Source organism: Podarcis muralis, chromosome 2 (assembly GCF_964188315.1).
Source record: "Podarcis muralis chromosome 2, rPodMur119.hap1.1, whole genome shotgun sequence".
NCBI classification, from domain to species: Eukaryota; Metazoa; Chordata; class Lepidosauria; order Squamata; family Lacertidae; genus Podarcis; species Podarcis muralis.
Genome location: NC_135656.1, coordinates 125642853 through 125714334, shown reverse-complemented (window position 1 = coordinate 125714334; position 71482 = coordinate 125642853). Strand labels below are relative to the sequence as shown.

The following is a 71482-nucleotide window of genomic DNA, read 5'->3' as shown; positions in this document are numbered from 1 at the left end:
TGTTGTTTTTAAGGGATGGCACCCAATTTCGTTGCACTTGTGCAATGTTGCACTTGTGTAATGACAATAAAGAATCTATTCTATTCTATTCTATTCTATTTTATAAATCCGATTTCCGTATTACTCACGGGTTGTTACTTTTAGTCCAAATGTTCAAAGGAAGAAGTCAGCGCTCTCCGACCATGGCATGCGGCTTCACTCCGTAGGAGAAGCAGTCGACTCTCAGCACCACGCCGCTCCCCGTCCCCCGTTCCGAAGCCTTTAAAAAGGCTCCTTCTCGGGTCGGGGGGGGGCGCAAATGGTGCCCGCCGAGTCACCAGGTCCACAGGCTTCAGCGCCTGTGATTTCTGAGGGTCCCCGCGTCGCCGCAGCGGCAGGACCAGTCTCCTACTGAGCCGATTCCCTCCGGAGCTCGGAGGGAATCCGCCATTAGATGATGGCGCTAACCCAGAAGCTCCCAGTCGTGACCGACTCTGGGGTTGCGGCGCTCATCTCGCTTTATTGGCTGAGGGAGCCGGCGTACAGCTTCCAGGTCATGTGGCCAGCATGACTAAGCCGCTTCTGGTGAACCAGAGCAGCGCACGGAAACGCTGTTTACCTTCCCGCCAGAGTGGTACCTCTTTATCTACTTGCACTTTGACGGGCTTTCAAACTGCTAGGTTGGCAGGAGCAGGAACCGAGGAACAGGAGCTCACCCCGTCATATGGATTCGAACCGCCGACCTTCCCATCGGCAAGTCCTAGGCTGTGTGGTTTAACCCACAGCGCCACCCGCGTCTCTTATTTACATCATATTCATCTCTTTTTTTGTTTTTTATAGGATATTTATTAAGCTTTTTTCAAAGAAAAACATAAATTTGCAAAATAGAAAAATTAAGAACAAAGAATTACAATATTAAAGAAAAAACATAGAAAATGTAGAAAAGCTAAGAAAAAATACAAATAGAAAATACATACAAAAAACAAAAAAGACAAAATAGCTAAAAAGAAAAAAGTTTAAAAACAAATCCAGTTTTCAATATTTATACTCATTTGCTTATTTTATTGACTTCCTCACACCTCCCCTTTTTGTATTCCCATTTATATAATCGATTCAGCAAATCCTTGCCTTCTTTCATTTATCTTAACTTTTGATCTTAACCTATTATAACAATATATTTTCATCCATTATCAGTCCATATTTACATATTCTTATTACTCTTGTTGCCAATACCAATTATTTTCAACAAAAATATTCATCTTTTGAAGCGAAGACAACAAAGGATCTGGTGGGCCTTTAAAGGCCAATAAATGTATTAGTGCCTAAGGTTTTGTGGGTTGCAGGCTGAGGGTATGGACTCTGGACGAGGAAAGCTCACACCACCATTATCCTGCGAGTCTCCTTGTAGATTTTGTGTAGTTCTTCTGGAATTTATATCGCAATATCAGCTCATGAGAAGTTGTCCACATGAGCCGGAAAGCTGCCTTGCTCCATCCGTCTGAAGGCGGATATAAGCACCACACGCCATAGTCGAATTCAGCTGGACTTAACTGCCCAGGGGTCCTGTACCTTTTACCTGTATATAAACCCTGAATGCATTTCTATAGCATCCTTCACCCCTATTTCTGGCTTGCTGTACATCATCGTCAGCTTCGATCAGCCACGCAGCGGAAATAAGAGCTAAAACCGGAAGCCTGAGAGAGGGAACCTCTCCTCTCCCAGGTGGACCAATGGTTTCATTTGGTATAATGCAGCGTCCTGCGACTCTGAGGCAACAGCTGACCTGAACCATGGAGGGGGTGGGGGAAGTGGACCCCCCTTTCCAGGGACCCCTCTGTCGAAGAACTTGGAGGAGTAGCAGATTCCTTGCCAGGAGGGAGAAGCCAAGTGCAATAAACTAAAATCTGCCCTTATTCCCTTATGCCCTTCTAGAGTCCTTTGTAGGTTCTCCATCGGTCAGAGAGAATAACAGAGGGAAACCAGGATGGAGACGACTCTCCAAAAGGCCACGTCTCTCTCTCTCTGTCTCCCCACTGCCAATGTCCCACTGGGGGAAATGGGGGGACGTGTCGCAGGGGAGCCAGACCTGCCGGTCTTTCCCTGGGAAGCAGAACTGGCACCGCTGCCTGACCTGCATTGCGAGTCAGGAGGCGGTCTCGCCTCATAGCGGGGAGCTGAATGGGGGGGACAACTGCTCTGCCAATGAGTTGCTCCCCCCGTTAGCAAAACTCAAGTTCAAACACCAGCCCCTATTTTAAAAAGGCCCCCATAATGACGACACTGGACTACCCTTTAGGGTTCTTGCATGTCAAAGTGCAAGTAGATAAATAGGTACCGCTCCAGCGGGAAGGTAGACGGTATTTCCGTGCGCTGCTCTGGTTTCGCCAGAAGTGGCTTAGTCATGCTGGCCACATGACCCGAAAGCTGTATGCCGGCTCCCTCGGCCTTTAAAACGAGATGAGCGCCGCAACCCCAGAGTCGGCCACGACTGGACCTAATGGTCAGGGGTCCCTTGACCTTCACTTTAAGTTACTGTTCCAGGCCCCAAACCCGTGTCAGGATGCCTGAGATTATCACTCAGGCAGAGGGGCTGCTGAATACCTGGCCTCCCGCTTTAGGCATCATGGCCGCCCCCCCTCATGGCCCAAGCTCCCCCCTTGGTTGCCATTTCCTTCCCCAACAGAACAACGGTGGACAGTTTGTGGTGTCGGGGCGTCATGTGGGGCTTTGAGGAGACACTGTGTGTGTGAATGAAGGGGGGGGGACACTGCCTGCTGGAGGGGCAACCCCCCCCAATCATTCTAAAAAATTATGTAACATCGGCAAGGGATTAAAAGAGATGAAGGGGGGACTTTTTCCCAGTTGGGGGGGGGGGGTCTCCTTCCCTGCCGCCTCCGGGGATCGAATCCGGGACTTTCTCAGGAGAGAAACAGGAAAACGGAGCTGGTTTGGGAGGAGGAGAATTGGTGTCTTCGGGGAGGGAGGGGCCACTCATTCCTCCCCCCCCCCGGGTCAGTGAGCTCCGCTTTCTAGAGAGGCAGGGAGGGGGGCAAGGAGGAGGGGAGGGGCCTGATCCACCTTCCCGGAAGAGGAGCAGCTCTGCGGAGGAGGGGAAAGAGGTGCGAAATATATCTATATATTGGGGGGGGGGAGAAGGAGGCGCTTTTCCTCCCCCTGAATCTGCAAACAGGGCAGCTGGGAAGGGGGGGCAGGATTTGGGGCGGGGGGTGAAAGGAAGGTGGGGGATTCCTCCCCCTCCCTTCTGGGGATCCGGCGAGCGGGGGAGGGGCTGGTTTAGGAGCCCCTCCCCCCGAGGGGGCGCCTCCTTGGAGACCCCCAGCCCTTTGTCTTGCGGGGAAGGAAATGGGAATAGCGGAGCGAGCGAGGGAAGCGGAGGGACAGAGAGGACAAAGAGCTGCGGGGGGGGGGGGAGAGGGGGCAGAGAACCGAGGCCCAGTGGCGTAGCGTGGGGGGTGCAGGGGGGGCCCGGCCGCACCGGGCGCAACATCTGGGGGGGGCGCTGTCACTGGCAGCTCTCTGCCCCTACCTGGCTCCCTCTCTCTCTCTCTCTCAGAGCCCAGCCCCCTCAAGCTCCGCCCACCCGGAGCAGAAGCAGTTGCCCTGGGATGAAGAGCATTCCAAAGCGGAAACCTCATTCCTATTGGGTAAGTCGCGGCACGTGACGGGGAGAGCTCGGGGAGCTTCCAGCGACTTTTGGGACCATCCCTTTGCTTGCAAGGTTGGGGGGGAGTTTCTGAGCAGGGCAGGAATGCAACCGCTGGAAGTGTTTCGCACCCTATTCCGGCCCCTCCCACCCACCTGCCCCAGGTGAAATTTGTACCTGTTGATTTTCTGGTGTGTTTAAGGACGCAGGAATCTCAACCCCCCCGCCCCCCCCCGCCCCGAATGACGACAATCTCATCTTGTTGCTTGGGTATATCTTTTTTTTTTTTTTGCACTCAAATCTTGCCGAGCACCTTCCCACGAACATACTTTCCTTTGCCCTGGCTGGGGAAACCTAGCCAGATGGGCGGGGTATAAAGAATGATAATGATAAACATAGTAGTAATTCTGTATTTGGGTTGTACTTCCTCTTTAGCTGCAGTCATGATAACTGTAAAAAGATTTCCTTTTCTGAATTATAGGTCCTATTCTAAACAGCTGTAGGTTTCTCTCCATCCCCCCCCACCTTTAAAAAAATATATTTTTTAAAAGGGGGTTATTTTCTCTTTAGTAAATCGTATTTATACAGCAATCTCTTTCTTCTGTGTATTATATTTCATAACACACGAAGCAACGGTTTCAAAGGAAGTAGATGTAGAATGAATTTTGTCACTGCGCCACTGGTAAAATGTTCTTTCTCTTTCTCTCTCTCTCTCTCTCTCTCTCTCTCTCTCTTTCTTTCTTTCTTTCTTTCTTTCCCCTCCAACTTTTTCCTCCCAAGGAACTCAAAGGTGGTGTACAGGGTTCTCCATTCCCCATTTTATCCGCAAAACAACTTTCTGAGGCACATTAGGTTGAAAGACAGTGACTTGGAGAATTTCAGTAGAAATTAAGGAGGTAAGAAGAAACCTGTTGGATCAGACGAAAGACCTATCTAGGCCAGCTTTCCTGCAGACAGGTGCATCTAATAGGCCTACAGGCAGGTCTATGAAGGTGATCACTCTCCCTGGCTGTTGCCAGCCTCCCCTCATAACTATTTAGTGGCATGAAATCTTGAGGATCCCATTTAGCCCTAATCGGCTTTTAAAGAAATCTTAGCCTGTGGTCATCATAACCACATATGTATTTTTTATTCTACAGTCATACCTCTTGTTATGATCGGTTCAGGTTACATCTTTTCAGGTTGCATCCCGCGGAAACCCGGAAGTACTGGAAAGGGTTACTTTTGGGTTTTGCCGCTCACGCATGCGCAGACACTCAAAATGACGTCATGCGCAGAAGCAGCAAATCGCGGCACACACAGACATGCAGATGTGGTATGCGTTCTGCTCATGTTGCGAACGGGGCTCCAGAATGGATCCCGTTCGCAACCAGAGGTACCACTGTATTAAGCACCTTTCTTCCATAATGGAACACAGGGTGGTGTAGATGTGGTTCCTTGATTACACCGTATGTGAAGAAACATTTTCTTAGGTCTGTCCCAAATGTATTACCAATCAAAGTTTTGCCACAGGTGGCCTCCCTGTGACTTGAAATTTCAATGCATAATAATAACACAGTGGTACCTCTGGTTACGTACTTAATTCTTTCTGGAGGTCCGTTCTTAACCTGAAGCACCACTTTAGCTAATGGGGCATCCCGCTGCTGCTGCGCCGCTGCTGCACGATTTCTGTTCTCATCCTGAAGCAAAGTTCTCAACCCGAGGTACTATTTCTGGGTTAGCGGAATCTGTAACCTGAAGTGTATGTAACCTGAAGCGTCTGTAACCCGAGGTACCACTGTACTGAACTTTGTATAGTGCTTTCCTGCATTCATTCACATTGTTTAGTTGTTATCTTTAAGCAACCTTGGAAGACTAATTAGCGCATTGTTCTGCAGCCCAAGACCTCGTTCATTTTGGCAACGAGGGCAACAAATAAAAATGATAAAAAATAAAGCAGACATGTGCTGAGGTGCCTAGATCGGGATACAAATAGCTTTCTTTCCTTCATCTGATTCCTCTTTTGGTGTGTGCAGTGGGGCTAATAAGCAGATTACAGCTGGTCTGCCTGGATCAGTTGAGGAGGGATATTTGCCAGTGTGTGTGCATGCAAGGTTGTGGGGTTGGTCGCGCGCAATTTCGGCCCCAACCACTAATCTCATGCCAATCCTGAAGGGATAGTAAAAGCACCTGACTTCCTTAAAGTATCCTGGTAATTCATAGCATCCTTAAAAAACTGCAGCTCTGAGGATACTTTGGGTGAAGTCATGCCCTTTTAATGTGTGGCTTGCACACAGCCCAGCAAAGGTAAGTGAAGCTGGAGGTTAGTGGCGGGGAGAGAGTTCACCTAGTGAGATTTGAACAGATTCATAATCTAGTCTCCTAGCTGCTATGCTACAACAGCTTAGAACAGCTTAGTTTATGAGCAACTTGGATTAAGAACACTGCAAACCCAGGTGTTTTGGTTTGTGAACTTTGCCTTGGAAGCAGAACACGTTTCGCTTCCTGTTGAGCCAGTGTGGTGAAGTGGTTAAGAGCGGTAGATTCGTAATCTGGGGAACCGGGTTCGCTTCCCCGCTCCTCCACATGCAGCTGCTGGGTGACCTTGGGCCAGTCACACTTCTCTGAAGTCTCTCAGCCCCACTCACCTCACAGAGTGTTTGTTGTGGGGGAGGAAGGGAAAGGAGAATGGTAGCCGCTTTGGGACTCCTTCGGGTAGTGATAAAGCGGGATATTAAATCCAAACTCCTCCTCTTCTTCTTGAGTGTGTTCCATTTGTAAATTGAGTCCCCTGCTGCTATGGGAAAGCGCGCCTTGGTTTAAGAATGCTTTGGTTTAACAATGGACTTCCGGAACGGATTAAGTTCGTACAGTCGTACCTCGGGATAAATACGCTTCAGGATAAGTATTTTCGGGTTGCGCTCTGCGGTGACCTGGAAGTAATGGAGCGTGTTACTTCCGGGTTTTGCCACTTACGCATGCGCAGACGATCAAAATGACATCATGTGCATGCATGGAAGCGGCGAAACGCGACACGCACAGATGCACTGTCGCATCTTACGTTCTGTTCAGGGTGCGAACGGGGCTCCAGAATGGATCCCGTTTGCATCCCGAAGTACCACTGTACTGTACTACCACTCCTGTCTTAAGACACAAAGTATCTGTGAAGAAGACTATGTTACTGTTTTACTATAGCATACACTATGTCATGAAATTCTTGCTGTGTTACTATGAAATTGTTCTGAAGTGTTTGTCTCAATTTTAAAATTTATTTAATTTTTATGCTGCCCTTCCTCTGAGGATCACAGGGGCAGCTTACAATATAAGAACACAAAAATACATAACATAGTATCAGACAAAAACAGTAACCCTCCCACTTAACCAGAGGCCTGGGAGAAATCTAGTGGAAGAGACTCGAGTGCTAAAATCCACGGGTTAGGGGGCGCAAATTACTTGCCTTGCCCCGGGTGCTGACAACCCACGCTACGCCACTGCCGAGGCCCCAGTTCCGCGCCCCTCTGCGAGTTCTGGGTTCCCCCTGGCAGAAATCCCTGGGGCGCATTTGACTCCGCGCGGGTGCCGAGACACAGCTTGGTGGGTCCCTTTTGTCTAGAGATGGGGAGTCCATGGAAGGGTTAATGGGGGCGAGAGAGGCCTGGATGGAGGACCCCCCCCCCGTCTCCCTCCTGGGATGGGGAGAGATTTGGCAGGAAGGCTGAGCCGGCCAGGGGGGCCTCTGGGGAAAGGGGACCCTCAGAGGTGGAGGAAGGAAGGGAAGCATCCCTGGGGGAGGGATCAAAGCCATCTTGGAGAAAGAGAGAGGGGCTGGGGGGCTGCCTGCCTTGACCTCTCCCTCCTGCCCAGGAATCTGCCATGACTCTGCGTAGACCAGGGAGAGATCCCTGAGCAGGAGCCCCGATCCAGCCACCCTCTCCTCCCCTGAAGCTCAGTCCTTGCCCTGCCTTAGGTCCCAGATCAGGAGCTGCAGGGGGCGCTGGGGGCTGTTAGAGCGAGTCCAACCATGGGGGGAAAGAGGAAAGGGAGGAAGCCCCCTTTATTATTACCCCCCTTTGAGGCTTCGCTCTTGGCAACTCCAGTCTCTCCCACATGCCTGGGTTTCTGTGCAGAAGCATCTAAAGGGCTCCCCCCCCCCCCAGAGACACCTGGGCCCAACTCCTCCTCTCCATCCACCAGGTGTCCATTATTCCCACTATATCAGATCTCTTAAATCTGTGGGATATAAGGGATGGGGAAGATTGCTATGGAAATGGGTGGGTTCCCGTGCCCCCCCTCAAGAGCCTGCCTTATTATTATTATTACAGTGGTACCTCAGGTTACATACGCTTCAGGTTACAGAATCCGCTAACCCAGGATGAGAACAGAAATTGTGGTCCAGCAGCGCAGCAGCAGCAGGAGGCCCCATTATGTTAAGAACACTTTCTTAACCACCGGAACGAATTGAGTTCTTAACCCGAGGTACCACTGTACTGCAGTTTCAGTTATTGTTATTTATTTATTTAATCTATTAGTTGCTTTCTCTTGCCCAGGGCAGCCCAAAGTGACTTACAACCAGTTGTTGTTCCTGTTGTTGTTATGTTCCACGGTGACACTCCAACGCCTTCTTTGTCGTGTTTCCTGTATTTTGAGGGAAGAGAGAAGGTTGTTCTTGTGGCCTGCTCCCCCACTAGGGAAACTGAGGCAGCCCCCTTAGGCAGGAGATGCAGGGAGGGGCAAGGAGGGGAGGGAGCGGAGTCCCATTTGGCCAGCCCTGATTTAACCCTCTATCCTCTCATCCAGGGGAAGGTGCTGTCCCATTGCCAGTGTCCAAGACACAATGCAGCCACCGCAGGAAGTCAGTGGTGCAAGATGATTTGGGAATGTGTGCAGTTGGTTGGACTGTATCAGGAAGATGTTGGAGATCACGGAGGAAGGAGGAAACGAAATACAGATATTCAGCGTTTTCAGGGGAGGGGGAAGAAGGGGAAAGTTTGTCCCACCAGATAAGACTCCCATCCTCCCTGGCCATGGGCCATCCTTGCTTGGGCAGGTGGTACTTTTGAGTCCAACCACATCTGGAGGGCCAGAGATGCCTCAACTCAGCACAGAAGGTTCCTCTAGGGCTCAGTGTTACGTGGGAGTTGGTGAAATTGGATCTTAAGGGTTCTTGAGACATTTCTAAGGGATTGTGATTGGTATCCAGACCCTAACACTATAAATCCAAGGTGTCCCCACTGAGCAGTATATCAAGCCTGCTGCCCCCCGGGGAAGACCTTCTGAAGGAAATGGTTTGCCCCCAAAGTTGCTTCCTTCCTTCCTCCGCTGCTGCTGCTGCCCACACTAAAGGAATGTCTGGATGAAATCCCAGGGATGTCTGGCTCCTATTACAAAGAGATCCAGTTGATATTCTAGAATAAAGTGTGGCTAAGATTCTGAGGCACAATCATGGCAGAGAAATACAGCCAGGGAATATGAAACTGATTTGAAGATTGGTTTCTTCTTTACATTTCATTATTCTTATTCTTATTCTTATTATATTACATTCAGGTGGACACACCACTGGTTTCATCATCTTTCTATTCTTTTCCACACTCAGTGTTATTCACCTTTAATACTCACCTTTTTCAGTGTAACACATATTTTTATCTTGTGATCTTCAAATGAAAAGAGATATACAGATTTAATAAATAATTCCCAGTTGGAGCAGAGCTAGAATATTCAGAAGCCCTTGGCCACCCAGGGCAAAGGAGGAAGAACAGTGAGAGAGGCCTGGACAGGGAATCTCCACTAAGATAAGCCAGTGTCAGGAGGCAGGTGCCAGACCCGGCGGCATATAATTATTATAAATCATAATTGGGGTGGGTGTCTCAATCTGGCCTTCCCAGCAGTCAGGCTCCAGCTGCTTTCCTTCTGCATCTCCAGCTCTCTCCATTCAAGAATGCAAGGCTGAGAGATGGAGGTCCAACCCCAAGAACATTCTCCAACTGAGCACTCCTTCAACCGACCACAAGCACCAAGCCTTGTCACTAGACTTATATATGGGTCTCCCAAAATGATCAGTATGGACCTCCTGAGGCCAAAGGGAGTGTGCAGCTGATGAATAACGATCTAGAAGTCGAAGGGGACAAAATGTGGCCCAAGGGGTGGAGGATTATAGTGCAGCAGATGAAGAACTTCATGATGAATTTAGGATCCTGATTAATATTGGCCAGGTTCATGGAACATAGAGCAGCTCCCTTTCTTGTGATAAACCACTTTTTATAAAACATAAACCCCACAGTTCAACCGTATTATAAGATAATGCTGCTTCATTAATGCTTAATTAAAGGTTAGGAAAGGCTGATGATGCATTACCATTATTTAACATTATTTCATCTGTCTTTCCGAAAAATTTGGAACATATGGAGGACAGGAAAGAATGTACGAGACGTTAAAATAAGAGCAGATGCTAATTGATGTGTGTAATATTCCTTTGTTCTCTTCCTAGGTTTCCTTTCCCCCCGCTCCTCCCTGTTGAAAGAAGACAATGGAGAAGGCAGTCAAAATTCTGGAGGGCCATGTCCAATGGGAATAACAAAGAAACCATATAAATTCATGGAATGTGAAAAGAGAGAGGAGAAACAATTTGAAAGTATGGAGTGTGGGAAGAGTTTCACTGACAGTGGAACACTTGGAAAACATCAATGGACTCACACAGGAGAGAAACCATTTAAATGCATGGAGTGTGGAAAAAGCTTTGGTTGGAGTTCAAACCTTCGTATACATAAACACACGCACACAGGGGAGAAACCATATAAATGTAAGGAGTGTGGAAAGAGCTTCAGTCAGATTGGACACCTTAGAAACCATCAACGAACCCACACAGGAGAAAAACCATATAAATGTATGGAGTGTGGAAAGAGCTTCACCGATAGTGGAACATTTAGAAAACATCAACAGACACACACAGGGGAGAAACCATTTGAATGCATGGAATGTGTAAAGAGCTTCAGTCAAAGTAGACACCTTAGAATCCATCAACGGATTCACACAGGGGAGAAACCATTTGAATGTTTGGAGTGTGGAAAGAGTTTCAGTACAAAGAGAGGACTGAATATTCATCATAAAACTCACACTGGGGAAAAACCATTTAAATGTATGCTGTGTGAGAAGAGCTTCACTGTTAGTAGAACACTTAGAAACCATCATCGAACTCACACAGGGGAAAAACCATATAAATGTATGGATTGTGGAAAGAGATTCAGTCACAGTGAAACACTGAGAAAACATAAACGGACTCACACAGGGGAGAAACCATTTAAATGCATGGAATGTGGAAAGAGCTTTATTGATGGTACAGCACTTAGTATCCATCATCAAACTCACACAGGGGAGAAACCATTTGAATGTATGGATTGTGGAAAAAGCTTCACTACTAGCCATAGCCTTAGAATCCATCAACGGACTCACACAGGGGAGAAACCATTTAATTGCATGGATTGCGGTAAGAACTTCCCTGATCGTGGAACACTTAGAATCCATCAACGGACTCACACAGGGGGAAAACCATTTGAATGTAAGGAGTGTGGAAAGAGCTTCACTTCTAATAGAGCAGTAAGAAGACATCAATGGACTCACTCAGGGGAAAAACCATTAAAATGCATGGAATGTGGAAAGAGTTTTATTGAGAGAAGAGACCTGAGAACCCATCATCGAACTCACACTGGGGAGAAACCATTTAAATGCACCGAGTGCGGAAAGAGCTTCAATCGCAGTGGAACACTTAGAAAACATCAACGGACTCACACAGGGGAGAAACCATTTAAATGCATGGAATGTGGAAAGAGCTTTATTGATGGTACAGCACTTAGTATCCATCATCAAACTCACACAGGGGAGAAACCATTTAAATGTAAGGAGTGTGGAAAGGGCTTCACCAATGTTGGAAATGTTAGAAGACATCAACGGACTCACACGGGAGAAACCATTTAAATGTATGGAGAGTTGAAAGAGTTTCAGAGTGGAACCCTAATTTCACACACAGGAAACTTAGACGACATCAACAGACTCACTCGGGGACAAGCAAATAAATGTATGGAGTGTGGAAGGAGCGTCAATAGAAGTGGAAACCTTAGCAAACATCAGCGAACTCAAAAAGGGAAAACCACTTACGTATATGGAGCGTACATAGAGCTTCAGTCCTGATGTTCTTAGAAACCATCAATGGAATCGCAAGGAGGAAAAGCTTTAAGAGTTGAAACCCTACAATCCACAAACTGAAAAATCTAAAATGGTTTGAATGGAAGGAGTGTGGTGCTGGGATGGATTTTGGGATGTTTTTGCCTCTACGCATGGGTCTGGGAATGTTCTGATCAGTTCACATTGAGTTCAGTACCCTGACCTGTTCTTAACGCATTGTTGACCACATCTACGGAACGCGATTGTTATGTTCTTTCATGTCATGCAAAGTCAATCATTAGTAATAGTTTAAGTCTTGATACTCAATCACTAGTTAATAGTTTAATAAGGAGGTTTCACGCCTGTCCAATCCTGTGTTCCCTTTCCCACCCTTTAATCTATTGATGATTAATACCTATATTCAACCCTTGCATTGTATTCATGTGAACCAATCAGCAACAAGCACATATGTAATGCTGTAATATTCAATAAAAGGGACCCTCCGAGACTTGCTCGAGAGATGCCTCCCGTATGACACCTTGCCATTCGTCTGTCGCTTATTTCAACCCAACAGTGTGGGAAGTGTTTCAATTGCTTTATACAGTGGTACCCCGCAAGACGAATGCCTCGCAAGACGGAAAACCCGCAAGACGAAAGGGTTTTCTGTTTTGGAGGCGCTTCGCAAGACGAATTTCCCTATGGGCTTGCATCGCAAGACGAAAGCCCATAGGGAAATGCTGGCGGTCGGGAGCAAAGACTTTCGCCCACAGCCGGCCTTCAGAAGAGGACCTCTTCTGAAGGCCGGCGGGGGGCAAAAGTCTTTGCTCCCCCCCCCCCGCCTGCCTTCCCCCCGCCTGCCCCGGGCGATCTTAAAATGCTGGCGGGCAGGAGCGAAGCGTTCGCTCCCGACCCCCAGCATTTTAAAACGCTGTTCCGAAGCGGGGGGGGGCGGGAACACCAGCCCCAGCTGCGAAGCCGGGCGGGGGGCGGGAACACCTGCCCCAGCCACCCCGCTTTGGAACGCTGCTCCGAAGCGGGGTGCGGGGGCGGGAACACCTGCCCCAGCCGCCGGGCTTCGTAGCGCTGCTGCGAAGCCGGGCGGGGGGCGGGAACACCTGCCCCAGCCACCCCGCTTCGGAACGCTGCTCCGAAGCGGGGTGGGGGGGCGGGAACACCTGCCCCAGCCGCCGGGCTTCGTAGCGCTGCTGCGAAGCCGGGGGGGGGAACACCTTCTGAAGGCGGGCGGGGGGCGAAAGTCTTTGTCCCCCCTGCCTGCCTTCCCGGGGGCTTTTAAATCGCCCCGGACAGCGGAGAAGTCCTCCGCTGTCCCGGGGCGATTTTAAAATGCCGCCCGCCAGCATTTTAAGATCGCCCGGACAGCGGAGAAGTCCTCCGCTGTCCCAGGGTTTTTTAAAATGCTGGGGGTGGGAAGAAAAGCCCTTGTCGTCCCCCCCAGCCTTCAGAAGAGGTCCGGGGACAGTCTGTCCCCGGACCTGGTCTGAAGGCGGTTTCCCTAGGAACGCATTAATTGATTTTCAATGCATTCCTATGGGAAACCGTGCATCGCAAGACGAAAAAATCGCAAGACGAAGAGACTTGCGGAACGAATTAATTTCGTCTTGCGAGGCACCACTGTATATAGATAATTTTATTAATATAGTGGTACCTCGGGTTACATATGCTTCAGGTTACAGACTCTGCTAACCCAGAAATAGTGCTTCAGGTTAAGAACTTTGCTTCAGGATGAGAACAGAAACCGTGCTCCAGCGGCGGAGCAGCAGCAGGAGGCCCCATTAGCTAAAGTGGTGCTTCAGGTTAAGAACGGACCTCTGGAACGTATTAAGTACTTAACCTGAGGCACCACTGTATATAATTTTATTTACAAATTGCGTTCAAAAATGGAAGCATTCCCCTCTGGGTTCTTGGTGTTTGAAAGTCATGGAACTTTGGAGTGTCAGGCATAGCCCTACTGGCTTTAGCCCAAACGTAGCAGAGTTTTCCTGCACAGCGAAGAAGCTAGTTGCGGCAGTAATGACAAGTCAGCTAGACTCAGAATAACTATTTACAGGATTTATTAAAAGGAAAAATAAAACCAGCAGAGTTTCTGCATACAAATAAAAGCAAAATAAACCCTCTCTTTCTCTCTCTCTCAAAACCATACACAGCACTACTACTCCTAACACACCTCACCTCAAACTGAGCTAGCAATCCCTTGATAACAGAGCAGAGTGCTGGTCGTTAACCAATCAGAGTGAGTAGTTTCTAGGTCAAGCAGACCTGGGCTTTCTGCCAAGAGTAAATTGACACCACCTTGAGTTAATTGTGAGAAGCCAGAATCTGCAAGTTTCCCACGAGAACCAATTAACAGAAACTGAAACTGAAACTGAACACCCCCTCACAGATTCTGCTGAACAATTAACACCAAATACACCTATGTAGAAGATCATTTTTCCAGCAAACCTAAACCCTTGCACATTCGCTTGTTCTTTATCTTTGCCAATGGTTTAGTTAATACATCTGCTACATTTTCTTCACTTGGTACATAAGTACAGGTGATTACATTGTCTTGTACACAGCAACGCACATTTTGGTATTTTACAGAGATATGTTTGGAACGCGATTTGAAACCCTCTGTTTTACTTAAGGTTATACAAGCTTGATTATCAATGTAAACTTGTACTGGTTCTCCACAATTTACATTTAAATCTGCTAACAAATGCTTGAAATAAATCACCTTGTTGCACAATTCACTCAATGCGGCGTACTCTGATTCTGTTGATGACACACTTACAACGTCTTGCTTGCGTGACCGCCAGCTGATTAAAGCTCCACCGACCATTATGACTAGTCCTGTGACAGATTTTCTATCCGGCAAATTTCCCCAGTCACTATCACAGTAGCAACTCAACATTTCATCCTCTGAAGAATTTAATTGTAACATATAGCCAATTGTCTGTTTGAGATATCTCAGAACTTGTTTTACCCCTTTCCAGGCATTTAGTGTGGGTTTTGAGACCAATCTACTTAATATGCCTACTGCGTAGCTAATATCAGGTCTGGACCACTGTGCTATATACAATAAACTTCCAATTACAGAGTGATATACATCAGGATGTTCAAATTCAGGACTCTCATCTATATGAAGTGTTTTTATGAAACCTGGATCCATAGGCACCACTGCCCCTTTGCAATCCTGCATCCTGTATGTAGTCAGTAGTTGTTTAACTTTGTTCTGCTGACTAATTAAGCAGCTGCCATCTTGGGCCCAGCACACTTCCAACCCTAGATATGTCCTAACCGGGCCTAAGTCTTTCACTTTGAACTTACTGGACAATTGTTTGGCAAACCTTTTAGTTTGTTTATCTGTTTTGCATGCATACAAAACATCATCTACATAAATCAGACAAAACTCTTGATCACTGCCTGTACCACGTACATAAACACAATTGTCAGCTGTACTCTGCTTGAAACCAAATGACACTAAGGCCTCATGGAAACATTTGTTCCAAGATCTTGCAGCCTGTTTGAGACCGTATAGAGCTTTGTTTAATTTTAACACTCTATTGGAACCTGTCTCATAACCAGGCGGTTCGGCTAGATACAGGTCTTCTGATATTGATGCATGTAAATATGCAGTCTGAATGTCAAAATGGTTTAACAGGAGTTTTCTCTTTGCTCCAAGCGTTAAAATCAGCCTTACACTGTCTCCCTTAGCAGTAGGGGAAAAAGTCTCGTCATAATCTTTTCCAGGCCTCTGAGAATATCCTTGAGCCACTAAACGAGCTTTGTACTTGTACTCTCCTGTCACCAGAGGTTTAAGTTTGTACACCCACCTGCAGCCTACAATCTTTGCCCCCTCAGGCGCTGCTACTGGTGTAAAAACCTTGTGCTCATTCAGAGAGGACATCTCTTCCTCCATTGCCTGTTTCCAGCGCTCTGCCTCCTCTTTTGGTAACTTTAACACCTCCTGAAAACTCTTGGGTTCTGCACTTACACTAAACACATTTGCAGTATCTGGAGAAAAACGCACCGGAGGCACTCCTTTGTTTTGTCTTTTAGACCTTCTGGGAGAAAATTTTTCTTCTGACCCACTTTCCTCCTCAGAACTACGACCTCTCTTTTGTTGCTTAGCAACTGGTCTTTGGCTAACTCCACTTTCTTGAGAGCTCTTATCTGAACTTTCCTCCCCCTCAGACTCTGACTCCCTGTGTCTACCTTCAGAGTCATGAAGCTCCTGGGAAGGTTCAAACCAAACCTCAGTATTGGCATGTAGTCTCTCCCAGCCACTATGTTCACAAAAACTGGCATTCCTGGAGATCACAATGCCATTTGTCCCTTCAGCAAAACGGAAACCTTTTCCCAGCTCCTGGTAACCCACAAACACTAACTGTTTGGTCTTAGGATCTCCCTTCTTCCTCATTTGTTTCGGAATTAATACCCAGGCTTTTGATCCAAACACATGCAAATGGTCAATTTTGGGTTTTTTCTGAAACAATTTAAAGTACGGGGTTGTACCTATTGTTTGATGAAAGAGCCTGTTTTGGAGATAACACGCGGTGAGCATGCTCTCCCCCCAATAAGACATGGGCAAATCAGCATCATCAAGCATGGCAAACATCATATCTTGTAAAGATCTGTTTTTTCGCTCTGCAACGCCATTCTCCTCTGGGGGAAAAACGTTCGTTTTTCTATGCCCAATGCCACGCTTTTGTAACCAATCTTTAAAGGCATTTGACATAAATTCGCCACCTCTGTCCGTCTGAATCCTTTTGAGTTTAATGGACAGAAATCTTTCCACAGATGCCACCCAGCCTTTAAACTTAGTGAACACGTCACCCTTATTCTTCATGGGAAAAACCCAAGAATAACGCGTGGCGTCATCCACAATTGTTAGTGAAAAGCGCGATCCACCCCTGCTTACAGCAAATGGACCAATTACGTCCATGTGAACCAACTGTAGCGGTGCCTCACTAACTCTGTCACTTCTGGGGTAAGAGACTCTGTGGGTTTTAACCTTTTTACAAACATTACAATCAAGGTACTTGTTACAACTCTTTAAATTACCCCCATCAGCCAATTCAGACATTTTTAGTACACTTTTCCAGCAAGCATGCCCCATTTTCCTATGCAATAAGTGCACACAGTTGTCATGTATAGCTTTGTTATTCACTGCAGGCTGAGATTTACTGACTACTGCTGCAACTTGAGATCCTGCTTTAAGCCAAAACAAGCCTCCCTCTGACTTAGCAGTGCCTAAAATCTCACCAGCCTTCTTAATAATGCAACTGTCTCCTTCAAAATACACTTTAAACCCAGCTTTTAGCAAACAATCTACAGACATCAGATTGCTCCTTAATGACGGCACACAAAGTACATTTTTCAGGCATTCACGAAGACAAGGAACAAAAACTGCACCCCCCGAAATCACTTCGGAAGTACTTCCGTCTGCTAGAGCCACCTGGCTGCGCTGTGCTGAGTTCTTGGAAACAAACAATTCATCTGAATTCACGATGTGGCGAGATGCTCCCGAATCGACCACCCAGATCGCTTGTTTCTCATCAGCAATCTTGACCTCGCCGGTCACCAGCTGAGCCAACTGTTTTCGTTTGAAGAATTTCTTTTTACGCTGCTGCTGCTGCTGATCTCGTATCTGCTCCTGCACCGGCAACTGAGACTTGACCAACTCCGGACATTGTCGTTTTAGATGCGCTGAAGACCCACATCGGAAACAACGCCTAACAGCAAACGCTGACTCCTCACTGGTACGCTGCTCTTGCTTCACCTCTGGCACGGCATGAGAACTCGTTCCAAACCGCCCACCTGTAGAAGCCTCTGCAGCCAACGACCTTTCTTGCCGCTTCTGCCATTCTTCAATCAAACGCCCAGTAACGTAACTGACTGATAAATCATGCTCCTGCATGCCTTCTAGAGACAAAACTAAATTATCCCAGCTTTCCGGGAGAGAACTCAAAATAATAGCCACCTTCTCCTGCTGGTCTAACGCACAGTCTCTTTCCTGTAGCGCAGCAAACTTTAACTGTAAACTGTGTAGGTGTTCCTGCATTGTAACCCCAGGCTGTAACATTGCCTTGTACAATGCCTTGCGAATGAACAGCTTGGAAACCGCTGTCTCACGCACATGGAGTTCTTTAAGTGCTTGCCACACACCTCTAGCTGTCTTGATTCCCCTCACATACGGCAACTGGGAATCTTCCAGCCCCAAGACAATTGTGGCCCTTGCTCTTTGGTCTTTATCGAGGTCTTCATCATCAGGCTTCGCAGGAAACTTACTCACCACTTGCCAGAGACGATCCCTCTGCAGCACTGCCTGCATGCGTTCCGACCACAGCAAGTAATTGGAGTCATTCAGACGCTCAAAAGCCATCTGAACTGGTTGTGAGGCCATCTTGAGAGCGATGTCCCTGGAACCCGGAACCAGCTACTCACGACCACCGAGAGAGAAAACAGGAACCACAGCACCCAGCACTCACACGCTGCAGCTGTTGTCCTTGTGTCTGCTGCGTCACCAGCTCACCACGGTCAGGAACCAGCCAGAGAACAACAACTTCTGGAACTACTGGAACCAATGCCGTTGATGCTGACACCACCGCAACTCAGGCTGGCAGCACAATGCCCATAACCTCATGGAACTTTGGAGTGTCAGGCATAGCCCTACTGGCTTTAGCCCAAACGTAGCAGAGTTTTCCTGCACAGCGAAGAAGCTAGTTGCGGCAGTAATGACAAGTCAGCTAGACTCAGAATAACTATTTACAGGATTTATTAAAAGGAAAAATAAAACCAGCAGAGTTTCTGCATACAAATAAAAGCAAAATAAACCCTCTCTTTCTCTCTCTCTCAAAACCATACACAGCACTACTACTCCTAACACACCTCACCTCAAACTGAGCTAGCAATCCCTTGATAACAGAGCAGAGTGCTGGTCGTTAACCAATCAGAGTGAGTAGTTTCTAGGTCAAGCAGACCTGGGCTTTCTGCCAAGAGTAAATTGACACCACCTTGAGTTAATTGTGAGAAGCCAGAATCTGCAAGTTTCCCACGAGAACCAATTAACAGAAACTGAAACTGAAACTGAACAGAAAGCCCCAAACGTTCAACTTCCGAAGCGTTCTACAACCGAGATTCCACTGAGAATCCAGCAATAGTGTGTTGTCCAACGATATCCATTCTTTTAACCAACACAAAGAGGCTGCCTCGTAGTAGAAAATCTAGCAGTGCGAAGCCACCTCTATTTTTAGTATCTTTCAAAATTTTATAGTTTATTCTTGGTGTTTTCCCCCTGCCAGAGTAATCATGAAATATCTCTTTGCCATTCGCTAAAGAAGCTTGTATTATTTATTATTGGTATCATTTAGAATAAAAACAGTATCTTAGGTAAAACATTTCTCTTTATGGTTTAAATCCTTCGTAAAAGTGAAAGTTTCATCCTCCCCTATATTTCCAAATGTTTTTAACATTTTTTGATACTCTAACGTAATTGGAATATGTTGTAATTCAGTGTTTTTCAAATAAACCCTTATTTAGTCTCCATCTATACAATGAACTCTTTTCACCCCTCATTATCATCCATTTTGAGTTTTGATCTGATACAGTTCTTGGCTGGATCTCTACAGTCTTTTTTTAAAAAATAAATAAATAAATTTTTCAACATTTATACACACACAAACAATACATAATACAAACAAACAAACAAACAAACAAACACACACATAAACATGTATAATTTCAAATCCTTTTTTCTTAAACCTTACTTTACCGACTTCCCCATACCTCCCCTTTCTACATCCGAATTTCCAAATTTGTTTCAGCAAATCCTCCCCCTTAAATTTATCTAATTTTCCCTTATTCTTTTCTTTTACTTGATCTTTTGCAGCTGTAATCCCCTTTTTTCTATAACCTCAACATTTTAGCACTCATTAATTTTACAATATTTCTTAAGATAAATTTTAAATTTCTTCCAATCTTCTTCCGCCGTCTCTTTCCCTTGGTCTCGGATTCTGCCAGTCATTTCAGCCAGTCCCATATAGTCAATCACCTTCACCTGCCATTCTTCCAGAGTGGGTAGATCCTGTGTCTTCCAATACTTTGCGATAAGAATTCTTGCTGCTGTAGTAGCATACATTTAAAAAGTCCTATCTTTCTTTAACACCACTTGGTCGACAATGCCCAAGAGAAAGGCTTCTGGTTTCTTGGGAAAAGTACATTTAAGTACCTTTTTCATTTCATTATATATCATTTCCCAGAAAGCCTTAATCTTCGGACACGTCCACCAAAGGTGGTAAAAAGTACCTTCAGTTTCATAACATTTCCAGCATTTATTATTGGGCAGATGATAAATTTTTGCAAGCTTGACGGGTCATGTACCACCTGTAAATCATTTTCATAATATTCTCTCTTAAGGCATTACATGCCGTGAACTTTATACCGGTGGTCCACAACTGTTCCCAGTCAGCAAACATAATGTTATGACCAATGTCTTGTGCCCACTTAATCATAGCTGATTTAACAATTTCATCTTGTGTATTCCATTTCAGCAACAAGTTATACATTCTTGACAAATTCTTTGTATTGGGTTCTAACAGTTCTGTTTCTAGTTTTGATTTCTCCACCTGGAAGCCAATTTTCCTGTCCTGTTTACACACTTCCATTATTTGATAATAATGGAGCCAATCTCGTACTTTAGACTTCAATTTCTCATAACTCTGTAATTTCAGTTTGTCCCCCTCTTGTTCGAAAATTTCCCAGTATTTTGGCCATTTGGCCTCCATATTAAGCTTTTTCACGGCTTTAGCCTCCATTGGTGACAACCACCTTGGGGTTTTATTTTCCAACAAATCTTTATATCTAATCCAAACATTATATAATGCTTTCCTAACAATATGATTTTTAAAAACTTTTTGAGCTTTTACCTTGTCATACCATATATATGCATGCCATCCGAAAACATTATTAAACCCTTCCAAATCTAAAATGTCTGTATTCTCAAGAAGTAGCCAGTTGGATCTCTACAGTCTTTAATCCTGTAGGCAGTTCCTTCAATATCCAGATCATGTTTCTTCTTCCCGCAGAATCCTTTGAATCAGAAGAACATGTTTACTCTTGTTCTAATGGAGGTCTGAATCTCCAAGCATCTGGGTTGGCAAACTAAGGCCTGTGGGCCGGATCAGGCGCAATTGCCTTCTAGATCCGGCCTGCGGCCGGTCCGGGAATCGCCGCGTGGATTGCCAGCACGCACGTTCTCTCCCTCTCCCTCACCCGGCAGCGCTTTTCTCCTGAGGGAGGAGCAATCTTGTCCCACAACGGGCGCCATCAACGGGGGGAGTCGGCTCACCCGCCTGCCTGCCTCTGAAGGGTGGCGCTGGGAAGGGGGCAGTGACGCTGGCTGCCGGCTGCTGCTGAGTTTTCCTCTTGCTGCTCCTCCCTCTCCCTCAGTCCGCCCTTCCTTCCTTCTCCGTGCCGCTTCCTCACGCGCTTTCTTCGTCACCCCCTCCCTCCTTCATTCCTCCCATGGCGTTCAGGCGGTTTGTTGCAGCGGCCGCAGCTGCCGCTTGCGGGTTGGGAAGCAGCAGCAGTTGGTGGGTAAAAGCTCCAGCAACGCCTCGGTTCCCCTGCCTCCGTCCGCGGCTCCGCCAGGGCTGCTGCTTCTGTCTTCACCAGCCAACGCAGCCTCCTGCCCTGCCCTGGCACCTGGCTGGAGAAGCCCAACTGGGGCTATTGGGACGACAACTGGGACAGGTAAAGCCAAACATCTTCAGGCCTCTTTGCAGGCGGGCCAAAATCGCTCATTTCCCCCCAAAATATAGTCCGGCCCCCAACAAGGTCTGAGGGACAGTGGACTGGCCTCCTGCTGAAAAGTCTGCTGACCCCTGATCTAGTAGATCCATTGTTGTAACCATATCAAAAAAGTATTTGGTATTTTGCCTTCTTTTGAGACACTTTCCCTCAGTGTTCTGTCATAGTCCAGTGATCCTACTCCATTAAATTCACCCGTAATAATTATATTTTTAATCATAAACCTCAGACATACTTTCCTCCAGTAGTTGGAAGAAATCTCATGCAAAAAGTGGCTCTGAATTGGAAAGTCCCAGTCCCAAATCTTAATCCTGCCACCCTAAGATATTATAAGCAAGCCCCACATTCCTCTTTCCACCCGCAATAGGGAGGTTAGAACAACACTTAATACCCGGCAGGGACCATAAGAGCCACAGTTGCTTTGCATTCACAAACGCTATATGAAATATCACTGGTGAACAGAATAATTCAAACAAGGAAACCAACAACAGTATTAAAATTGCAGGGAGAGAGAGAAAAACTGGATTTGAAATGACCAAACCACAAGATGAGAAGTCTCCATACTGAATGAGGGAAGGGGGAGGCATTGGGGGGGGGCTTTTGAAGTCTCCCTGCTGGCGAGGGAATTCCAGAGCAAGGGCGCCTCTGTCTGTCTGGAGTCCCTCACTGCCTCATCTCCAGCAGGAAGGGGGGATTTCCAGATGGGACCCTTCACTCTTAGGGGGAGGTGCTGGGGCCTGGGCAGCTGGATGGATGGACATCAGCCTGCAGAAATGCTCCCCCTTCCTTTCACAGGACTGTTGTAGTGTTGCGTGTGTGTGACAAGGCAACACTCAAGAACAGTTCCCACCAGCCAACATTACATCATTCCTCCACTGCCCACAAGAGGGCGATCTTTCCTCTACACATGGTAGAATCCTAGAATTGCAGAGTTGGAAGGGACCACGGGGGTCATCTAGTCCAGCCCCCTGCAATGCAGGAATATTTTGCCCAAAGTGGGGCTCAAACCCCCGACCCATAGATTCAGAGTCTCATGCTCTACCGACTGAGCTCTAAAAGGGAGTTTCAGTTCAAGCAGAGCCCAGAATAATTAGGGTTGCCATATTTCAAAAAGTAAAAACCAGGACAAGCCCAAAACTGTAGAACCTTTTTTTAGACAAGGCCCCAAATAAACGCCAAAAAAGCCCATGATTTTTCGACTGACTTGTCTTAAATTCAGGACAAAGTGCCATCTTTTGGAAATTCCGCCTTTGAAATCTTTTGCTAGTCTTTCTTTTGAATGGGGTGGGGGGTTTTCAATCTGGCCAGTCCCCACGCAAAAGAATAAATGGAAACGTATCCAAAAGGGCAGCATTTGGAAACCACCTGGTTGCAAATCACTCCGGCTCCTTTGGCCTCCTGCTAGCAGAACTGCCTGAACTGGGAGCAGAGTAGGACTTACTCCCGAGTAAGCAGGCATCGGATGGAAGATTGTGTATCAATAAGGCTTTTGGCCGTGAATTTGTACCTACAGCTAAAACGAGAAAAGAGAGGAGGTTCTTTATGCAGGCCCCAAACTAGTCCCCAAGCAGCTATTTAAGGGCAGTGAGGGAAGAATTATGAGTTTGGAAGTGTCGCCGGAAAACCCCCCCCCCAATCTCACTGACACGTGTTACACAAGCACCACACTCATACATGCACACATCCCCCTCTTCCTGACCCCGGAGATGTCCCTTTAGAGGGCCATCCCTTAAAGCCTTCCGTAAATAAGGAAGCGCTAGCTTGACAGCTTCCCGCTATAGCACTCCGCATAGCCCTATTTTTATTATGAGTAGACCGGCCGACCGAATTCTGCTGTCAATCGGCGCCCGCCTCAGCCAATCAGTATTATCGAACAGCGCCCCTTGCGACGGCCACGCAGGTACTGCAGGCTACTGCCGCTTCCCCCCTTACCTTTGACAGCTCTCAATACAAAGTTTCCGAGTTCAATTGACCGTGACTGATCTAATCAAAATGTAGCAAGCCACTTCCTGAAGGCGAAAGTGCTTTGAACTTCAAAGACAATATTCTTTATAAATTCACTAAAAATCAGCCGTACTTCGGATTTTCACCGGACCACTTTTATTCCGCTGGATATTACAAAGACTATCAAAGGGGGGTGGTCTGATATCAAGCAGCCATAATCCCTTGACCGAGCAGTCACGTACTCTGTGTTCCTCCCTAGTAGACGTGACCACCTTGATAGCCATCGGTGATGGGCTCAGACAGAAGGCTATCAAGGACACAATGAACTGCATATCTTGGTGTATTCCGTGCGGACCTCTCACAAAGGACTGTGACCGGATTCCCCTCAGGGGGCAGGAAACTTCGTCTTTCCCTTTGTTTTCGTACATGACTCATGCGGGGAGGGGGAAGGAGGCTCCGGCCAGGTGTCAGGACACTCGGGTTACCTGTGCAGCCCCTCCCCGACTCCTCCTATTTTTAATATAATCGTGATGTAAATATGATGTAATTCTGAGGGTGTAGCTTAGGGGATTAGCAACTAATAAAAGTTGGGGTCTCCCTTTCTTCGGGGCTTCCATCTTGCTTCACCTCGTGGGCGGTGGGAGTCCTGTCGCGACAGTCTTTCATTAATAAAGACCAAGCCTACTGGCTGCTGTTTTGCTCTGACTTGCTCTGGTCGGTGTCTTTGTTTGTCCAAGAGAACCCTCGGATTGTCCGGTAACAGTTTTTGGCGACCGCGCTCAGGGACACTTGGTTCTCCTACAGAGGTGAGGGGGGAGATAGAGGGGATCGGGCGCCACCGGGCAACCTTAGCTCGGGGATCCCTTTTTCCTCTCCCTGCCTCCTCTTTGTGGGCGGTAATCAACCGTCACCAAAAGCCCAACCAGAGAGAGCAAAGGCGAGGTAAAGCCGGCTAAAGAAAGGATCCCGGGATCTGCGGGGGACATCTTCGAACGTGAGTATGGTTTGAAGAAAATACATTGGGAGGGGGGTGGAAAAAAATAGCATCCTCACGACAGCCAGACTTTCCTTCTATCATTTCCAACGTTCCCCCTCGGGGTCGTCCAGGAACGTCCTTCCTCTATCCTTTTCTCCCCGATCCTCACCCTTCGGAAAGTGGCCAGGGAGGTTGCGGAACTATACTATCTGACGTTCCCCCACGGGGTCGTCCAGGAACGTCGAAACCTTTCCCTTTCTCTTCCCCAAGTTCTTACGCGGTCCGTGACCGGGGAAATTGTGGTGCTTTACTGTTTTCCGACGTTCCCCCTCGGGGTCGTCCAGGAACGTCTTGATCTCACTATCCCTTTTCTCCCCCGTTTTCTGTCTTGGAAATAAGTCCGGGAAAGCGTGGCTCTTTACTGTCCTTCTCTGACGTCCATCCCTCGGAGTCGTCTGGAGGCGTCCCTCAAAGCTCTCTCTCTCTCTCTCTATCCTTCTTTCTGCTAATTATGCAAACGAAGCCGCCCCTCCTGCCCGGCGACCTTTGTTAGGGATGACCCGGGTACGTGAGAACGCAAGGTCGTTTGTTTCCTTTCCATACTTGACTTTTCTCGGATCCCGATCTGGCATTGCACTGCGCAAGCGTCCAGTAGGAGATTTCGAACTTAGTCCCAAAGGCTAGGCAGGAGGCTGTCGTGAAGGGAGAGGGGCGGAACCCGGGTTGGGGCCCCACACTAGGACCAGTTGTGTAAAATGTGATGTAAGGATCCGCTGTTGTGTGACGGGTGGAGTGAGAGACCCGTGGAATAAGGTTTAGTGTTTGAGGTCGTGAAGGTCTAAGTTGAATCCAGTCAAGGGATAGGCAGGTCTGAGTTAAGTAGAAATAATAGAGGTACCTTAATTACTGAAAGAATATTATTTTTCCCCTTTTTCCTTTTGTATGTGTGTGTGTTGTGGTCTCGTTCTTGCCCTCCCTCTGTTTGTGCGTCTTCCCTAACTCTAGTAAGCAGTAGAGCGATGGGTGCCCACGCATCCCAACACTCTGACTGGGCTCCTCCCGGTGACCAGGCATCTATGAAGCCTTGCCGCCCTGGAGAGGACTCCGATACCCCTCTACAATTTGTTCTCCTTAGTTGGAAGGAATTAAGAGGGAGAAAGGGACTCTCAAAGTCGAAGCTGAGGGATCTCTGTAACATCTCGTGGGTCGCATTTACCCACCATTTAGAACCGGCCTCAAGATGGCCCCCCCACGGGTCCTTTAACATCGAGAGGATACAAGCACTTAAGACATATTTGGCTGATGAAAAACCCCGCCAGCTCTATTACCTAAACGCTTTCGTCGAAGCCCGTGACTTGTTTCAACAAAAGCAGGCTCGAATCGTCCGACAAATGGCTGTTCTTAAGACAACCAGACCTCCTCCTTATGATGAGATTAGAGCCCAGGAAGAACAATTGGACAGGAGCCTCATCCCCTTCTACTACCCTGGGCCACGAGCTCCCCAGCCGCCGGGATCAGGGACAGGAGCTGGTGGGGGAGGTGGAGGACCAAGGGAAAGCGCAGCCAATAACACCACTGCCCCGTCCCAAGCCTTGCCGAGTGCACAACCACCTAACCCCACCACCGGCACGCCAAGCTCTAGGGGAGACGAACCGGACTTAGATCTAGGGCCCTTGTTCAATGGCCAGCTACTAAACGGAGACACGGAGGGCCCCGTCTCCAGCAGGACCCGAAACAGGGACCCTCCGTCAAACGGAGAAGTAGAAGGTGCCTACCCTTTGCGAGCATTGCCCATACCGCCAGTCAGAGCTGGAGATCCACCTCGCATGGTTTTCACCCATCAACCTTTCCTCACTTCGGATTTGATGAATTGGTCGGACAAAATGCCCTCTTTAAGGGACGACCCTGATAAATGTCACCGCCAGGTGGCCACCATTTTCTCTACTCACAATCCTACATGGGCAGATGTGCATATGTTACTTGGGGCCCTCTTCAACGAGGCAGAAAAAAGGGAGATACTGGCAAAGGCGGGGGAAGCTCTAACCCGGGAAGGTTACCAACCAAATCGTCCTGCCACAATGACCCCACTGACTGCTCAAACGATACTCAATGACCCGGACTGGGATTATAATACGGACAATGGGATATGGGGTCTAAAGATCTTCAAAAAGGCCATCTTAGATGGAATTAAAGCTGCTGGTCAGCGAACTGTAAACTGGACTAAAGTCCAGACCGTCCTTCAAGGGCCAGACGAACACCCGTCTGACTATTACACCCGACTAGTTTCGGCTATCAAAACTTGGGGTGGGATAGACCCAGACAATACCCAACATGAAGTCATAGTCAAGGGTTTTTTCAAGGACCAGGCTACAGCAGATATACGGAAAGCCTTGAATTCCCACCTGGGATACGATGGGAAGACTATAACCGAAATCCTTTCCATCGCCAAATCAGTGTTCAATTCTAGGGACGAACGAAGGAAAAAGGATCAGAAACCCGATTCACCGCGAGTATTGGCTTATGCGGGAGGGGTCCCCCCTTATAAGGATAAACAATGGGGACCCGACCCAAGGGACAACCGTATTTGCTATAAATGCGAACGAAAGGGACACATCAGGAAATTTTGCCCCTACCTGACTGACACGATAGAACCTGAGTTTGGCGACAGAAAACTGTCCAGAGCGGATTTTCCGGACCCTGCCTACCCCAGACCCAGAGGATCGGACCCCTCTTATGGACACAATTCAACGGTGACCCAACCGCAACACCGCGCCGGTCCTCCCCCTCCTCAACCTAGACCTAGGAACCACCCTCAAGATCCTACTAATCCCTTTAAACCGGCCAATCGCCCCACAAACCCAGCTCACGAAATGGTAATGGATGAATACCAATCGTATTGACAACTAGGAGCAGGTCCCGACCCTTTCCCCTTTCTCTGCCCCGTCTTGCGACTATCGTCCTCAGACCCGATCTGTACCATGCAAATCGATGGACAAACCTACAATTGCCTTTTAGACACAGGGGCCACCTACTCCACCCTTACTGGTAGCCATCTAACCCCAGGGGAAGAAACCAGAACTGTAATGGGACTGGACGGAATCCCCCGAAATTGCCCTCTTTCCAAACCTGCTAACGTCTCGGTTGGACCCCTATCTGTAAACCATACTTTCCTGTTGACCTCCAGCCCTGTAAACCTCTTGGGAAGGGATCTGCTCTGCAAACTAAATGCCACTATACAGTGTGGTCAAGAAGGCATTTACTTACACATGCCGGATGAATCGATCTTTAATTTCCAGGGAGTCTTGCAAGAAGCCCAAACTCAAAATATTGACCTCCCGCCTGAACTTCTGAATAATGTCTCTCCTACCCTATGGGGAACTGAGTCGACCTCCGTAGGGCTCCTAAAATCCGCAACTCCAGTGATAGTAAACTACAGACAGGATTTACCTTTTCCTTGCACTAAACAATACCCGCTTCCTCCGGAGGCTATACAAGGACTAACTCCGATGATTGAAGAATTCTTAAAAATGGGAGTTCTAGTCCCATGTGCATCTCCTTGCAATACCCCTCTCCTCCCCGTCAAAAAGCCCAATACGAACCCGATCAAATGGCGCTTGGTACAAGATCTTAGGCTCGTAAATTCCTTCGTCATTCCCCGACATGCCGTAGTCGCTAATCCACATCATCTCCTAAGCACCATACCGGAGGGAACCGTAGTTTACTCGGTCATAGATCTATGCTCTGCCTTTTTCAGCATCCCAGTAGATCCTAAGAGCCAATTTCTTTTTGCCTTCACGTGGCAGACCGGACAATTAACTTGGACCCGGTTACCCCAGGGGTATGTGGAATCCCCAGCAATTTTCTCATCTATCCTACACCAAGATTTAGCGGATGTGACCCTACCGGGAGGTTCTGCCCTGAGACTTTACGTCGACGACATCTTACTCTGCGGGCGGGACTTGGACTCGTGTAGAAACGATACCATTGCTCTCCTGAACATATTAGCAGACAAGGGACATAAGGTGTCTCCGAAAAAGATACAATATTGCAAGGAGGAAGTCAAATATCTAGGTCACATCTTGGGGAAAGGCACCCGCGCCCTGACCACAGATCGGATCGAAACGATCACTAAACTTCCCTTGCCAAAAACTAAGAGACAACTCAGAGGGTTTATTGGAATGAGTGGATTCTGCCGGGCTTGGATTCCCCGCTACGGAGAGTTCACCCGTCCCCTCACAGCAATGACACACGAAGATGCCCCAGACCAACTACAATGGTCTGCGGAGGCGCTTGAAGCGTTTGAATCCATAAAGAGGGAACTGAAATCGGCACCCGCCCTCGGACTCCCGGACTACAGACTACCTTTTACTTTATACGTGCATGAACATAGGGGAGTAGCTTCTGGAGTCCTTACACAACCATTTCAAGGGAAAAACAGACCCGTCGCTTACTACAGCCTCCAACTTGACACTACAGTCTTAGGGAATGTGGGATGCCTCAGAGCTGTAGCAGCGGCGGCCCTGCTCCTTGAAAAGGCACAAGAGACAGTTTTAGGACACGACCTTACTGTGAACGTCCCTCATGCGGTCGCTACCCTACTCAGCCTGCAAGGATGCCAACGATTTACTATCCAGCGCCTAAACAAATATGAAGCCATTCTCCTCAGCCCATCCAATGTCACTATAAAACGAGTGAACTCCCTAAACCCTGCAACCCTCCTTCCCCTCCCAGACGACGGGACCCCACATCATGATTGCTCCCAAATAGTCCGGCACCTAGAAAAGCCCAGGGAGGATCTTGATTATCTCCCTCTAACCGACCCTGACCTCGTTTTGTACACAGATGGGAGCTCCAAAGTTGTGGGAGGGGAACGCAAAAGCAGGTACGCCGTGGTCACTGACGATGGAACCCTAGAGGCACGGCCCGTTAACGCACGGTACAGTGCACAGGCTGCTGAACTCATTGCATTAATTAGAGCCTGTGAATTAGGAGCAGGACAAAAAATCACTATCTACACAGATTCAAAATATTGCTTTGGACTAGTACATGCAACCGGCCAGATCTGGTTGCAGAGGGGTTTCTTGACTACCGCGGGTACCCAAATCGCACATGCCCCCCTAGTACAACGCCTCATGGACTCCATCCACCTCCCCGAAGCTATTGCAGTAGTCCATTGCAAAGCACATACCAAAGGGAAAGACCTCATCTCGATAGGAAATAGATGTGCTGATCGCGCAGCGCAAGAAGCAGCCCTTCAACCCTTCTCCGCCGACAATGAGTTCCAGGGACCCCAAATCCCATCAGATATAAACTTCGCCGAAATGTATCAGACTGCTACCCCAGAGGAGATCAAGGGATGGGAGGAACAAGGTGCCCACTTTGACAAAGGGGTCTGGTACTTCCCAGATAAAAGACTTATAATGCCCAGACTGTGGGTACCTAAACATTTAAGAATTCTCCACCAGCTCACCCACTGGGGAAGAGAGAAACTTATTGACACTATGCAACGCTGCTGGTATGCTCCAGGTTTAGCTCTTGCTGCCAAAACCGTTGTGAAGAACTGTCACACATGTCAGAGCTTTAATCCAAAGCATTCCGCCAGATGTCCATCGGGGGCTAGACCATGGGCTTTCGTCCCATTCGAAAGCCTTCAGATAGACTTTATAGACCTACCCCCATGTCAAGGCTACAGGCATGCTCTGGTAATCATTGATCAGTTGACTGGGTGGATAGAATGCTTCCCCACTCGCAGGACAACTGCACACATCGTCGCACAAATCCTCATCCAAGAAATCATACCCCGGTTCGGAGTGCCTAGACACATAGACAGCGATAGGGGTTCACACTTTACCTCGGACATAATCCGACAAGTCGCCAGTGCCCTAGGAATCAAATGGAAATTACATACCCCATACCACCCTCCTTCCTCGGGTCAAGTCGAAAGAATGAACCAACAGCTTAAAATGCAGCTAGGAAAACTTTGCAAGGACTCTGGCATCAAATGGGTTAATGCTCTTCCATTAGTTTTGCATAACCTGAGAGCCTGCCCACGCGAGAACCTAAAACTATCTCCCTATGAATTGCTATTCGGCCGACCCTCCCCCGTGTATAACACCCAATTTCCAACATCAGAACTAGAGGTAGGCGAGTCAGAATTAACTAAATACGTAATACAACTCCAAAAACAACTCATAACTCTCCACAGGTACGCAGCCTCAGGCCAAAACATCCCCCTAGATGAAAACATCCACCCGTACAAACCAGGCGACTGGATATTAGCAAAAACTTACCATAAGGTACCCCTACAGCCCACGTGGGAGGGCCCCTACCAAGTACTTTTAACCACTCCGACTTCTGTTAAGGTAGCAGAAAAGACAGCCTGGTTGCACCACACTCGCTGCAAACCTGCTCTTGCACCCGAACCTGCCGCAGACGAATCACCATACTGCACTCCACCTCAACCACCACACCTCGACCCCGACACGGAGGACGGCCAACAGACCGGACCAGCTCGGGGCACGAATCGGGCCCAACAGACCGGACCAGCTCGGGGCACGAATCGGGCCCAACAGACCGGACCAGCTCGGGGCACGAATCGGGCCCAACAGACCGGACCAGCTCGGGGCACGAATCGGGCCCAACAGACCGGACCAGCTCGACCGCATTCACCAACCCACTGGACCTCCGAACTCATCCCAGCAACCGACCAGGCTGACCAACCCCCGATTCGTCTCAAACTCCGTAAAACAGCTTCGCATCTGACAGCTCGGCAATCTGACAGCTCTGCAGTTTGACAGCTCCACCGTTCCATCGCTCCCCATTTGACAGCTCTGCAGTTTGACAGCTCCACCGTTCCATCGCTCCCCACTTGACAGCTCTGCAGTTTGACAGCTCCACCGTTCCATCGCTCCCCATTTGACAGCTCTGCAGTTTGACAGCTCCACCGTTCCATCGCTCCCCACTTGACAGCTCTGCAGTTTGACAGCTCCACCGTTCCATCGCTCCCCATTTGACAGCTCTGCAGTTTGACAGCTCCACCGCCCGCCGCTCCCCATTTGACAGCTCTACTACCTCCGCTACTATGATGACAACCACCATACCCACCCTACTCCTCCTTCATCTCACCACCGCCTTTTCCCAAAACTCCACGGTCACGCATTCTTCTTGCCCTGGATTACAAACAGAGTACAAATACCTGGACTTTGGAATCGTTGATATGGTAAAAAGAGGAACATTAGACCGCCTTGGAGATTTCGAATTCTGCTTGCCCGAAACCCGCGTCCTCCTTCGACACTCCATATCACCGATCCTCACTACACACCAAGCCTGGGAGCTTTTTATTCGCTCACCCTCTTACAAGCCTCTGGGCAAAATCATCCTCACCAGAGACGGCCCTTGGAACCGCGCTCATTGCCTCAACGGCTCTTACGTAGTCTTCTCTGATGGTACACCACAACAAACACTGAACTGGACTCTCCTCGACAATGGTGGCGGTGAGTCAGTTTATACTGACCAGAACCACCCCACAGACCGCTTAATCCACGGATTTTACTGTCAAAGAGTTGATTCCACCCCCCGCCAAACCATCCTACAAGGGGTCTGCCTCCGAAGGTACTGCTGTATTTGGGACATCGGACTCGCCTCCAACTGGGACGGCAAAGCGTACCTGGAAGGATGGCATCACTCCGTTACACCTCCAGCTGAATGGGACACCACCGGCCCCCAGAGATGTGGAGGCCTTACCACAAACCTGACCTACTTACTCCGCCAAGACCCTCTTCACCCTGCCGGTACTGCACCTCGACAAAGGGGGGAACTGTCCATGTCCAAAGACCCCAGCAATAATGACCTCTTGTCCACCTGGCATTCCAACACCTATGTAAAACTGATCTCCCAAATTGCAAGGCAAACAACCACCAACGAATGCTGGATCTGCGCCAATGCTCCCTCACACCTCCACAGCGGCATACCGTTCCTTGGAGTGCCCCTCACCCTGGAACAACATCTTTCTGCTGACGTACGGTCCTGGAACCTGACCGCTGTGAACTTAACCCACCAGTACATTTACCTGACCGGACCCACAACAGGCGACCTCTGCCGGAAATTCAGCGGCAATGACAGAGTTATCGGCGAGAGCACCTGTAAGTACACCCTTGATATTACCTTAAGCGGCAGAATTACCCTATGGCACCAAGGCAACCCTTCCACCCATCCTACCTTACTGTCTGCATGGAAACGTGTGATGAACTTGCCTGACCCCTGGGACCCTTCCCCGATTTCCCAGTGTTTCTTCCGCACCCTCCGTACTGGACGCATAGACTCGTGCCTGCAGGGACTGTTCTGGATTTGCGGCCACCGCGGCTATGTATGGGCCAGCCCCCACTCCCGTGGCACCTGTTATCTTGGACTGATTTTACCTGGGGTCCGTGTTACTCAAGAGCTCCCCCTCGGAAAGAGGCGCAATAAGAGAGCAAAGGACTTGTCAGAGCTCTCCGATGTTGCAGCCAATGGGGAAACTTACGGCCGGGCCCTCTTTCCCGCGTATGGGGCCGGCTCCAACCACGTTGATATCCTTAAACTGACCGACATACTGCTGAACTTTATGGAAGAATCCAATGCGGCTACCCAATCCATCCTGACCGAATTAACGGAGGTCAGGCAGAATTCGATTCAGAACCGCCTTGCTTTGGACTATGTACTCGCCTCGACTGGAGGAGTTTGTGCCCTCATAGGAACCGAATGCTGCACGCACGTCTCTGACCAGACCTTGAACATCACAGGACATCTTAATAACATCCACAAACTGACCGACGAACTTAGGGACATCCAACACGAGGGCCTGTCGGATACCCATTTTTGGAACTGGCTACCTGGGTCTACCTGGATAAAACAACTTTTGGGGAACGGCCTCTTAATATTGATCACTGTCGCCATCTGCATTGCCTTCTTCTGCTGCACAATCCACTGCTTCCCTATGTGCTGTCAAACTTGCGGCTCTTGTCTTCCTATTCTTCGTCCGCGATCAACCACCACCTATACACCACCGACATCAGAAATCCAGTCAACCCCCATCGAGATGGGACCCTTGCACAACCTCCGGACTCTGGACTCTAGGTATGACATGACAAACTTCTATTGATTATGCGGAGAAAAGGATTGCGCGGTTTCCCTACCTTCGCAATCTTATCTCCGAAGGGGGGAACTGTCGCCGGAAAAACCCCCCCCATCTCACTGACACGTGTTACACAAGCACCACACTCATACATGCACACATCCCCCTCTTCCTGACCCCGGAGATGTCCCTTTAGAGGGCCATCCCTTAAAGCCTTCCGTAAATAAGGAAGCGCTAGCTTGACAGCTTCCCGCTATAGCACTCCGCATAGCCCTATTTTTATTATGAGTAGACCGGCCGACCGAATTCTGCTGTCAATCGGCGCCCGCCTCAGCCAATCAGTATTATCGAACAGCGCCCCTTGCGACGGCCACGCAGGTACTGCAGGCTACTGCCGCTTCCCCCCTTACCTTTGACAGCTCTCAATACAAAGTTTCCGAGTTCAATTGACCGTGACTGATCTAATCAAAATGTAGCAAGCCACTTCCTGAAGGCGAAAGTGCTTTGAACTTCAAAGACAATATTCTTTATAAATTCACTAAAAATCAGCCGTACTTCGGATTTTCACCGGACCACTTTTATTCCGCTGGATATTACAAAGACTATCAAAGGGGGGTGGTCTGATATCAAGCAGCCATAATCCCTTGACCGAGCAGTCACGTACTCTGTGTTCCTCCCTAGTAGACGTGACCACCTTGATAGCCATCGGTGATGGGCTCAGACAGAAGGCTATCAAGGACACAATGAACTGCATATCTTGGTGTATTCCGTGCGGACCTCTCACAAAGGACTGTGACCGGATTCCCCTCAGGGGGCAGGAAACTTCGTCTTTCCCTTTGTTTTCGTACATGACTCATGCGGGGAGGGGGAAGGAGGCTCCGGCCAGGTGTCAGGACACTCGGGTTACCTGTGCAGCCCCTCCCCGACTCCTCCTATTTTTAATATAATCGTGATGTAAATATGATGTAATTCTGAGGGTGTAGCTTAGGGGATTAGCAACTAATAAAAGTTGGGGTCTCCCTTTGTTCGGGGCTTCCATCTTGCTTCACCTCGTGGGCGGTGGGAGTCCTGTCGCGACAGTCTTTCATTAATAAAGACCAAGCCTACTGGCTGCTGTTTTGCTCTGACTTGCTCTGGTCGGTGTCTTTGTTTGTCCAAGAGAACCCTCGGATTGTCCGGTAACAGAAGTGACACTGGCAGGAAGGAAGAACAGTCCTGGAGGAAGAATTATACACAGCAAATGGGAAGAAATCAGACTTTGACATACTGTATGGGATGCAGGCAGTGGTGAGGGGCCTTTTATACAGCCTTCTTTCTAGAGAAGCTCCAAAAGCCAGATATATGAGCAGAAATCAGGGCGAATGAGAAGAAATCCACCAAGAGAGCAGGGAGCCCGGGGAATCTGCCTCCTCGGCGCCTGAAACTGAGGCGAGGCTCAGATCTCGAAGGGCGGGAAGTTGGGAAAAGGCGGGAAAAGTCATTGAGGGGAAGGAGCAGCGGGGGGAGGGGCTCCTCCTCTCTCGCCCCTCAGAGACACGACGGGGACCCTCTTGGGAGGGGGGCAGAAAGGGGTCTCTCTCTCTCTCCCCCCCCCTCACAACACCATTGCATTCCTCTCATGGCGGAAGGGGAGCCCACCCTCTCCCTGCCTGGCGAGGGGGCAGCCGGGCCAAGGGGGTCTCTGGGCGCAGGAGAGCCTGGGGGGAGGAGGGGGGAGAGGAAAGGAAGCGCCCCTTCTCTCTCAGGCAGCCCCATGTCTCTTCCCACCCCCGAGGCTGGGTCCATCTCTGGGCTTCACAAAGGACCCCCCCCCCGGGCTGGGGGGGACGGACCCCCCCTGGCTTCCCTGGGTCCGCCCCTCCTCCACTCTCCTGACCCACAGGGGGAGGGGCAGCCCTTCCCTCCTTATCATTCAGCCTCTCCCCTCCCAGCCTCCCTGTTTGCAGATTGAAAACCACCTCCTTCTCTCCCCGCAAACCCAGGTCACCCCCAGATATGATGCCCCCCCGCAGCCATCTCGCCCCCTGCTGTGGGGAGGAGGAAGGAGGGGGGCCAGGTCCCCATGGAGCCCCCGAGGCAGCGCCGTCCCGTCCTCTTCCCATCCCAACACAGGGAGAGGCTGCTCTATGGACGTAGCTCTAGGGACGCGCGCGTCTGATAAGGAGCCGGAATTGTCGCTGCTGAATGCGCCGGAAGTTTCCAGGAAAGGGGAGGAGGGGCGTCAGTGGAGAACCCCCCCCCCCAGCCCTTTATATTGCAGACAAGGAAAGCGGACTAATCTGGAGCCAGGGAGGCGGAGGACCAAGAGGTAAAGAGGGAGAGAAGGGGGGGATAAGAGGGGGAGGGAGGACGAAGAGACCCCCCCCCCGAAGGAAAGCGCCCTCCCTGGGGCCCGTCGACAGGGGCCCCGATCCAGGCCCCGACCCAGGGGGGAAGGGGGGACCCAACACCTGCAGGGATCTACACCTTGCAAGATCTCCTGGGCAGCAACAGCACCGCCAGACTCCCCTTTCTCTTTCCTGGGGGGCCGAGAGATGCTCAGCTGCCCTGGCGGGAAGGGGAAGGAGGACCCCAAGCAGGGCTGGGGGTGGGGCTGAGGCCCCCCATTCTCCCTGGGGTCGTGGGGCGCCTGGCTGGGTCCCCAAGAGACCAGCTCAGCTTGTTCTGGGGATAAGCTTTCGTGTGCATGCACACTTCTTCAGATTGGACAGTTTTCTACCTGAAATTTGGGAAACACTTCTCTTTCCTCTCAATAATATCTCTTTCAAACTGTGAACTTTCAGTCCAAAAACCTCTCCCTTTATCTTGTCCAAACAAGATGATTTGATGGTATTGAAACCAATCCGCCACCACACCTCCCACCTCATCCTGTTTATTCAGTTTTATTTCTTCTTCCGAAAAGTCCAAAAGATCTCTGTAAGTTGCCCATTGCTTTTTCCATATTGCATTTTTTAAAAAGCTGTTGCTTTTGTGGGTGGAAGCCAAAGAGGTGTTTTTCTTTCCAGCGGATTATTATATTTATCCCATACTGTAAAAAGGATTTTCTGAATAACCTGATTCATAGAGCTCTTGTGTGTTTTAGTTTTATCCTGCCATAAATAAGCGTGCCAACCAAACATATTCTTGTTTGATGTTTAGTTGTTTAGTCGTGTCCGACTCTTCGTGACCCCATGGACTAGAGCAGCCAGGCACCCCTGTCCTCCACTGCCTCCCGCAGTTTGGCCAGACCCATGTCTGTAGCTTCGAAGACACTATCCAACCATCTCGTCCTCTGTCGTCCCCTTCTCCTTGTGCCCCCCATCTTTCCCAACATCAGGGTCTTTTCCCGGGAGTCTTCTCTTCTCATGAGGTGGCCAAAGTCTTGGAGCCTCAGCTTCACGATCTGTCCTTCCAGTGAGCACTCAGGGCTGATCTCCTTCACAATGGATCGGTTGGATCTTCTTGCAGTCCATGGGACTCTCAAGAGTCTCCTCCAGCACCATAATTCAAAAGCACCAATTCTTTGGCGATCTGCCTTCTTTATGGTCCAGCTCTCACTTCCATACATCACTACTGGGAAAACCATAGCTTTTACTATACGGACCTTTGTTGGCAAGGTGATGTCTCTACTTTTTAAGATGCTGTCTAGGCATCTTAAAATATTTTCTTACGACCTTTGTTATAAGAAAAAACCTGCTCCTTTCCCCTTATGGGGTATCCAAGAGCCCAAGAGTGGGTTCCATATTGGTAGGAGAAAATAACAGAGGCCAACCAGAGAATATGGAGAAGCAAAGTGGCTAGTAAGCCTGGTCTTTATTGCAACAGTGTCCCCCCCCCCCCCTCACCACAACCAGGAGGGAGGTGTGCAAGGCCTTATATAGTCTTTTGAAATTGCCCGCCCAAGACCCCCCCCCCAAATATCATACAGAAGGAGACTGTCTACAGCAGGAATACATCACAGGAGGCGGTCTACAGCAGAAAACCTGTCCCCAAGGATACCTGTTAATGGTCACTAACTGCATTACCTGGGCAGCCTGGGCATTCTTTTGTGATGGTAAATACTTTAGTTCCTGAATCCAGGTCACAGGCCCACCCTGTTCATCCCTCCTTAAGACAGTATTTGTAAGCACAAAGACAATGGGAAGGCTTCCATTTGCCTCCTTTCCTGCAGAGGAATATTTGAGTACGTTTCTGAGCACAATTCAAAGTGTTGGTGCTGACCTTTCAAGCCCTACACGGCCTCAGTCCTGTATACCTGAAGGAGCGTCTCCACCCCCATTGTTCTGCCTGGACACTGAAATCCAGCGCCGAGGGCCTTCTGGCGCTTCCCTCATTGCGAGAAGTGAGGTTACAGGGAACCAGACAGACGGCCTTCTGGGTAGTGGCGCTTGCCCTGTGGAATGCCCTCCCATCAGATGTCAAGGAATTAAGCAGCTATCTTATTTTTAAAAGGCATCTGAAGGCAGCCCTGTTTAGGGAAGTTCTTAATATTTAATGCTTTACTCTTTTTAACACTCGATTGGGAGCCACCCAGAGTGGCTGGGGAAACTCAGCCAGATGGGCAGGGTATAAATAATAAATTATTATTACTATTATTAGTAGTAGTCTGTGGTGCTCAATGTTTAGGTATAGTAAATACTAGGATTTAATTAGAACTTGTGTGTTATAGCGGGGATATGCCCAGGCTTCAGCATACAGGCAACTCTCCGCAAGCCGTGGGAGCCCAGCGCGGGTTCCTCCTACGTCTTGCGGAGATCTGTGTGACGCCTGGAGAGCGAGAGCGACCCTTCTCGCTCTCCAGGCTTCAGCGAAAGCCTGCATTCGCCCCATAGGACGCACACACATTTCCCCTTCATTTTTGGAGGGGGAAAAGTGCGTCCCTTGTCAGTGTTTGTAAAAAGCAAAAAAAAAAAAAAAAAAGAAGAAGAAGAAGAAGAAGAAGGAAAGGGTTCTGACCTCCCTTTGTCTCCTCAGTCTCCTTGTCGGCACAAAAAGAGTCCACGAGAATATTGTTGCAGAGTTTTATTCTTAAAAGTCTTTGTGCAAAACACGACTGAATAACTATACACACCAGCACCAACCAACCAACCAACCAACCAACCAACTAACCCAAACACCAGCCTCAGCAACAAACTAACATTTCATGCTGACCCAGCTTTATTCGCATTAAAGAAACAGCAGCCATTTTAGCCGTGACACCCCTTCTGTTTCTTAAATGCGAAAAACCCCAACAGAAACAATGCATACATACATTATATACATAAACCCAGTTTTGTCAACGTGTGTTCTTCTTCCCTGAAGAGAACCCCTTCTGCTTACGTTTCTGCGTCGATTGCTGTCTCTGCTCCATGTCGTCTCCTGGAAGTCTTGCCCTGCATTGACGTTGGAGATGCCCGGGTTGGTTGCATCTATAGCACCTCCTCACCGCCATGGCCAAGTCCAAACCTTGGCGTTGCTCCATTGGCAGATTCTGCTGCTGACCCCCTCGGCTGTAACTCCTCCATTCTTGGAATTCAGCCTGTCTATCTGACCTTCTTTCTGCTTCTTCGGTCAATCTGCCAACCACATACTCAAGGGTCAGATCTCGGGGACGCATACTCTCCATGCTGTTAATCACGGGCAACCAGCTTTCAGGCAAACTTGAAAGGATAATGTAGGTTTGGTCAGTCTCATCATAACGCTTACCTCTCTGCTGTAGTTGAAGAAACAGAGATTTCAGCGTTTGAAGATGAGTTGCCAAACTCTCACCTTCCTTCATAACAGTCCTGAACAGCCTGGTCAGAGAAATGATAGTTCCGGCAGTTTCTCTGACATGCATTGCCCTTAATAAATTCCAGCACTCAAACACTGTGCTGGCATTTGCTACATGCAATAACCGAGAGTTGCTCAAACACAGCATAATTTGGGCACGGGCCCTTTCACCCAGCCGTTTTTTCTCAGCAGAGTCCCGTCTCAAAACCTCAGTTTCAACACAGTCCCATAGTCCATCTCTCCTTAACAACTGCTGCATTTTAATTGACCAACTCAGCCAGTTGTTTTCTGAGAGAAGTTCAAAAGGGATGCCTCCCCCAATATTTACAACTTGGGAAGACTGGAAATCTGCCATCTCTGCTGGTGCTTGCTGAGCCCCTTCTGTGGGGCCTCCAGCAATCTCTCCTGACTCTCTCTTTAGAGTCCAACTGGATGGTCCTGGCTGGCACTCACCGGCTTCTAGCTGCTGCCTCTGTTGACCCTCAGGTCCCGCCTGACTCTGCAACTGGTGTAGCCGCTCTGTGAGTCGCCTACTGTGGTCCTCTAGCAGTTCAAACTGTTCCAGTAGCCGACACTGAGTGCTTTGCTGATCCTCAGATCCTAGCCGCTCCAGCGTCACTGCAGACAGTTACAGCTTGCCACCAACTGCTCCAACGCACAGCCACTGGCTTCGTACACCACCAGGACTCACCAGCTCCCTACTGAGATGCTGTCAGTCGTTTTGCACTCTGCAGATGCTCAGAAACACTGGGCCCATAACCTGTCAGTGTTTGTAAAAAGCAAAAAAAAAAAAAAGAAGGAAAGGGTTCTGACCTCCCTTTGTCTCCTCAGTCTCCTTGTCGGCACAAAAAGAGTCCACGAGAATATTCTTGCCGAGTTTTATTCTTAAAAGTCTTTGTGCAAAACACGACTGAATAACTATACACACCAGCACCAACCAACCAACCAACCAACTAACCCAAACACCAGCCTCAGCAACAAACTAACATTTCTCACTTATATATACAACTTGGTGCAGACCGCTGAGTCATGCTGACCCAGCTTTATTCGCATTAAAGAAACAGCGGCCATTTTAGCCGTGACAGTCCTATGGGGCGAAAAATACGGTACTTAACACTTAGCTTCTGTTACACATTATATCCACATAAGTCAATAGAAAAAGTATAAAGAAATGATGTTCCCTTTGGGAAATTTGGTTTTGGCAACCGCAAAACAACATCCTTGAAATCATATTATATTTAGAAATGACTTTGGCCACGTAGTAAACAACAGGTTTTTTCTTTTCAAATTTAATGAGTTTAGAGTTTATTGTACACTAAGCGGGGCACTTTTATACATATCAATGCGTCCCAATGTCTTAGTGTATCAAAGTGCCCCAACGGACATTTTCAAAAATCTAACAATTGTTAATAAAGCCACTGAACTTATTTGAAAATCACCTGTAATCCTGATTACTGAGTGGAATAACTTACCTTTGGTATTTTTAAATCTTTTATTTTTAAATAATATTTATTACTTTTAAACCTTACAAAAAAGAGAAAAGAAAAGAAAAAAAAGAAAAAGAAAAGAAAGAAAAAACAATACAATACAATATATAAACAATACACAACACGACATTAACACATTAAACAAAACAACAACAAAAACAATTCAAAAAGAACACACATCATACCATCTCAATACCCTCTCTTTCATTCCCTTGTTTCATCGACCTCTTCTCACCTCCCATTTCTATAAATTATTTCAGCAAGTCCTTTCCATCTTTCTCTATTTTCTGTCATATAGTTATCTCAACATATTTTAACCTTATTTTCCATTAATACTAAAATACGTATTTATGCTTAATTCCTTATAACATTTCTACTAAAGCCATATAATTTCATTCCAACATTTTCCTAACACTCATTAATTTTACATTACAGTGGTGCCTCGCAAGACGAAAAGAATCCGTTCCGCGAGTCTCTTCGTCTTGCGGTTTTTTGTCTTGCGAAGCAAGCCCATTGACGGCTTAGCGGATTAGTGCTATTAGTGGCTTAGCGGATAAGTGGCTTAGCGGCTTAGAAAAAGGGGGGGAAGGAAAAAAACCCCGCAGGAACTCGCAAGACATTTTCGTCTTGCGAAGCAAGCCCGTAGGAAATTCGTTTTGCGAAGCAACTCCAAAATGGAAAACTCTTTTGTCTAGCGAGTTTTCCGTCTTGCGAGGCATTCGTCTCGCGGGGCACCACTGTATTTCCATAGATAAACTTTAAACTTTTTCCAATCTTCTCCCACCGTCTCCTCTCCCTGGTCTCGGACCCTGCCAGTCATCTCCGTCAATTCCATATAGTCCATCAACCTGGTGATCTTCTGTCCGAGGCTCTTAACTCTTTTCCAAGTCCCTTCTGCAAGTCTTCTTCATATTTATACATGCACTTTGCTTTGTCTTCTGCTGATCTTGTTCTTATTTTCCTTCCTTTGATGCTGAAGAGTAGATCTCGGGGAAATTCCCACCTAGCAATGTTTTTATTCCTTCTTGACAGCTCAACCAAATCTCCATAGTTAAAACTAAGATCCCAAAGATATTTCAGGACGTATTTCAAAGTTCCTCTAAATCTGGAGGTCCCCACAACTCCAATCTCCTCCTGACCCAAGTCCAGGTCCCAGAGGTCAATAGATCCCTGCATGAAGGGATCTATCCAACTTTCCTTCTCCAGTCCAAGCGGGGCTCCAATCCTCAAAATCTGACTTTCCCTAAATTCAATCATAAAAGGCATCAACTTATAGTCATCAAATTACATCTGTAAGGCTGGGGCTCTCTCCCTGTCCACTTGTGCTATTTTAGGTTCAACAACGACAACTTTCTCCCCCGCCTTCTCTACAATTTGCCATGTCAAAGTAGATCCCTGTATCGATTCCTGAATAGTTTCTGTATTAATGTTCGCTTTTTGTCCAAAATTAGTCACTTTTTGTCCCAAGTTATCAATTTTTATAGTCATCACATCCGTCTTCTTATGGAGCTGTTCCAGTGAGTCATTTATCTTACATAAGGCAACAACTAAGGCTTCTTCTGTCAACATTCTTAACAATCCAAGGTCAGTCCCAGATTCTCACAGTTTTTTATCTTGCAGCTGGAGATCCCCCCAGCTCAACTCATGTAACAATTTCAAAAGCTTCTTCTAGAGGGAAACAATTTCGATTTGCATCAATCCTTTTAAGCACAGTTCAAACAATAAAGTTAGTTTCAATTTTCAGTTACTTTTACTCCTTTTTAAACTCAGATGGAGACAATGGAAACAATGTATTTCTCTTATTTAACTAGCTGTCAACGAACGATCTATTCAGATTCAATGGGCAATTCCAAAACGTTGGTCTTACTAGCAGACCGTTTCCAGGTTCAGAGCGGTGGTAATTTGACTTTCTTCACTCTCTCCTGCAGGCTTACACGATCCAAAATTTCCCCCCTCTTCTCCTGCTTCCAAGGGGGGTTTAGTGATTTTAACCGATGGAAGTTTAATCCTTTACGGAAGGCTTTCCAAGACTTGCAGCCTCTATGCTTCAGTCTATTTACAAAAAGGGGAGGCGGACTTCCTTTTTGAAACCTCCCCGTTTCGGTGCCAAATTAAGACGTTTAAAGATCCAATTTTCCGTTCTACTCACGGGTAATTGTTTTAGAATCAAATTGTCCACAGGAAAAAGTCAGCGCTCTCCAGCAATAGCAATGCGGCTTCACTCCGTGAAAGAAGCAGTCAATTCGAAGCACCGCGCCACTCACCCGTCGCTCCAGATCCCCAAAAACAGGTTTCCCCGCGAGTAGAGGAGGCGCAAAAGGTGCCAGCCGAATCCCACGTTCACAGGCTTCTCCCGCCTGTGATTTTTAGTGGGTCTCCGCCTTCGCCGTGGCGGCCAGACCCAGATTTCCACAAAGCAAGTTCCTCCCGATCAGAGGAATTCAGCCATTACTGGAGGCGCTAACCCTTAGTGTATCAAAGTGCGCCAACGGACATTTTCAAAAATCTAACAATTGTTAATAAAGCCACTGAACTTATTTGAAAATCACCTGTAATCCTGATTACTGAGTGGAATAACTTACCTTTGGTATTTTTAAATCTTAACTAAATGACGTAAAAAAGTGTTGGAACACTTTTACATTTCACATAATCTTTAGATGGTCGTGCTAAAAACACACCTACTCTCTTCAAACGCCAAGGGCTAACTGGTGGCCAGCGCAGTCGCAACTCTTCTACTCACACATGCATAGGCACATTTGGGTGATGTCGCGACACGGATATCATCTCTTGATATTGAAATATTATTGGTGTGTCAATGTCCCCCTTGCGTCAATGTGCCCCACCTCCCCCATTCTGCATTTTCAGAGGAGGGGGGGGAAAGGGGAAAGTGTGTCCCCCCAGATAAGACTCCCATCCTCCCTGGCCATGGGCCATCCTTGCTTGGGCAGGTGGTACTTTGAGTCCAACCACATCTGGAGGACCAGAGATTTGCGGAAATAAATCTTTGGGTCCAGGCAGCGCTTCCTCGGCGTAGGCTCTGCTGACCTGGCCAAAGAAATGCAGAGTAGCAGCGGTCCTGCTTCCGTGTGAGATAAAGGGATAAATCAAGTCCAGAGACAGTCCTTTCTTATCTCCAGTAGCTTTATTTACAGAGTAATAAATCCATCAGACACCATCGGAAACTTCGGCCATTTCTCTGTGCTTTCCAAAAGCACACTCACAGCAGCTTCTAAGCTGAGCTGCTTCTCTGTCCGTTGCAGAGACAGATCTGAAGAGCGTCAGAACAACATCCTGTGACGCACTTCTCTGCATCGAGCTCCTCCCAGCTCCTCCCAGATCCAGATACAGGACACCACGGAGTTTTAACCTTGTCAGTTCCAAACTCCACACCCCCTCTTGTCCTGCATCTGGAGACAATAGCCAACAATGCTTTCCCCATACACAGACCCTCACAGAACTCCTCGTGCTTCTGGAAGGTTAAGGTTTTGTGAAACCATCAGCGAGGTTCTTGGTTGAGGGACAGTATTTCAGAGCAACTAGCCCCTCACGAACGCTCTGACATACATTCCGGAAACGTATGTCCAAATGTTTGGTCCTCGCCTTGAACTGCCCTGTCTCAGCCAATTTGAGACATGGTTGATTGTCTTCATGCACCACAACGGGCAGACAATTCTCTCCACAGATTTCCTCGACCAAACACACATAGAACTCCAGCTCTCTGCAAACCTCTGATAGCGCACTGAACTCAGCTTCAGTAGATGAAAGCGCTATGAGACTTTGCTTCCGGGACCTCCACCCCACTATTGAGACCCCAAACTTCACCACTAAGCCTGACACTGATTTGCGGTCCTCAAGATTAGCCCAATCCGAATCCACAAAGCAAGTCAGTTTGACTTCTCCTTGTGCTGGCAACCTAAGACAAAAGTCTTTGGTTTCCTGCAAATACCTCAGAACTCTCTTGATGCCATTCCAGGCTTGTATGCTAGGACTTGAAGCCTCTCTACTGAGCAGATTGACAGCAAATGCTATGTCTGGTCTGCTCCACTGAGACAAGTACAACAAACTCCCTAGGGCTGACTGAAACACTTCAGTATTTTCGAACTCAGCGCGTTCTACTTGCTGGCTGTCCTTCACAAAACTAGTCTCCATAGGACTTCTCACTCCTGCACAATCACTCATCCTGAACTTCTCAAGCAACTGTTCAATCTTACCTTTCTGGCAAAGCAAGAAGCTTCCATCCTCAGTCCTCGCAATCTGGACGCCTAGGTAAGACTTGACATCTCCAAGCTGCTTCGGCTTGAACCGTTTTCTAAGCTCTTTAGCAAACTTCTCCACCTGTTCACCTGTCCGTGCCATGATCAACAAATCATCAACAAACACCTGCACCACTTGCTCTTTCAAGCCTGAATCTCTAATGTAAAGACAACTGTCTGCAAGAGATCTCTTAAAACCTAGCTTTTCTAAGGCTTCATGTAGACACATCTTCCAATTCCTGGCAGATTGGCGTAATCCATAGATGGATTTGTGCAACCGCCACACGACGCCTGGCTCACTGACTTCAAACCCTGGAGGAGGAAGCATGTACAACTCCTCCTGGAGACCTGAGTTCAGGTAGGCGACATCTACATCAAAATGGTTCACCTTCCAACCTCTCTGTGCTGCTGTCGCTAAAAGCGTTCTCAGAGTCTCTGCTCTCGAGGTCGGCGAATAGACCTCTGTGAAGTGGACGCCCTTTTTCTGTGTGAATCCTCGGGCCACTAATCTTGCTTTATACTGTGGTTCTCCCGCTTCTGTGGGTTTAAGTCAGTAAACCCATCTGCAGCTAACAGCTCGCTGGTTAGCCGGTAGCTGTGTGAGTGAGAACACACCAAGAGACTCCATTGAGTTCATCTCCTTCTGCATCACCTCATGCCATTTGCTAGCTTCTTCCTGAGGCAACTTCTGAACATCCTCAAAGGATTCAGGTTCACACCTAGCCACACCAACCCAAACACTAGTGGCTTCATACCTTTCAGGTGGCTTTCCTTTCATTGATTTTGCTGATCTCAGCGTGAATTCTGGAACTGCACCTGATTCACCTGGATCAGCCCTACTATCCCGTGTCAGAAACCTCCTCTGACCTGCTGCGCCATTTCGGGCGTACAGCTGGTTCTGCTGGTGAGGATGGCTCACTCCTTGGCTCAGACTTGACAGAAACCTGTGGAGGGGTCCTGGGACTCCCTTTTGGAGAGATACGGAGCCTCTCCCTTGGAGAACCCGACTCTGGACTCTGTGGCTGTGGACCGTGCACCTCAGCAACAGGTTCAGCCTCGTCCTCCTCCTCATCTGAGTCTGACAGAACATCCGGGTTCCCGTGAAGACGTTTCCACCCACTCTGCTCGCAAAACTCAGCACTGCCACTAATGAGCAGCTTAGACTGGTTGCCAGTAGGGTATGCGAAACGCCACGCCTTTGAACCCGGCTCATAGCCTACAAAGATCATCTTCCTAGACCTTGGCTCACCCTTTCTGCGCATGGCCTTTGGAATGAGAACCCAAGCCTGACATCCAAAAACGTGTAAGTAGTGCACCTTCGGCTTCTTCTGATGCAACAAGAAAAACGGTGTGTTGCCTACACTGGAATTGTACACCCGATTCTGCAGAAAGCATGCTGTCTTATAACTTTCAGCCCAAAAGCGCTGTGGCAACCCTGAATCTGCCAGCATTGCGTTTGCAGATTCCTGTAGTGTGCGAAATTTTCTCTCTGCAACCCCATTCTGTTGCGGAGAGCAGGGGGCCGTCAATCGATGACTGATACCTTTCTGCCTGAAAAACGATTGCAGCGCAGAACCTGTGAACTCCCCCCCCCCCCCCGCGATCAGATTGAAAGGAAATCACCCTGGTAGAGAACCGGAGCTCTACCGCTGTGATCCAATCTCTGATCAGTGCAGCTGCTTCTGACTTCTGTCTCAGTGAGAAAAACCAAGTATGTCTAGAAAAATCGTCAATCAGAACCAGAATCCATTTAGACCCAGCTAAAGAAAGTGTTGGCATGGGACCTGATAAATCTGCATGCACCAACTCAAAGGGTTTGCTGGTTCTCCTCTCTGACCTGGGGTATGTGCATGTTGTGACCTTCGATTGCTTACAGGCTTGACAATCTAGGTATCTGCCACATGCCTTGAACCTACACCCAATTGTGTTCTCTGCGGCTTTTCTCACAAGCGACCACCCCGCGTGTCCAAATTTCCTGTGCCACATGTGAATACAATCATTGTGTGGTGGGATGTTTGCACACTGCACTTGTGCATCTTCAATGGACTCTCCACTAGCCCCATTTTCCACCAGTCCCATTTTTCCACCAACCCCATTTTCAATAGGCATCTCCACCAGAAAGAGCCTGTCTTTCCTCTCAACACTGTAGATCTTCTTCCCATCCCTGTAAAAGGAACACAAATTGTTAGAGAAGAAAACATCGAATCCAATAGCCATTAATGCTGACACACTCAAAAGAGAGTGGGCAAGCTCTGGAACAAAAAAAGCTTGCACCTCACAATCTAGAAAAGAACATTATAAAGACCCAGATTCAGTCAGTGGTCTCCGAGACCCATCCGCTAAGTGAACATAACGTTCAGTTTTAACTGTCTTGCAGTTTCTCAGGAGCTCCCGTGAATTCACGAGATTGTGAGTAGCACCTGAGTCCACCACGAAAGATAAAGTGCCTCTCTGGCTGTCTTCCAAAGTTGCCATGGTGCTGCTCGCACCCACACCGGGGCTTCTGCAAGTGTCCTTCCTGGTTGCCATGGTTGCAGCCTCCCCTCGACTGAGACTTTTGTCTTTTCCCAGAGACACCATCGCAGCTGTGAGGTGAAAAGACGCCTTGTCTTTGTTTTTCTCCTGGCCTGCAGCTTTCCCACGTCTGGCTCTGGGAACTTGCTTTGTTGACGTTCCACGCCGGCCGGTGTCCTTGGCACCATCCTGCGCCTCTAGTGGACAATTGCAGACCAAGTGTGTGTTGCTACCACACCGATAGCATCTCTTGGAAACAAAGGCTCTCACACAGTCCTCACCACTCCTGGCTGCTGCCCCCCCACTCCTTCTTGGGGTGCAGCCTGCGCCCTCTTTCACAGCCCTCTGCCGCTTTGATTCTACGTCAATCAAGTGTCCGCTAATATATTCGATCGTAAGATCCTGCGACGGCATCGTTTCCATCGTTAGAACCAAGTTCTCATAACTCCTGTCCAAAGAGCTTAAAAGCGTATAAGCCTTAAGTTCATCTGGGAAGGGCACATTGAGCTGACGCAGCTTACTGAAGATAGCATCTGAGCAATGTGATGCCTTATCGGCTCCCCTGGGGACAGCCTCTTCTCAAACAGAGAACGTATCACTTGGATCTTTGCCCCAGCTGTGGTCCTCTGATGTATTCTAGTCAGAGCAGACCAAATCTGATGACAGGTAAGTAAGCCATCAATATGAGGGAGCTGCGACGCTTCAATCGCCATCACCACATGGGACATGGCCTTCTTGTCTTTCTTTGCCGCCGCTGCAGCCCTCTCCACATCTGCAGCTGCTGCATTGGGCCCGGCCACGACTGGATCGGCCTGCGTGCATTCCCACAGCTGCTTTCCTTCCAGCCAAATACATGTGTTTGGACCAGTCCTCCCAATTGGCTCCATTGAGCCTTTCAAAGGGGATATTGAAGCTCTCATGGCCCTGCTGTGCCTGAGCAGCAGCCATCTCCTCCCCCCGGGGCTTCAAACGTACTCACTCTGCCAGCAAGCTGGTCCTCCGAAGCAGCAATCTCTCTTGGCTCTTGGCTCCGATCACCAGCATTCCTCACTGCCCTTCCTGGCAGGAGATCACAGCAACTCAAAGCTGGCAGTCTTCCTTCTCACACTTGTCAGGAAACACGGAACTTCCATAACCTTTGCGGAAATAAATCTTTGGGTCCAGGCAGCACTTCCTCGGCGTAGGCTCTGCTGACCTGGCCAAAGAAATGCAGAGTAGCAGCGGTCCTGCTTCCGTGTGAGATAAAGGGATAAATCAAGTCCAAAGACAGTCCGTTCTTATCTCCAGTAGCTTTATTTACAGAGTAATAAATCCATCAGACACCATCAGAAACTTCGGCCGTTTCTCTCTGCTTTCCAAAAGCACACTCACAGCAGCTTCTAAGCTGAGCTGCTTCTCTGTCCGTTGCAGAGACAGATCTGAAGAGCATCAGAACAACATCCTGTGACGGACTTCTCTGCATCGAGCTCCTCCCAGCTCCTCCCAGATCCAGATACAGGACACCACGGAGTTTTAACCTTGTCAGTTCCAAACTCCACAAGAGATGCCTCAACTCAGCACAGAAGGTTCCTCTAGGGCTCAGTGTTACTTGGGAGTTGGTGGAACTGGATCCTAAGGGTTCTTGAGACATTTCCAAGGGATTATGATTGGTATCCAGACCCTAACACTATAAAGCCAAGGTGTCCACACTGAGCAGTTTATCAACCCTGCTGGCCGCTGGGGAAGACCTTCTGAAGGAAGTGGTTTGCCCCCAATGTTAATTCCTTCCTTCCTCTGCTGCTGCTGCCCACACTAAAGGAATGTCTGGATGGAATCCCAGGGATGTCTGGCTCCTATTACAAAGAGATCCAGTTGATATTCTAGAATAAAGTGTGGCTAAGATTCTGAGTCACAATCATGGCTGAGAAATACAGCCAGGGAATATGAAACTGATTTGAAGATTGGTTTCTTCTTTACACATTATTATTATTATTATTATTATTATTATTATTATTATATTACATTCAGGAGGACACACCACGGGTTTCCTTCTTCTTTCTTTTCTTTCCAACAATCATAATTATAATTATAATTATAATTATAATTTATTATTTATACCCCGCCCATCTGGCTGGGCCTCCCCAGCCACTCTGGGTGGCTTCCATAGAAACCAAAAATACAGTAAAATATCACACGTTAAAAACTTCCCTGAACAGGGCTGCCTTAAGATGTCTTCTGAATGTCAGGTAGTTGTTTATCGCTTTGACATCTGCTGGAAGGGCGTTCCACAGGGCGGGCACCACTACCGAGAAGGCCCTCTGCCTGGTTCCCTGTAGCTTTGCTTCTCGCAATGAGGGAACTGCCAGAAGGCCCTCGGCGCTGGACCTCAGCGTTCGGGCATAATGATGGGGGTGGAGACGCTCCTTCAGGTATACTGGACCAAGGCCGTTTAGGGCTTTAAAGGTCAGCACCAACACTTTGAATTGTGCTCGGAAACGTACTGGGAGCCAATGTAGGTCTTTCAAGACCGGTGTTATATGGTATTGGCGGCCGCTGCCAGTCACCAGTCTAGCTGCCGCATTCTGGATTAGTTGTAGTTTCCGAGTCACCTTCAAAGGTAGCCCCACGTAGAGCGCATTGCAGTAGTCCAAGCGGGAGATGACCAGAGCATGCACCACTCTGGCCAGTGTTATTCACCTTTAATACTCACCTTTCTCAGTGTAACACATATTTTTATCTTGTGATATTCAGATGAAGAGAGGTATAACAATTTAATAAATAATTCCCAGTTGGAGCAGAGCTAGAATATCCGGAAGCCCTTGGCCACCCAGGGCAAAGGAGGAAGAACAGTGAGAGAGGCCTGGACAGGGAGTCTCCGCTAAGACAAGCCAGTGTCAGGAGGCGGGTGTGAGACCCGGTGGCATATAATTATTATAAATCATAATTGGGGTGAGTGTCTCAATCTGGCCTTCCCAGCAGTCAGGCTCCAGCTGCTTTCCTTCTGCATCTCGAGCTCTCTCCATTCAAGAATGCAAGGCTGAGAGATGGAGGTCCCACCCCAAGAACATTCTCCAACTGAGCACTCCTTCAACCGGCCACAAGCACCAAGCCTTGTCACTAGACTTATATATGGGTCTCCCAAAATGGTCAGTATGGACCTCCTGAGGCCAAAGGGACTCTGCAGGTGATTAATAAACATCTAGAGGTCGAAGGGGACAAAATGTGGCCCAAGGGGTGGAGGATTATAGTGCAGCGGATGAAGAACTTCATGATGAACTTAGGACCCTGATGAATATTGGCTTCATGGAACATAGAGCAGCTCCCTTTCCTGTGATAAACCATTTTTTATCAAACTTAAAGCCCACAGTTAAACTGTATTCTAAGATAATGCTGCTTCATTAATGCTTAATTAAAGGTTAGGAAAGGCTGATGATGCATTACCATTATTTAACATTATTTCATCTGTCTTTCCGAAAAATTTCATATGGAGGACAGGAAAGAATGTACGAGATGTCAAAATAAGAGCAGGTGCTAATTGATGTGTGTAATATTCCTTTGTTCTCTTCCTAGGTTTCCTTTCCCCCCGCTCCTCCCTGTTGAAAGAAGACAATGGAGAAGGCAGTCAAAATTCTGGAGGGCCATGTCCAATGGGAATAACAAAGAAACCATATAAATTCATGGATTGTGAAAAGAGAGAGGAGAAACACTTTGAAAGTATGGAGTGTGGGAAGAGTTTCACTGACAGTGGAACACTTGGAAAACATCAACGGACTCACACGGGGGAGAAACCATTTGAATGCATGGAATGTGGAAAGAGTTTCACTCAGAGTGGTTACCTTAGAATTCATCAACGGACTCACACGGGGGAGAAACCATTTAAATGCATGGAGTGTGGAAAGAGCTTCACTGAGCGTGGAAAACTTAGAATTCATCAACGGAGTCACACGGGGGAGAAACCATTTAAGTGCATGGAATGTGGAAAGAGCTTCAGTCAGAGTGGAAACCTTAGAATTCATCAATGGAGTCACACAGGGGAGAAACCATTTGAATGCATGGAGTGTGGAAAGAGCTTCAGTCAGAGTGGAGACCTTAGAATTCATCAACGGAGTCACACAGGGGAGAAACCATTTGAATGCATGGAGTGTGGAAAGAGCTTCAGTCGGAGTGGACACCTTAGAATTCATCAGCGGAGTCACACAGGGGAGAAACCATTTAAGTGCATGGAGTGTGGAAAGAGCTTCAGTCAGAGTGGAGACCTTAGAATTCATCAACGGAGTCACACAGGGGAGAAACCATTTAAATGCATGGAGTGTGGAAAGAGCTTCAGTGGGAGTGGACACCTTAGAATTCATCAACGGAGTCACACAGGGGAGAAACCATTTAAGTGCATGGAGTGTGGAAAGCGCTTCAGTCAGAGTGGATACCTTAGAATTCATCAACGGAGTCACACGGGGGAGAAACCATTTAAGTGCATGGAGTGTGGAAAGAGCTTCAGTGGGAGTGGAAATCTTAGAATTCATCAACGGACTCACACGGGGGAGAAACCATTTAAGTGCATGGAGTGTGGAAAGAGCTTCAGTCAGAGTGGAGACCTTAGAATTCATCAACGGAGTCACACGGGGGAGAAACCATTTAAGTGCATGGAATGTGGAAAGAGCTTCAGTCAGAGTGGAAACCTTAGAATTCATCAATGGAGTCACACAGGGGAGAAACCATTTGAATGCATGGAGTGTGGAAAGAGCTTCAGTCAGAGTGGACACCTTAGAATTCATCAATGGAGTCACACAGGGGAGAAACCATTTAAATGCATGGAGTGTGGAAAGAGCTTCAGTCAGAGTGGAGACCTTAGAATTCATCAACGGAGTCACACAGGGGAGAAATCATTTAAATGCATGGAGTGTGGAAAGAGCTTCAGTCAGAGTGGAAACCTTAGAATTCATCAACGGAGTCACACAGGGGAGAAACCATTTAAATGCATGGAATGTGGAAAGAGCTTCAGTCAGAGTGGACACCTTAGAATTCATCAACGGAGTCACACAGGGGAGAAACCATTTGAATGCATGGAATGTGGAAAGAGTTTCACTCAGAGTGGATACCTTAGAATTCATCAACGAACTCACACAGGGGACAAACCATTTGAATGCATGGAGTGTGGAAAGAGCTTCAGTCGGAGTGGGCACCTTAGAATTCATCAGCGGAGTCACACAGGGGAGAAACCATTTAAGTGCATGGAGTGTGGAAAGAGCTTCAGTCAGAGTGGAGACCTTAGAATTCATCAACGGAGTCACACAGGGGAGAAACCATTTAAATGTATGGAGTGTGGAAAGAGCTTCAGTGGGAGTGGACACCTTAGAATTCATCAACGGAGTCACACAGGGGAGAAACCATTTAAGTGCATGGAGTGTGGAAAGCGCTTCAGTCAGAGTGGATACCTTAGAATTCATCAACGGACTCACACGGGGGAGAAGCCATTTAAATGCATGGAGTGTGGAAAGAGCTTCACTGAGAGTGGAAATCTTAGAATTCATCAACGGACTCACACGGGGGAGAAACCATTTAAGTGCATGGAGTGTGGAAAGAGCTTCAGTCAGAGTGGAGACCTTAGAATTCATCAACAGAGTCACACAGGGGAGAAACCATTTCTGCTGCTCCAGAGAAGCGGACACGGAGCAATGGATCCAAACTACAAGTAAGAAGATTCCACCTAAACATTAGGAAGAACTTCCTGACAGTAAGAGCTGTTTGACAGTGGAATTTGCTGCCAAGGAGTGTGGTGGAGTCTCTTTCTTTGGAGGTCTTTAAGCAGAGGCTTGACAACCATATGTCAGGAGTGCTCTGATGGTGTTTCCTGCTTGGCAGGGGGTTGGACTCGATGGCCCTTGTGGTCTCTTCCAACTCTATGATTCTATGATTCTAAATGCATGTAGTGTGGAAAGCTTCAGTCAGAGTGGACACCTTAGAATTCATTAACGGAGTCACACAGGGGAGAAACCATTTAAATGCATGGAATATGGAAAGAGCTTCACTACTAGTGGAAACCTTAGAATTCATCAACGCACTCACAGGTGAGAAACCATTTAAATGCATGGAGTGTGGAAAGAGCTTCAATAGAAGTGGACACCTTAGCAAACACCATTGAACTCACAGAGCAAAAACCACTTACTTATATGGAGTGTAGATAGCTCTTCAATCCTGATGTTCTTACAAAACATCAATGGACTCACAAGGAGGAGAAGCTTTAAGAGTTGAAACCCAACAATCTACCAACAAACTGAAAAAGCAGAAATGATTTGAATGGAAGGAGTGTGGGAAGTTCTTCTATTACCTTATATGTATATAATTTTATATGCAATTTGTTTTTATATGGAATTTATTTACAAATTGCTACATACTTTCCAGATACACATTTATTTCATACTTGACTTCCTCTCCATGGTTTCCCCATAGAATTTTTAAATTGCTGCATATTTCAGATATTTACACCTTACCTTTTCCACACTCTTCTCCAGCAAGTTTTCAACTGTTGTTTTCCATTCAGCTCCTACTTGTGTTTGTACATGTTTACAAAAATTCTTTAAATATTCAACAAAAGGTTTCTACTCCTCCTTAATGTCTGTCTTGATCTCTTATTTTCATAGTTAAATTTGCCAATTTGACATATTCCATCACTTTTAACTGCCGCTCTCTTGATCAAGTGTAGCTATCTCTTGATTTTGCCATTTTTGTGCATAAAGTACTTTTGCTGCTGTCGTTCATCTGTCTTCATGGAACATTTAACCCAGTTATCCCTAAAAGAAATGGTTTCTTCAGGAGCATCACCCTAAGTAAAGTAATTTTCTCCCTAGTTATAATTCATCTGGTTGGCTGAAAGCCACAAAGATGTTTTCTTTTCCAACAAATCCTTATACATTTCCCAAGCTCTTTATAAATTCTTCCTAATTACATAATTAATTACAAAAAAAGTATTTGGTATTTTGCCTTCTTTTGAGATACCTTTCTGCAGTGTTCTGTCTTAGTCCAGTGATACTACTCCATTAAAATCGCCCATAATAATTATATTTCCAACATAAACCTCAGACATACTTTCATCCAATAGTTGGAAGAAATATTTCTTTTTCCTCATTAGGTGCGTCAGCTCCTACCAATAATATTTTTTTCTCCTTCACCATCACTTTCACTGCAATAATTCTTCACCTCTAAAGATCTGTTTAGAGTCCAGTTTGGAATTCATATATAGTACCACCCCTCTTTTCTTTGTTTTATATGAATTCCTGTCCTAGTCCTTTATTTACCAATAATCATTTTTGTTGTTGTTTCCTTGTGAAAATATGTGTAATTTTATTTCATTTGGTTTTGTTGTTCAAACCATTCACATTCAATGAAAACAATTTTAAATCCATCATTGAATCCTTTAAACAGTTTTAAGTCCCCTTTCCCCTTATCAGCTATCTCCCTCCTCCAGCTCGTCTCCCAGCTCTTTTTTAAAATATATTTCCTCTAGAATGCCTCTGTTTTTATTGGCCCTTGCCATCTTTGTTTCTTCCCTATGTACATAAAAAAATTCCCAACTAAAGGGAATTGAATTCTTCTTGAGCGCATCAGCCAGAAACTTATAGCTGGTTCTTTTCTTCAGCAATTTTGAGCATTGTAATCAGTTTTTCTGGTAGTGTGTTTGGAGTTCTTGATCTTGAGTTTCATAAAATCAATCAAACTCCTGGTAGTTTATTTGCTTTTGCATAAGCTGATTTCACTCTGAAAGCAAGAATCTCCATCAAGTCATTTTTTTTTCTTTCTCCTCTTGTTTCTCCTTCTCTACTTTGGTTGAGGGTGTCTTCCTCGTCTGGCCCATAGTCAAGTTCTTGTTAACACCCAACATTTTTATAGCTTTCCACTTTAGGCAGGGTGCTCCGATGTTCCAGTAACCCCAGAGCCTTATGGGGGGGGGGCTATACCCACACTCTCTCTCCCACCCCCATGGCACCTGTAGTAAAGTTAGTACTTTGGTCAAGCGGAGAGTGAGGCCTTGTGGGAAACCAGCAAGAATTATGGGAACTAGGTCCTGTTGCTTTAACCCGTAGACCCGTTGGCTCCAAGGGCGTGAAAGGTTTACTATGGGAGAGGAATTCTCTGGATAATGTGAAGGGTTGACACCTGTGAGGGAAGTTATGTATATCCAGCCGGTGATGTTATCTCCCTGTTAATTGCCCAAAGGAGGTGCATTTGCATAAGCTCCAAGAAAGGGAGGAAACAACTTTGATCTAGGCTCTGGAGTCTTAATTGGCCCAGCTGTCAGAAGTTAAAATTATTAACCCACAAGCTGGTCATTGGAGAATTCAAATGTAACCAAGAGTGGTGATTGTCCTGGGGGATCTGATTCCATGTGCAAATTAGGGATAAAAGATCTTGAGAATGGCTGGGAAGGTGCGCTCTGCAATCCACAAAATCGCCCGGCTGCTGATGTTCCACCTAAGCAGCCGTTCTTTTGTGATGAAGATTTCCTAAGACCTCTGAATGCGGATTTCTGAAGGACTCCGAACTCTCCTATCTTTGCCTTAGAGTGTAGAAGTGAGTATTAGCTAGCTATATTTTGCAACGTTTTTATTTTCTCTCTACCAAAAGATGTGCCTGCTTTTTAGCATGTTCTTTATGTTTTAAAATAAATTTTAAGCAAGAAACTTTCACTTGTATTGTGTGTGCCTATCCGGGAAAATAGCTAAATCCAATGCCTAGCTTCTTGGTTGTGCCTTACTAAAGAATTTCTGCCTGCAAGCTTGTGGAAGCAACTTGTAGTTTGGGGTTAACCGGTAACGAAGAAACACAGCCGTCTCCCTTGAGCTGTGGCTTAAGGTAACCCTGGGACAAGGGAGTGGTGGCAGCCTTACCAGTTCTGTTTCGTCTTGTTTCTGAAAAGGTAAAAGGGTCTGCCAGCCTTGCTCCAGAAACCTGGTCTGGCCGGAGAGCAAAGACAGGTGAGGGAGGGGCAAATGGTTGGGGACCAGTTGACCACAGGACCTGATCTGCTGCAGAGGGTGCATGGCAGGCGACTGAACTCCAATGCGACCACCTGGAAGTCCCAGAGCGGTGCATCAGTTAGAATGGGATGCTTAAGAAACCTCTACAGATTCTCAAAGGGGAGAAGAAAACATTTAGATGTATGGAGTGTTTGACGTATTTCTCTCAGAGTTCACTTTCCTTCCCATCAATGAACTCAGATAATGGGAAATCAGTCTTAAATGCATGGAGTGCATGTGAAGTTCTGGTATTTGTATATAAAGTTGTATAGACAGGTCTTTAAAGAAATGAAGGTCATGTCTCACAAGTATAATAGCAGATATAATATAATGTTAGATAGGGAGGGGAGAATCTGGAGTGCTGGGGTGAGTGATGATGGGCTGAGAGCCAGCTGATTTTGGGGCCTTGGTGGTGTTACCGGAAAAATCTGAGGGCTCCCTTGGACAAAACAAAGACACCAACCAGGATAACTTGGAGCAAAACAGCAGCCTGTAGGCTTGGCCTTTATTGAGCTGATGCAACAGGGTGTTCCCCTCACTTGCAGGAGAGAGGAAAAGACCCAGAAAAATGGTGTGCTAGGTCTTATAAAAACTTTTGAAATTCCCCTCCTCTAGGTCAAGCCCACCCCCAGAAACATCATGCATACATTACAGAAAGGAGGGGTTGAGGGAGGAGTTGGTGGTGGTAACCTGAGTGTCCTGTCACCTGGCTGGTTCTTCCTTTCCCCCTGCCCATGAGTCACTTCCAGGAGACAAAGGGGAGTTTGCAGTTTCCTGCCCCCAGAGGGAAGATCTGATCATTGTCCTTTGTTTCAGTCCATGCTGAATCCACTCCCATATGCAAGTTCTTTGTGATCTTGATGGTCTTCTGTCTGGGATCATCAGGGTTGGCATAGCAACTGGGCAGGGCTCCTGTGGATGTGCTGAGATGGTGAAGGGATTATGGCTGACCAGAACCAAGGCACCCCCCCTTTGATAGTTCTTGTCATATGGAGTAAAATAAAAATGGAACAGTGCAATCCGATGTATGGTTGATTTTCTATGAATTTATAACAAATGTGGCGTATGCAGTGTGTGAGTGTGTGTGTGAGTGAAGTTTGTACAAACAGAATGATTGGGGTGGGGGGGTTCCTGTTACAGTTCCCCCCTTCGGATATAAGATTGCAAAAGTGGCTACTTTGCAATCCTTTTCTCCGCACAATTTAAGGTGGTAAATATTAACCTGCTATTCTCCGTCCCAGATGCGTGTGTCCATGGGAACCTGAAAGGGACTTGGATGTCATGCTTCTTAAGGATATTTGCATAGAAATATAATGGTGTAACAGTGCACATAGTTGGACATAGGATATCATGTAAAATTAATATTTTGTTGCTCAGTTACTTGTGGCATTCTAGTACCTTGGAAGAAATGTTTTCTCAATAGTGGCGTATGCTTTACATTTAGCAGGAAGGTCCACTAATGACTGAAAAATGCAATTTGCTTTGTCCCCCGCCATTTTTTGTGTTCTCAGGTGTAAAGGTAGCTCTTCTGTGGTCTCACACCGGCCTGGTGTCACAGGAGTGGCAATCCCTGGTGAATCCACTTAGGGCTTTCATATCAACCATGTTGCCTGGCACTCACCACAGCTGTCACAGGTTTGGGCACTTCATGAGAGAAATGTCTTTGCACCTTCATGTATCTTATCAGCTTCTCCTTGGTAAAGTGAGTTTTAGCACATTTTAAAATGGGTAGGGAAGTTGGCAGAGTGCCAGGTGGAACAACGAAATGTGGTTATAAATTTATCTAATTCTAAACATTGGACTACATAATAGCCTGGTCTGTTAAAAGGCATAAAATGTATGAGAATCCTCCACTGGGTTGTAAGGAATAAGACATTAAACATAAAACACAGAAAAATAGCCCCAAAAATAGCCCCCCCCCCATTTGTGGAAATAACACACTGTCAGACACATTTCAACATTCCTACGTAATAACACATAATACAAAACAAACTAATTAAATATCAGTTGCATATCTTGAGACAATTGGGATATTTATGTATGCATCTTTTGAATCCTGGAGCACAGTCTTGAGGTTCAAAGTGAGAAGATGTCCTTGCAATTCAACTCCACCCCCCTTTGTCAGCCCCACTTCCCCTTTGAAAGAAATTGCTGTGGCCACTTTGAAAACTTTGGTGTCTGTTGTTGTTGCTGCTGCAGGTAATAGTCTTGTGGTGGCGAAGCTTTTCATTGGATCTGTAGTAACACATCTGTAGAAGTGATATCCTGTAAGGGGCAGGGTTTTGGGGACAGAGTTAGAAAAGGGAAGGGGCGAAAGGCAAAAAAGGATGTCCTTCAGTTTCCGTGGGAAGCTGCAAATAATAAAAATCTTAGCGGAATAAGCATTTTATTCCTTTCAATATTATTATCATGTTTCCATATAATTACTGTTATTATCTGCTTAGTTCGTTTGCTTTCCTTCACTTTGGAGAGAAAGAGAACTGTAAAAAAATACAAGGTTAAAATAATAATGAAACACACACACACACACACACACACAATGACTTATGAGGAACGAAAAATAAATAAATGCTAAGACACACAATTTTAAGAAATCTGAAGTAACAATGAAAATAAAAGAGTGTTTCTTGATGTGACAACATTGGCTAGAATGTTAATAGCAAAATACTGGGAAATGACTTAATACCAAGAAAAAAATGAATGGCAATTTAAAGTTGTGCAAGTACCTTGAACTAGCCAAAATGACAGAATTAATAAGAGATGCTCAGGCCAAAGGTAAACAAGTACCATTTCACAAACAATGTTTGGTTGTGCTTCGATTAACTTCATAGACATCATGGAAAAACGGATTAAATAAATGAAAACAGATTATTTGTAACTTAAAAAGTGTCAAAGCCACAAAGAGATGTAAGTCGCTAATATAGCAGGAATTCAGACTTGTTTCACAGAACAGAAAAAAAGTTGCTGTGGGAGGGGGGGAAAGGGACAAACACTTTGTTATCGGGGTTCACATATCCTGTTAAAAGGGGAAATTATTTAATGTGAGAAGCCTGTCAGGAAATGCTGTTCCTAAAATTCCCATTGGGGGGGGGAATGCTTTGATATTTACCTGTGAAAAGAATTTGGCATGTTAAGATTTGGAACCTGGAAAGCTCTTGACTTTTGATGGGCTAGTTTTTTTTTAACCCTTTTGTCTTACGTAGCCCCTGGAGCAAAGACACATTAAGGGTGATTTCCCTCAATGGTTCCAAGTTTTTTTACATAAGGAAATTTGGATAAGTTTCTCCCTGCAGGTGAAGCTCTCAAAACCTCCTCTCTCCACCCTACAGTTCCCCCCTTTCCTCTCTCTCTCTTTCTCTCTTTTTTTTTTGACTGATCTAGCCTCTGTGTATGTGCAGAGTTCATGTCTCAGCAAACCTTTTATACTATTGAAAATGTTGCATCCTTTGGCTAAATTACCATTTGAATAAGGGAAGGGAAGGGTATGGAGTAGATTTTAAAAATAGGGTTAGATTTTTTTAAACAAAAAAGAGAAACTGAGCAATTAAAGTATTCAATAAAGTTAGCAATTGTAGCCCAAGCAAAAGGGACTGCTTCCTTTATGTACAGGAAAGGGCTAATATCCCTCTGGCTATTCGCGGAACAATGCCACGCCCTTATATATGGGAAAAAATGGCCAGAGAGTCAGAATTCATAGTTTTAATGATAAACACTGTAATCACTCAAATGCTTGATATTACCAGTTGTGCTTCAAAACATCCCAGCTTCACCTCTCACCTTTTAAAACTAAAGAGCAAAGCTAGGCTGAATTTCAACTCCATCACCACACCAGAATTTAAGAATTACCCTCCAAGGCTTGCAGACACATGTTCCTTCCACACAGCCACAAATTGGGAGAGTTGAAAGAGACCCTGGGGTCATCTAGTCCAATCCTCCAAAATATAGGGTTCACAGCAAGATCTCACAGCAAGATTTGTACTATCAAACACATTTGTTTGACATACACATTTAAGTACAGATTTACAACTGGGAAAGGAAACATCTATGCTCCTATCATGTACTAAGGAAGAGGAAAATAAAAGTACCCAACTTTACACAGAACCCTTTTAGCAGATCTTGAGATAGTTTGAGTGAGTTTGCTTCCTTAGACTAAAGAATGCAAGTTCCTAGTGAAATGATATTTAAAGGAAGATTGAAGTGAACAGTTTTTTTCTAAGATAGGGAGAGGATCTTTTATTAAGCATAGTTAAAACAGCTATAGATTTGATTTAAAGGGAACACAAAAGTGAATAGGAAAGTGAGATGCAGGGTACCTTGGGAAAGATTGCTCCCCCCTCTTTGCAGTTTCCTTTAAAGGAAGCTTACTCGGGAGGAAATTTACCTGGCACAGAAGTAAGAAGGGAGAAAAAAACTGAAACAGATAGAATGAAACGGGGGGGGGGGGCATTTTCTGAGAAAAGAGGCCAGGAAGTCTTATGGAGACTGATATCAGGAGCCTTACAATAACTCTTCTGTCCAACCAAATCAAAGTTAAAACTGGACTCACATATTTTTCTTAGAAGGAACACCATACTTTCATAGGCATATGCTTAATGAAATACACTGCATTTTAGCTTGAGAGAGCAATTGTGCTCAACTAGGCTTTTGCAGCAGAAACATTAGGTTAACTTCACATTCCAAAATAGACTGGAACACAGGTGTACTCACAAACTCAAAAGTTACAACAAAACATCATTTACCATTAGACTTAAAATCACCCTCCTCACTTAAACTAGAGGAAGGAGGTGGGGTAATCCTCCTTTCAGAACACAAGTAGCACGTATACAGGATTTTACCACTTGGGAGGAAAACTCTCTTTTAGAGCCTCTCAAATAACAAACATTTGCACACTTCATTCTCCATTTTGTCTTGTTTAAGATTGATAAGGCCCAACATGGCTTCCTTAGATTTAAAATTTTTGAAGCAAGCTTGCAATTTAAAAACTATGTGCATTTAAGAACAGTCTGTGGATGCCAAGGCCAATGTAAATACAAACCCTTGAAATATTTCTAAATCTTTGAGTACATCTCTTATTCATTTTCCTTATTTATTTATTATTCTTTGTTCAGAGAAACTAAGATCTCTAATGCGTGGGCTCTCAGGCTGGGCTGTTATTATATCTACTGCCTTCTGAGCACCATTAAGTTTACGGTTTCATGTTCTAGCTTTAGGTTATAGTTTAACAACACAAATTTGATGTGTTCAGCTCTCCCTAAGGGTTCACACCCTGATTTTGTTGAAGGATCCCTGAGGTGGCCGCTGTGCCCTGGGTTCCAGGTGGTGAGCCTAAGCCACCCACTAAAAGTTACAACGGTCTCGTACTTTGTACTTGAAAGACCATTTTGCCCCTTTATTTTATTTTTTCCCAATTGGAGATGGCAAGGTGGAGGGGCATATTAGAATCCTCTCTGGGGCAAAAAGGCTTCATGGAAGCTTTGTTGCCAGGAGGAGTCCAGCTAGGGTGTTTAGTGAGCTCCCATTCTCTCATATGTTATTATTGAGCCCCTTTTCCCCCGTTAACGAAATACGCTAAAGACAGAAAGAGTGGAAACACACACACAAGGGAGGAGGGGCAATGGGAAAGAAAGGGGGGACAGATAAAAGATCCTTTCAGTACTCAAAGTACCCTTGACTAACACAATTCCTACTTATCTATAAATCACGAATTAATTTCTGGAAATCTCAAACCTGAACCTGAAACAAACCACGGGTCCCTCTGCCCAGAAACTCAAACCACGGGTCCCTCTGCCCGGAAACTCAAACCACGGGTCTCTCTGCCCGGAAACTCAAACCACGGGTCTCTCTGCACGGAATTCCTTTACCTCAGCGCGGTTTACAAGACTAATCCTAGTGTGGGGCCCCAATTTCCCCCTCTACCATCCACGACAGCCTCCTGCCTAGCCTTTGAGACTAAGTTTGGAGTCCCCTACTGAACGCCTGCGCAATGCAGTGCCAGATCGGGGTCCGAGAAAACAACCAAGGTTTGAAAGGAAGCAAATGACCTTGCGTTAAAATACTTTTGAAAAGACGCCACCGGACGACTCCAAGGGAAGACGTCAGAGAAACAGTAAAAGAGCCACGTTTTCCCGGACTCAATTCCAAGACGGAAAACGGGGGAGAAAAGGAAAAGTTTTAGACGTCCCTAGACGACTCCGAGAGGTAACGTCTGACAGAAAAGTTCCGTGATTTCCTGGCCACTTTCCGAAAGGGAAAATCGGGGGAGAAAAGAGGAGAGTTGAAAACGTTCCCGGCCGACTCCAAAGGGTAACGTCAGAAATGAAAGAAGGAAAGTCTGGCTGTTGTGGGGACGTTACTTTCCCCCCCCCTCCCAATGTATTTACTTCAAACCATACTCACGTTCGAAGATGTCCCCCGCGGATCCCGGGATCCTTTCCCATTAGCCGGCTTGACCTTGCCTTTGCTCCCCCTGGTTGGGCTTTTGGTGACGATTGATTACCGCCCGCAAAGAGGAGGCAGGGAGAGGAAGAAGGATCCCTGGGCTAAGGTTGCCCATTGGCGCCCGATCCCCTCTATCTCCCTCCTCACCTTTGCAGGAGAACCAAGTGTCCCTGAGCATGGTCGCCAAACTGTTACCGGAAAAATCCGAGGGCTCCCTTGGACAAAACAAAGACACCAACCAGGATAACTTGGAGCAAAACAGCAGCCTGTAGGCTTGGCCTTTATTGAAGTGATGCATCAGGGTGTTCCCAGAAAAGACCCAGAAAAATAGTGCCAGGTCTTATAATAACTTTTGAAATTCCCCTCCTCTAGGTCAAGCCCACCCCCAGAAACATCATGCATACATTACAGAAAGGAGGGGTTGAGGGAGGAGTTGGTGGTGATAACCTGAGTGTCCTGTCACCTGGCTGGTTCCTCCTTTCCCCCCTCCCATGAGTCACTTCCAGGAGACAAAGGGGAGTTGGCAGTTTCCTGCCCCCAGAGGGAAGATCTGATCATTGTCCTTTGTTTCAGTCCATGCTGAATCCACTCCCATATGCAAGTCCTTTGTGATCTTGATTGCCTTCTGTCTGGGATCATCTGGGCAGGGCTCCAGTGGATGTGCTGAGAAGGTGAAGGGATTATGGCTGACTAGGACCAAGTCACCCCCCTTTGATAGTTCTTGTCATATGGAGTAAAATAAAAATGGAACAGTGCAATCTGATGTATGGTTGATTTTCTATGAATTTATAACAGAAATGTGGCGTATGCAGTGTGTGAGTGTGTGTGAGTGTGTGTGTGTGAAGTTTGTACAAACAGAATGACTGGGGTGGGGGGGGGTTCCTGCTACAGTGGAGAGAGTTGGAAATGTTGGTGTTAGGAGTTGTGGTGGTAGTTTGGGAGCAGGGTTGGTGGGATTAGTATTATAGGAACAGCATCATAACTCCCATTGATGGAACAACAGACACCAAAAGACTAAAAGCATGTTATACATAGACTGAAAGGGCTTAAAGTCAGTGAGAAAGAGGAGGATTGGTTTGAGAAGATACTGAATTATTTGGGTAGGTTTGAACAATTTGGGGCAATTAAAATGTTAAAAGTTAAATAAACCTTGTGGAGGGAGGAGTGTTAAGGTATATAGAATTGTACATATGGTTGAGCTGAATATGGTTGTTCCTTCTCCTGCTTCCATTCTTTTTTAATTCAAATAGTTCAGTTCCAATGTTGCTCCTTAATCTTCGCAGCCACTGACGTAGCCACTTGGTTCGTTTTTAGATATTCCATATCTTTCAATTTGCCAGAGGGGTTTATATCTTGTAACTTTTTGTGTGGAATATCTTGGTATTTCCCTTCCTGTTGTAATCTATTATTTCCGGTATTCCCCACCCCAACCCCACTCCGATAACTTGATTCTTGCTGTGCAATCAACTCTCCCATCTTTCATTGGCATTTTGCCCTTTCCCAGTAGTGATGTATGGAGTGAGAGGTGGACTGTAAAGAAGGCTGATTGCTGAAGAATTGATGCTTTTGAATTATGGTGCTGGAGGAAACTCCAGCACCATAATTGGACAATGTTCTCGAAGCTACCAGCATGAGTTTGACTAAAGTGCGGGAGGCAGTGGAAGACGGGAGTGCCTGGCGTGCTCTGGTCCAGGGGGTCACGAAGAGGCGGACACGACTAAACGACTAAACCACAACAACAAGGACTGACTTCCAGCTTTCCATTACTAATTACCATCCATTAATAATTATTTTCCATTAGGAATTATTTTTCTTGAGTGAAGGATTGCCACAACATAAAACAATGTAGTGCATGTAGAGAGAAAGAACAAAGGCTGTTAGGATTTCAGGCTCCCCAATGCTGATTTTATGTTTGTTATATATTTCACACGGCTGTCTGAGTGGAGCGTGAGAAAGGAAGACTGTCTTATCTCTCTTCCGGTGTGAGACTGTGAAACTACTTTCACTTTTATGTCGTTCTGTTTTGTTGTTGGAGCTGATGAGAATGGATGCCATTATGCATATGTATGTAAATGTTATGTAAATAAATAGTAGTTTAGAACTAGGATGCTTCTTTCTTCTGCTGTGTTAAGCCAGAAGGCTAGTGTGCACAAATCAAGATGGTTTATGTCGCTGGAGAAAGGGATGCCTTTTCCAGAGCTATGCTCACCGGAAGACGCTCGGAGGGAGATCCGGAAGGGGGGCTGCAGGTAGGCCAGAGCGTTTTCCAACAAAGGCTTCCCTTCACTCACCTTCCAATCCGGCCAGACAGGAAGGACTGGCCTCCTAGCTGCGAATCTTGCATGAAGGGGGAAGGTGGCAGAGCAGAGAGTGGGCAGTGCCAGAGGGAGAGGCCCAAGGTCTCTGCCGCCTCCACATCTCCCAGGGGTTTAGCCTGTATCTGGACAGCACCACTTCAGCCTGCAAGGAAGACCCTGTTTTCTGGGACACATGGATTCCACCACTTGGGGAAGCAGACCAAGTCAGGGGGGAGGAGATGTCCAGCCAGGACCCTCCTCCCTTGGGAGAAGGAGGGCACTGGGGAGCAGTCCATCCTGCCAGCTGCCTCCCCTGCAGTCTGAGGCGGGACAGATCCTGCCCAGCCATAGATCCACCACTCCGGAGGAGTGCAACTTGCGCTATTGATGCTCCCCTGAGATTTCCTGTAACAGGAATAGCAGCTCCGCTGGGTCACGTCCTTGCATAACAGAATGAGTAACAGAATGAACTTCAACAGGGACAAATGTCAGGCTCTGCACTTAGGCAGGAAGAACCACCTGCACAAATAGAGGATGGGGGACACCTGGCTGACTAGCAGTACATGTGAGAAGGATCCAGGGGTCTCGGTGGACCACTAGCTTAACCTGAGTCCGCTGGGTGATGCAGCAACAAAGAAAGATAACTCTATTCTAGGCTGTAGGGTAGGACTCGAACCCATGGCTTCAAGTTGCAAGAAAGGCGATTCTGACTAAACCTTTGCCAGCAAGAGCTGTTTGGCAGGGGAAGAGACTCCCAGGAGAGGGGGCGATGCTCTGGCTCTGTCTTCAAAGGGGGAGAGGAAGGGGGGAGCCCTGGATCTGGAGAGGAGGGGCGGCGGAAGAGCTCTTTGCTACGAATGGGAAAAACCTTTGCATTTGTTACGGAAAATCCGGGTGCGTATTTACCCTGCCACCCGGCCACTCGGACCAAGTCCGTGGATCCTAGCGGGAAAAGGAAGCTCAGCCGGACGCAGGAGCAAAATGTGAAGATCCAAGTTTATTGCGCAACAGGTTCAAGGCGAAATTGAACCCCGAGAATGGGGCGACATAGACTTTTAAAAGTTCCCCCCACGTCCCAGAATACAGTGCATGAAAACGTCATGAATACATTATGGGAAGGTTGGGTTTCAGAAATTACATCATGAATATTTTACACACGTCATGAATATATTTATAGAGAGGTGGGGTTACACTGATTAGCATTTGAGACAAGGGAGGGGGGATGTGCAGAGTGAGGGATATACATAAGTAAACATTTCTTGAGTACCGGTGGTGGCTGGACAAAGGGACAGTGATATGCATCGTCTGCCACCTGGTATTGCCCGGAGGAAGGGTTAGGCAGAACGATCTGACGGGATTATGAAGTTCCTGTGTACGTGCCCTGCCGCTTCAGGGATTATGGAGGTCGGGGTGTCATCATGGAGTCCAAAGGGAGCTGAGTTGAATGACACCAAAAGCAAGGAGATCGGAGTTATGGTTGATTTTATATGATTTTCGAAAGGTTCTGATGGTTTCCAACCTATTCCGTAGCCTCGGTCAAAGTCGGAAATAAAGTGGATACATTGTAACAGGGTTTTGACAGGTTTACGGGCAAAACGGATACATTGTAACAAGGTCCTGATTGGATTAGGAGGTCAGAAGTTTCGGTTCCATTGTTCTCGCTGCGGGGGGCCGTCAGTAGCTTGTCAGTAGGTTTAATGAGGCGTGCAAGAGCTCGCTGAGCTGCCTGAGCTAGTTCTTGCAGGATGAATGCACGGCTGTGATTGGCTAAGGCGCAGCCCGTTTTTATGAATGGGGATACCGTACTAGAAATAGAGAGGAGAAAGGCAATAGAAAAGATGGGGCTTATTTTCGCCCGCGTGAAGAGACAAAGAGAGCCTTTTATTCACAAGGCAAGGCAGGGGTATAGTGTGGTGCTTGTGCAACGGTGTGGGGGTTGAGGGTTCGAGGCCAGGCTGGTCATTGTAGAGGTCATCACCTCGAGTCCCTCCAGGAAACGCTAGGGAAGAATGGGTACCCCCCCCCCTCGCTTCTTCCGTATCAGCATTTCAATCTTGCCTTTGAACCAAAGCTGTCCTGCGAGCAGCTCACACAAAATCAGCGGATCTCTCTCTCTATACATATATATAATGGCAAGGGAGAGCAGCATTTAGGGTGGTCCTAAGTTACTGCTCCGAGTCACAAAAGGGCGCAGCAACTCCGGTCTACTTTGCGGGGCTGTTGTAACGGGGACCCCCTGCGCCCCGGCCCTGCCTCCCCCCGTCGGGAAATGGGGGTGAGACTGACCGGACCCCCCCGGCCGGCAAGGGATTAAAAGGGGGGGGGATATCACCTTCCTGCCCCGGAGGGCTTTTTCCCAGTTGGGGGTGGTCTCCTTCCCTGCCGCCTCCGGGGATCGAACCCGGGACCTTCTCAGGAGAGAATCAGGAAAACGGAGCTGGTATGGGAGGAGGAGAATTGGTGTCTTCGGGGAGGGAGGGGCCACTCATTCCCCCCCCCCCCGGTCAGTGAGCTCCGCTTCCTAGAGAGGCAGGGGGGGCCAAGGGGGGAGGGGAGGGGCCTGATCCACCTTTCCGGAAGAGGAGCAGCTCCGCGGAGGAGGAGGAGGAGGGGAAAGAGGTGCGAAATATATCTATATATTGGGGGGGGGGAGAAGGAGGCGCTTTTCCTCCCCCTGAATCTGCAAACAGGGCAGCTGGGAAGGGGGGGGCAGGATTTGGGGGGGATGAAAGGAAAGTGGGGGATTCCTCCCCCTCCCCCCCTTCTGGGGATCCGGCGAGCGGGGGAGGGGCTGGTTTAGGAGAAAGGAGCCCCTCCCCCCGAGGGGGCGCCTCCTTGGAGACCCCCAGCCCTTTGTCTTGCGGGGAAGGAAATGGGAATAGCAGAGCGAGCAGGGGAGGGGGGAGAGGAGATGCTCAGCCGCCCCCCCCGGAAGGAAATGGGAGGCCCCCCCAGGGCTGGGACTTGAACCCAGGCCCCAGTTCCGCCTTCCCGCTGGCAGGAATCCCTGGGGCGCCGCCATGCTGGCTTGGTGGGTCCCCTTTGGGGGGAGAAGGGTTAATGGGGGCTAGAGAGGCCTGGATGGAGACCCCCCCCCCCGTCTCCCTCCTGGGATGGGGAGAGATTTGGCAGGAAGGCTGAGCTGGCCAGGGGGGCCTTTGGGGAAAGGGGACCCTGGGGGGGTGGAGGGAGGAGGAAGTTGGGGGGCGGAGGGAGGAAGGGAGCATCCCTGGGGGAGGGATCGAAGCCATCTTGGAGAAAGAGAGAGGGACTGGGGGGCCGCCTGCCTTGACTTCTCCCTCCTGCCCAGGAATCTGCCAGGACTCTGCGTAGACCAGGGAGAGATCCCTGAGCAGGAGCCCCGATCCAGCCACCCTCTCCTCCCCTGAAGCTCAGTCCTTGCCCTGCCTCAACTCCCAGATCAGGAGCTGCAGGGGGCGCTGGGGGCTGTTAGAGCGAGTCCAACCATGGGGGGAAAGAGGAAGCCCCCTTTATTATTCCCCCCCCCCCTTTGAGGCTTCTCTCTGGGCAACTCCAGTCTCTCCCACATGCCTGGGTTTCCGTGGAGAAGCATCTAAAGGGCTCCTCCCCAGAGACACCTGGGCCCAACTCCTCCTCTCCCTTCAGCCAGGTGTCCATTATTCCCACTATATCAGATCTCTTAACTCTGTGGGATTCAAGATTGTTATGGAAATGGGTGGGTTCCCGTGTTTCCCCCCTCAAGAGCCTGCCTTATTATTATTATTACAGTGGTACCTCGGGTTACATACGCTTCAGGTTACAGACTCCGCTAACCCAGGATGAGAACAGACATTGTGCTCCGGTGGCACGGCGGCAGCAGGAGGCCCCATTAGCTAAAGTGGGGCTTCAGGTTAAGAGCAGTTTCAGGTTAAGAACGGACCACGAGAACGAAGTAAGTACCACTGCGAACGAAGCAAGGTACCACTGTACTGCAGTTTCAATTATTGTTATTTTTATTTATTTATTTAATCTATTACTTGCTTGCTCTTGCCCAGGGCAGCCCAAAGGGACTTACAACCAGTTGTTGTTGTTGTTGTTGTTATGTTCCACGGTGACACTCCAAGGCCTTCTTTGTCGTGTTTCCTGTATTTGGGGCGGCAGAGAGAAGGCTGTTATCAGGGCCTGCTCCACCGTGAGGGAAACTGAGGCAGCCCCCTCAGGCAGCAGATGCAAGGAGGGGAGGGCGCTGAGTCCCATTTGGCCAGCCCTGATTTAACCCTCTATCCTCTCATCCAGTGGAAGGAGCTGTCCCATTGCCAGTGTCCCAGACACAATGCAGCCGCCTTGGGAAGTCAATGGTGCAGGGTGATTTGGGAATGTGAGCAGTTGGTTGGACTGTATCAGGAAGATGTTGGAGATCACGGAGAAAGGAGAAATGAAAGCGTTTTCAGAGGAGGGGGAAGATGGAGAAAGTGTGTCCCCCCAGATAAGACTCCCATCTTCCCTGGCCATGGGCCATCCTTGCTTGGGCAGGTGATACTTTGAGTCCAACCACATCTGGAGGGCCAGAGATGCCTCAACTCAGCATAGAAGGTTTCTCTAGGGCAGTGTTTCCCAACCACTGTTCCGCGGCACACTAGTGTGCCGCGAGATGTTGCCTGGTGTGCCGTGGGGAAAATTCGAAAGATTTTTTTTTTTTTGTAAAAGTCAAATTAGGTCCTAATCTATCCCTCGAGCGCCTCTTGTCCGTTATTGTGACGCATGAAGCGTGTTCCCGCCCACTCCCCGCCCTCCCTTGCTTCTCTCTCTCTCTCTGTGGCGTTCTCCGCCGCTTCCTGCTGGGCATGCGCAGCTCGCCTCGCGCTTCCATTCCGGCCCCTCCTTCCCCCGACTACCCCGCCGCTCCATTCCTTTCTCTTTCTCGCGTGTCAGAGAGCGGCGGCGCGAGCGCGGCGGTTCCCTCAGGGCTGACGGAGGGCTCGAGGAGGAGGAGGCAGGACGTGGAGGCGGAAAAAGCGGCGGCGGCCACCCCCCACCTCCGGCTCGAGGCCCGCGTAGAAAGCTGAGGGGGAGAGATAGATAGAGGTGGGCGGCGGCGGCGGCGGCGACCACGACCAACCGCCACAGTAGTTGTAGCGGTGGCGACGGCGAGCAGGGACTCCCGCTCTCTCTCCGTCGTGTCTCTCTCTCTCTCTCTCCCGGGCCCGTCCGTTGAGTCTCCTGCGCGCCTCGGCTACAAGATGAGCATCGAGATCCCGCCGGGTCTGACTGAGCTGCTGCAGGGCTACACGGTGGAGGTGCTGCGGCACCGACCGCCGGACCTGCTGGCCTTCACCACCGAGTACTTCGCCAAGCCGCGCTCTCCTTCCTGCCTCGTTTTGCTGCCTCCTCCCCCCCACCCCCAAAGCTTGGAGGTTCCCCGGCGCCGACCCGCAGGTTTGACCCCCTTCTCACACCTGTTCGCGCTCCTTGCACGGAATGGGGCGGATGGGGAGGAACGGGGCTCGCCGCTGCCTCCGCTCGCCCTCCCCCCCCCCCCGCCGGCGGTCCCGCGATTATTGGCTTTTTGGCGGTTGGCACAGAAGGAAGGCAAGGGGGAGGGGAAAAAATTGAATCTTACACTTTCGTGCGTCCCTCCCGGCGTGACGCTGCGCGCTGATGTCACGGGGCTGTAATGGTGGAGTGCCTCGAGATTTTTTTCATGAAACAAGTGTGCCTTTGCCCAAAAAAGGTTGGGAAACACTGCTCTAGGGCTCAGTGTTACTTGGGAGTTGGTGGAACTGGATCTTAAGGGTTCTTGAGACATTTCTGAGGGATTGTGATTGGTATCCGGACCCTAACACTATAAATCCAAGGTGTCCACACTGAGCAGTTTATCAACCCTGCTGGCTGCTGGGGAAGACCTTCTGAAGGAAATTATTTGTCCCCAAAGTTGCTTCCTTCCTCCGCTGCTGCTGCTGCCCACACTAAAGGAATGTCTGGATGAAATCCCAGGGATGTCTGGCTCCCATTTCAAAGAGATCCATTTGATATTCTAGAAAAAAGTGTGGCTAAGATTCTGAGTCACAATCATGGCAGAGAAATACAGCCAGGGAATATGAAACTGATCTGAAGATTGCTCTCTTCTTTACACTTTTTGTTGTTGTTGTTGTTGTTATATTACATTCAGGAGGACACACCACTGGTTTCATCTT

General features: G+C 47.7%; 2 protein-coding genes across 7 annotated transcripts; both read left to right on the top strand.

Annotated features, from left to right (window-relative positions):
* Window positions 1–3032: 3032 nt before the first annotated feature.
* Window positions 3033–12313, top strand: LOC114592670 (uncharacterized). Of its 5 annotated transcripts, XM_077923330.1 has the most exons (4): window positions 3556–3644; window positions 4424–4539; window positions 7945–8098; window positions 10107–12313. In XM_077923330.1, exon 4 carries the CDS (start codon window positions 10184–10186, stop codon window positions 11588–11590), a length of 1407 nt encoding a protein of 468 aa, XP_077779456.1. In that variant the 5' UTR covers window positions 3556–3644; window positions 4424–4539; window positions 7945–8098; window positions 10107–10183; the 3' UTR covers window positions 11591–12313. The 5 variants fall into 5 exon arrangements, with proteins under 5 accessions (XP_077779457.1, XP_077779455.1, XP_077779456.1 ...); XM_077923329.1 differs by lacking the exons at window positions 3556–3644; window positions 7945–8098 and adding an exon at window positions 3080–3098; XM_077923328.1 differs by lacking the exon at window positions 7945–8098.
* Window positions 12314–35079: 22766 nt separating this feature from the next.
* On the top strand, window positions 35080–56256 carry LOC144326623 (uncharacterized). 2 transcript variants are annotated; one of them, XM_077923164.1, is made up of 3 exons: window positions 35871–35926; window positions 45335–45446; window positions 51152–56256. In XM_077923164.1, exon 3 carries the CDS (start codon window positions 51229–51231, stop codon window positions 53272–53274), a length of 2046 nt encoding a protein of 681 aa, XP_077779290.1. In that variant the 5' UTR covers window positions 35871–35926; window positions 45335–45446; window positions 51152–51228; the 3' UTR covers window positions 53275–56256. The 2 variants fall into 2 exon arrangements, with proteins under 2 accessions (XP_077779289.1, XP_077779290.1); XM_077923163.1 differs by lacking the exon at window positions 45335–45446 and having other exon boundaries at window positions 35080–35926.
* The last annotated feature ends 15226 nt before the right edge of the window (window positions 56257–71482 follow it).

What these genes read in the sequence shown, in the direction of transcription:
- LOC114592670 (XM_077923331.1), top strand. Translation starts at nt 10,184, where the DNA reads ATGGGAATAACAAAGAAACCATATAAATTCATGGAATGTGAAAAGAGA.
- LOC144326623 (XM_077923163.1), top strand. Translation starts at nt 35,803, where the DNA reads ATGCGCCGGAAGTTTCCAGGAAAGGGGAGGAGGGGCGTCAGTGGAGAA. An exon ending in GGGAGGCGGAGGACCAAGAG is followed by an intron (nt 35,927 to 51,151) that starts GTAAAGAGGGAG and finishes TTCTCTTCCTAG; the next exon opens with GTTTCCTTTCCCCCCGCTCC.